The 52,447-nt window shown below is 46.8% G+C and overlaps 1 long non-coding RNA gene across 1 annotated transcript; it reads left to right on the forward strand.

Moving 5' to 3' along the window:
- Positions 1 to 1,583: 1,583 nt before the first annotated feature.
- LOC112058686 (uncharacterized) lies at positions 1,584 to 30,745 on the forward strand. Its single transcript, XR_002887823.3, has 3 exons — positions 1,584 to 1,691; positions 27,046 to 27,248; positions 27,982 to 30,745. It is a non-coding gene; the product is annotated as an uncharacterized LOC112058686 (long non-coding RNA).
- Positions 30,746 to 52,447: the final 21,702 nt, after the last annotated feature.

Raw genomic sequence — 52,447 nt, forward strand, 5'->3', positions numbered from 1 at the left:
TTTTGCAATTAGTTCACAAAGGCATCTTTTGTTGCTCCCAATATTGTTCAAATCTTAACATGATACATCTGGTCAATGTAATATAATCCAACTACTCCATTGAGTTCTTAAAACCCAAATATAGACTCGTTTTTTAAAATAGTTTGAGAGGGAGGGAGAGAGGAAGGAAGGGGTAGGGCTCTCCTAGTAATGGCATTACCATCTGTACTGAAGGATTCTTATGCAGCATTGTCCTGTCCTCTAACCTCCATGTTCTTGCAACACTTCCACATCAGCACAGTTGGTTTTCCCTACAAAATCCCAGAAAATGAGATTTGTAGGTCCATAATGATTTGAAGACAATATTTATAACGAGTGGAAAGAGGCTTAGACAATGATTAGCCCAAGTTCCAGTCTCCTGTCCAGTCTCCTAGAAAACCCTAAATTTTGAGCTGAATATCAGGTCCAGTCTATACACAGTTTTGGTACTGATATAACTAAGTTTAGGAATGCGGGGTTTTTATTACTGAATTTTACCAATGTAGTTAAATTGCTATCATCCCTAATGGAGATGCAGTTATGGCACTATAAAGGTGCCTTCTACGGAGATAGTTTATTCCCTTTCCCATCTAGGAATGAGCTATATCTTTATACAGGGATAGCTGGGTTCACTCTAGGGAGGGATTGTACCACTTTACTACACTGGTGGACAGTTAAAGCAGGACAGTTCATGAAAGTTTTGCTTCAAGATAGCTAAAACCAAGAATTCGGGGAGGTTCTGATTGTTTTCTCCCAAAATAATCATGCTAAGCTTTAGTCTCATTTACTCTCTAAGGCCACTTTACGCTGCTCTACTGTGCTGCAGTGTAAAGAGGCCTTAAAGAGTATGTCTTCTCTGCAGAGTTTGGGCCCCAGGGCTAGCTTAACCCAGATGTGAGTAGCCACACTGCAAAGCCCTACCCAAGTTACTGGGACCTTAGTGGTGTTGTGTTCACACATGTGTTTCCCTAAGGCTTCTGGGGGCACGTCTGTCCCTTGGTTCTTAGCACTGCAGTAAGCTGAGCTGCTCTATGAGTCTGTCTCAGTGAGCTGTGGGAGAGCTTGTCTGTCTTTCTGGGCATGTGGGGGAATTGTGGGAAGGTGTTGGAGGACTGACTGTCAGCAGGGCTGGCGCAACCCATTAGGTGACCTAGGCGGTCGCCTAGGGCGCTACATTTTGGGGGGCGGCGACCGAGGCGGTATTTCAGCGGCGGGATCTTCCGCTGCCTCTGTGGGGGGCGGCATTTTGGGGCGGGACCTTCCGCCGCCTAGGGCGGCAGGAAAGCTGGCGGCGTTCCTGACTGTCAGCACTTCTGTGATTTAATTTATATCTTCATTGCAAAGTGGAAGGGTTACCAGCCCACGTGAAAGCAGAACCCAGACTCTAAACCAACCAGCAGGGCCAGCTAGCCAGGGTTAAAAGCACCATTTAGGTGAGAGGGTTTTGCGTGCAAATGGGAGAGTGGGGTTAGGGGCAAATAAGAGCCTGCATTAACTCTGCAGTGAAGACGTACCCAACCCGAGTGTAATTGTACTTACTGATCTCCTTACTACCATAGTAATGTAAAGTGACGTCAGCGTAAAGGAGAATCCGGTCTACTGAGCATGGTGGCCTGAACCCAGGCTGGGAAGCTGAGTTCTAAGACTGACTCCGACGACATCTGTGATCTTGGGTGAGTCACTTGTCTTCTCTGTGTCAGCTTTCCCATAGCTAAATGTGGATAACGCTGCCTGCCTACCAGTACTTCAGGGATGTTGCAAAGACTGAGGGACTGATCGTGCTCATGTGAAGAAATAGGTGTGTCGACACTGATCTCAAAATCAGGTTCTAATTGACTGTTTGCAAAGCACTTTGACTGACGCCCCAGTCTTTGGTCCCTTACGCATGTGAGTAGTCCTTACACGGGTACATGAGGCCTGAGTAAAGAATTATTCCTGTACGTGCTGCAGGATTGGGTCAGAAAAGTGCCTGATCTAAAACTCAGCAAAGTCAATCCAAACACTCCCGTCAATTTCAGTGGGCTTTGGATCAGGCCCGGGAATGAGACATGGCGACTATAATGTCACTGCTGCCCCAACAACAGAAGCGGTGCCAGGCTATGCACACAGGAGATGGTATTTACAGTAGGTTGCCATGTACATAGAAAGTTTAAAGTTAGTTTGTCCCGCAGACAGACACATTCCACGAAGCCCCTGCAGCAAGCTGTCCTCTAAATAGAATATGTACAACAAGCCACACTGCAGTTGCCTTAATCCAGAAATGCTCGGCAGCCCTGTGAAATCTTCAGCCTTGTAAAATATATAAATATGTGATTTATGCCTCTGGTCCCATACTGGGAATTAGACTTGCAGGCTCTTTTCCCTCCCTCTTTCTTATAAAAAAACCAACAAGAGACAACAGGTGATACAGATGGGGAGCACAAGGAAACAATGAGACATTAATATTGGTCAGTGGTCTAAGTGCACTAATTAATTAGTAAGAAGTTGTATCATGCTGGAATATGATTGTGAGGAGTCAGATGAGCTGAAGTGATGCTGACTGTAATTATTGGTCAGTACAGCCCAGGGCAAACGATGTTCAATATTACATCAGCTAATCATGATTAAGCCTAGTCTACCCTGACCAGTGAGCTAACTCGATTCTTCAGGATGGTGTTTGAACGGGATACTGGTTTATAAAAACTCCCCTGGGTTTCAGTGGGGTAGGATTGGACCCAAGAGCAGCTGAGAGTGCTCACTTTGCAGGTCAGATCACTGATCAGGGACACCAGCAGGGGATATGTACATTCTCCCATTCCGGTGCCACCTGAGAGATGTGGTTTCCTCCAAACACTCAATATTCCTTATGCCCAGCTCTTCCAATTATTTCCAGTGCAAATAGAGCTACTTCCTTTTGGATCTGATTTGGTGGAATGTCCTGAATTCCTGCCAGCTGTGAAGATAGATATCTGCGTTGGCAGTTATCCTCTGCATTTCGGAGTGTCTTCAGATAGCTAAGAACACAGTCTGTTTCACAATTCCTGCAACGTGTATAGTACACGAGGTCAAAATGCTCCTCTTCAGAAAGCAGCCCCTACTATGAGTCACCCAACCCTGCCACTGTATAATTCGATCATGCTGGGATTCACTAAAGGGCAAAGGATAATGCTGTCACATCAGACATTTGAAACTAGAATGGACAAAGCACTAGAAAACAGACTGAAGGAAACTATCCTGCCCTGACACAGAGATGGGACTAAAAAATCTCTTAACTAAAAGGTCTTCAGTAGCATCTATGATTCTGCAGTTCATCATGCAAATCCCTTCTCTGGCTTCTTGAGACCCTCTGTTTTTGCTTTCAAGACTGTGTCCAGTTTAGTACGCCTCTTACATCTCTCCACTCTCATTTCTTACACAAGTATCCAGGCCCACACTGTCCACTGTTCTACGGTGATGCATTCTTCTTGCCCTCTGTGGAAGGCTTGAAAGTGTTTGCGGCTTACCCGACAATAACCTTTATTTATTATATCTGGGTGGTTCGCCAACCTCTGCAGGCAATTAGGAGGTCTGGCAGCTCATGGGGAAAACATGTTACCCCACAGGAAATGTTGAGCATTTCTGTGCTCCATGCTCATTTATTAGCATGTCAAACAGGAGATATGACCATTTGCAAAACTCTGAAGCAGAGTGAGCTTGAAATGGTGTAGGATGTGACTGTTGGGCTTTTAACTTTTCTCTTTTGTCTTCCAACCTGTTCCTTCTCTAAGGCCTGATTTTCACTTGAAAGTTAGCTATAACCATGTCAGGTACGGGCATCATTTCTTACCAAAATAGTTATGTTGGTAAAAGCCCCAGTGTGGATGCAGTTATACCAGCTTAAAGATGCCTTTTGCTGATGTAGTTGTTCTCCTTCCCCCTTGGGAATAGCTGTGCTGGTATAAAGCACCTCCTTTATACCGATATAACTGCAGCCACGCTAGGCGGCGCTGCACGATACTGGTATAATTAAAGCGGTACAGCTTTCCCGTGTAGCCAAGGCATGATTTCTTGTGCACGGTATTGTTAGTGGAACACGCTGTACGTGTTTGGTGGGTAGAGGACTCCCATCTCCAGAGCTGTCTGTCAGGCACCTTTCACCAGCACTAAATGCACTACCAAACAAGAAAGAAGCCTCCTATTTGGTAGAAACATAGAAATGTAGGGCTGGAAGGGACCTTGAGAGAGCATCTAATCCAGCCTCGGTACTGAGGCAGGACCTAGTAAGCCAAGACCATAATGAACGTCTTTGGAAACCCCCCAGAGTTTTCACCATCTGTTACTTACAGCAGATACGTCTGGTTCAAAGAGGTTTTGTACAAACAAATGTGCCACCTAACACACAAGCTCATCTAACTACAGAATCAGAGAGGGGCCTGAACCGAAGCCTCATTTCTGAACCTCCAAACTTTGGGGTACTCAATTTCAGGGTTTGGATCTGCTCGTGGTGGGTTGGGCCCAAACGAACGAATATCTCCACGGCTCAGTTTGGTTTCCTGAATGACCCCAGAGAGACCTAGTCTGAGTAAGAGCGTCAAGCTGCCTTTGTGGAATGGATTTTAATCAGATATTTCTACTGCAGGCCATTGTTAGGGATTTATCCAGGCCTACAGGCTATTAGTCAGATATTCCGTGATTTTTCTGCTGAGTCTTTCCTTGTTTTACGATAAAGGGCAAATCACCACCACTGCAGAAGAGATGATGACAGTCAACTACTGACAGTACCATGTTGCTCTGCACTCTACCACAGGTAGAGATTAATTATGAAAACAATGAGGTCACTGGCGTTGTCAGACTTGAAAGCTCTGCAGACGGTATCGTTTATAATTAATAGGTGACTAACTCCTAGGCTTTTGTAAATACAGTATGTACTTTTGGGTGATATCATTTTGCCCTCCTGAGGTCTGCTCTTATCTTTTCCTGCCAGAACATTACATAGGCTAGCCAAGAATTATGAGAAGTATGATCCTTAGAATTTCTAGATAATGGTTTAGGTGCCAAAAAGTTCCCAGGTTATACAGAGAAGCTCTTGCTTATTTTCAGTTTTGTTACATTTCTGGGGAGGGAAGCTCTAGAAAGAACGGGGGCCTGGATTCCCATTGCAACTCAGGCCTTTTTACAACGCTCTGGCAGTGTACAGAGGCCTTAAATTGCATTCACACCCACTCTAAGAGTCCATCAGAGCAGAGGAAAGGGACCACAGTGTAAATGAAAAGCAGGCCAAGTATGTCTTATTTCTTCTTGAATCACAACCTATTGGAGGAAGAAACAATAAAACAAATGTAGGGCTACCGTACTGTAACCACTTCCAAGCGGACGTACAAGCCCCATGCTATTGTAACACATCCCTGAGACCTTCCAGCTCTCACTATACTGCACACCAGGGTTGCTTAGAACGATCATGGGGGAACAAAGGGAGAACTCCGATCCTCCACCTCAAAAAGCAGAGGCCCCCTGCTAAGCTAAGCTAATGGAGAATCTCCAGGAGGGGTTAGCACTAGGGAAGTTATGAGATAAAGGCAAGCAGTTCAAATGTCAGCAAGCAGAAAGGACAATGGTGTATGGTTTTGGAAACAGTCGGGTTGCAATCACTATTTAATGCACCTAGAGGCCCCAACACAGGTGCCGTATACACGCATAGTAGAAGACATTCCCTGCCCCCGAAAAGTGACAATCTATAGACAAGACAATCAAAGGCTGGGAGAAAAGAAATATTATTATCCCCATTTTATGGATGAGTTGAGGCCCAAAGCTGTTAAAGGGCAGGTTTTCAGACGTGCCCAAGGAGGTTACTGCACTTTGAGGCTCCCCCTCTGTCTGACATGCCAAAGGTCATACAGGATCTGTGCAAGAGCCAGGCACTGACTGCAGATCTCCTGAATCCCAGCCCAGTGCATTCTCGTTGAACTGACCTTGTGAATTGGACAACATGTTGCACATGATAGATAGGAATGAGATGTAAACACCAGTTTGGGGTGAGGATCACCACCACTTCACTGCAATAACTTGGGATGTGGAGGGGCATCAGTGAGATCAGGATCTGACCCTAGGCTCCCAAATACAATTGCCCGTTAAAAAAAAAAAAAAGCAACCAGGAAAGGAGGCTTGAGCCAGACAGTTGCTTTTTGTGGCTGTCACACAATATGTGACTGGAGTATTGTCGTTCCATAGGACAGGGAGTGTCGCTCATTCACTCCTTCCTAGGTGGCCATCAGTCTGCATGATGGCAAATGCTTGCTTGCGCCGTCGCATCTTGGCTCAGTGGATGGCGACTGCTGCTCGAGTTAGTGACTGGAGCCTTCTCTCTTCGGTGTCAGCATGCTGCGGTGTCCAAGCTTGTGTTGTGGTGGGGATGGGAGACCCAGCGTGAAACAGACCTGAGCCACAGACAGGCCTGCATGCAGGAGATGGGTTGCACTGCCAGGCAGTGCTGACAGTAGAACCCACAGAAGTGAGGCTGTCCCAAAAGATGACGAGACTGATGCAGCTCCACAATGGGATGAGGTCGTTCCAAAATGCTGCCATTTATTGGGATTATTTATTAGCACCCCATAATGTGCCAGGTGCTTTACATACATGTATTAAGGTGGGTCCTGCCCTGAGGGGCTTACAGGGTCTGATTCATCACTGAGTCAGTCCACTCTCACTAAACAGATAACATGTGGGGACAAAGAGCCAGGGGCGTGAAGATGCATGTGCCCAGCACCAAGTTTTACTGCAGCACCCTCAGGGAACAGGGTCCTCATTGCAGAGAAACCGAAGTCTGCGCCCCCAGGATCTTATAAAGATATAATATAAAGACATGGGTCCTGATCCTGATTCTCCTCTCACACGTACCACCTGAACACTAGAGGGGTTACTCCAGAGTCCCACCTGCGTAGAATGTCAGAGAGGAGAATCAGGCCCATGGAAAGAAGCAGTGAAGGTAAAAGAAACAGAGTCTGATTCCCCTCTCCCGTAGACTAGTGTCAGTCAGGAGTTGCCCCACTGATGTCAACTGGCGTAAAGCTGGTGTAAGTAGGAGGCAGTTTGGGGTCAGGGACCTAGGAAGGTTGTTGGTGCTCATGGGCGTCACAGAGCAGGTAGGTTTTCCAAAGGGGAGAAGATGGGACATGCTAACCAGGAGGTTGCTCCATCAGCAAGGGAGGAGAGGGCCAAGCTGGGGATGGGAAAAGAGACCAAGGGCCAAATCCAGCCCTAGTGTAAGTAGGAACGATTCCACTGACTTTGGAGGAGTTGAACCCCCTTGCACCCGAGCTGAGTTCAGCCCCATGGGAGAAGCTTGGGCAGATCATAGGTTAGACAGGAATATGATGAGGCAACGGTGGAGGAAAGAGCTCCTGACAGAGGTTTGATCTGTTTAAAATAAGTGCACCCCTCCCCAGCTACCCACAAGGGAAAGTCCAGAAGGTGTGACTTCTTCTACCTGCAAGGTCAGCACTATCCTAACACTAACACTATTTCCATCTGTGTAGAATTCATTGTACTGTAAAATCTGATCATTTGAGTTACACATCTTTAGAGATGGACACAAAGCCTGCTAGTAACTCTAAGCCAAGGCAGTTTAGAACAGAATCACCCCATCTTAGTTCAGATCATCCTAAGCAAACCATGCATGATTCTTGATGTATTTAATGTGTGAATTACAGCTCTGAAATCAGGAGTAGCCAGTACTCTGGCAGGACTGATACATGCAGCCAACAGACACGCCTCTGCTTCAGGAAGGTGTCCAGTTGTAGATGGTTCTGTGGGAATATTCCTCAATTCCAAATCGACTGGAAGTGTTCACACACGTGGCAAAAGGTACTTAAGAGAGAACGGAGAGTCCTTGCAGAATTGGTAACTGAGGAAATGGGGAGTGGAAAGGGGAACAAGAACAATAGAAGATGGGGGGGAGGGAAAAGGTGGGAGCTGGCAAGACTCAGAGGAGGAGAGAACAACAGAAAGGGAAAGTGGAGAGTATAATATATTAGAGCTAATTATTATGCATTATCTGTGGAGCATCAACAATGGTCTCAGTACCGATCTGTCATATAACAAGACATGCTTATTGTCCCCAAAAAGGACCATCTCTCTCAGATGCAGACAATACAGGTCAGACACAGGTAACACACCAGGTGCCTGATCTATAGCTCACTGAAGGCAATCAGGACACTTTTTTTTTCAAGGGGAGAGGGGCATAGTTGCCTATATAGGACAAAGCTTCTAATATTGGGACGTCTGGTCACCCTAGTGGAGGATTAGGCTCTCTGTAACTGGTAAATGTAATGTAGATTATTGGTTAGATTGAAAAGGATACCGAGACAGCACGCAAAATACACTTGGAACCGGCCAGCGACAAGGATTAAAAAAAAAAAGGAAGAAAAGGAGAAGTGATAGAGATGGGGAAGGGTTTATGCAACAGGGAGACCTTACATCAAACCATTCACCCTTCCGTTTTGTAAGGGTGCCGCAGTCGTTCTTTGTATCTGTCTATATCTTTCTCATTCCTTTTGTTTTAAACATTTATCTTCTCATATGCTGAATGCTGAGATTAAATTCCTCTTGCTCAGGGCTTCTCAAGCTTTTTTCTTTGGTTGGGCCACATCTTAATGGCTTTTTCTATCCTTTCAATTGTCCCCTTCATTATCTTTCTTGTTTATTCAGGCCCTAATCCTACAAAGACTTATGCATGTGCTTAACTTTACACACTGTGAGTAGACCCAATGAAAATACAGTGCATGAAATTAAGCAGGTGCATAAGTCTGCAGGATGGGAGTCTTAGATGATAAGCTGTTTAGGGAGTGATCATCTTTTAAAAATCTCTGAAGTGCCAAGCAATGCTATGATGTTATATAAATATTGATACCATTAGAATTTCCCCTAGACTTGCTGTAAGATATCAAATTGGAGCTATAACCCCGAGATCACTGCCATTTTTAACGTATCTGTAGCTCAGATGGGTTTGATGTACTTTGACGACTATAGGACAGGTCAGGGAGTGGGCAGGAAAAGTAGAAGTTATTTAAAATAGTTTGACTGTTGTAGGCTGTTCTGGTGTATGTCTGGGCCAGAGCCATGGTGGCTTGATCATCAGGAACTCTGACTGGATTTATCATTACATCAGATTGTTACCAAAGGGAAATTTGTCCTCAATGAATAGTGTTACGGTAAAGGGCCAGATCCCCAGCTGGTGTAAGTTGGCAGAATTCTAGTGACTTCAGCTTCAATGGAGCTCTGTTGATTTACACCAACTGAGGATCTGGCCCGAAGCCCACAAGACAAACAAGGATCAGGCTAATTTGTGCTTTGTAATTAACCTACTGAGCAATGTATACCCCTTTCCAAAACATTTTCTATCTTTAGCTCCCTGTTTTGGCACCCAGCCCAAATTTGGAAGCACAAGTGAGACAGTTATGAAAACAATGAGACAGGATGGATCGATGCACTACCCAAAATGCTCCCAGCCTGCATGCATCTTCTGAATCCCTTTTAGAAGTTATCATGCCTGCAAAATAAGGAGGAATAACAAATAAAACCCTGAGCCAAATGGAAGGAGATCACATCCACAAGGCACAAAGAGTGGCTGCAAAATGGTGTCATCTGGAAAGCTATAACTTAACCGGTGTAAAGCCAAATCTCCTTTCGTCAGCTGAAAAGTATACATTGAGAATTTCTTTTTGCAGTTCCTGCATAGGTCAGTGGCTTTAGCGATATATTCTTGTCCTGCACAAGGCAACAGATTTCCACTCTTCTCCTATTTCCTCCCTGAAAGATTGTATGTAACTGGCCTTTTCCCCACCCCCCTCCCAGTGCTTGGGCTGATGATGTGTATCAAGGTTAAAGTCTAGTGCTGCCTTTAATGGTAAAGTCAATAGCAAATGGAAGGCTCTTGTAGTTTAGTTTCTTTACTGATTTGTATCTTCTCTCAATCAAATCTCCTGCTCGGTTCCTCTCCATAAAATCAAGCTGCTCTGCTCAAGGGGGGATTATGGGCAACTCTTAGCAAGTTTGTTTTTTCAGCCTGAAGGGAACAGATGAAAACTCACATAGCACTTTCCAGAATCTCCTTGCCTTCATGACCCAATTCGGGCTTGAGTGGAGCCAAGGGTGAGAATCCTATTTCTCCGAAAATCAGACATAGTCTAGTAGCCCCTCTTCCCCCATCCCCTTTGATGTACCAGTAGGGTGACCAGACAGCAAGTGTGAAAAATCAGGACAGGGGGTAGGGGGTAATAGGAGCCTATATAAGAAAAAGACCCAAAAATCGGGACTGTCCCTATAAAATTGGGACATCTGGTCACCCTATGTACCAGGCTGTGGGAGACGGAACAAAGGCGGGACATCTCACGTGAAGGAGTTTCTCCAGCTGAACCAAATCATCATTAGCATTTTTCCTACTGCGCCATTCCTCAGTCTAAAGGGCAAGGGCTGCCAATGTCAAAAGCAGTTTGGACTTTTCTTTTAAGCCACCTGGCCCAGAATTTTCAGAAGGGCTCCGCATCGACAACTGAGATCAGATTTTCAAAGGAGCGTTGGCTGCTGAGCTCTTTTGAAAATCTGGCTGTAAGTGTCAAACAGGAGCTCCTGGTTGTTGAGCGGCTCTGAAAATGTGGCTCTTATTTAGAGGCCTGGATGAGAGCAAAGTTATTCTGAAAACTGGTCCAAATTATGGGCACTGAGCTCCTGAAAATCTGGCCTCTCATGCCCAACTGACATGAGTGTGCAGATTTCAGGAGAGATCTTAAACGGGTGTAAAACAGCATAGTTCCATGGAAGCCAACAGAGCGACAGTCATTTACGCCAGCTGAGGATCTGGCCCTTCCTTAACAAAATATAAACTAAAATATACTTTCAATCAGATGAGGTATCGGGGAGCAATTACTGTGTTCCCTGGAAGCTCTCCATTGTGGTGAAGTGCATTGGTGTGTGGGAATACTGCTTCCAGCAAGGTGTTAGAGGATAGTGCTCTAACTAGCCACAGCTGGGCTAGACTCACATTTTCCATGTCTCTGTCTTTCTTCCTCATGGAGTCGTTTGCATGCTTTATCTGACTGGAGGGGGGAACCGTTTATCTCCTGCAGTACCATTGCTCCTCAGAACAAGGCTCTAATTGTTTTTTTTAATTGGGTGAAAAGGAACACTCTTAATCCTTCAGATAATTGGGCCTGCATCACCTGTCACCATGACGACGTGCTTTCCCCTTAGGGCCTGAGCCTGCAGCCCTCGCCCAGGCAGAACTCTGTGATCCTACTGGGATAAGCCCGCAGGGCGGCTCAGGCCCCTCACTTCCGTGGCGGGCAGGTCTGCACTGGCCTGAACAGGCCTCCTGGTGGGAGATGCTGCTCAGCTGCTGTAGCCCATGTGGAGTGTCCTTTGGAGGGCAGCACCAGAGTAGGGTGGGGAGCTTGGAAGGGGGGACCAGAGCTCTGCTGCTGCTCTCACCATCTTCTCCCTCCAGAGGACACCAAGGGAATGTAATCTGGCTGCAGCTGGACAGCCCACCTGCAGTGGTGGGGAATTCTTAACAGAGAGGGCTCCAGTGCCGACCCCCACCCCATACCTCACATGGCACAAGGGCCTTGGAATCAAGCCCTGCAGGTCCAATTGAATTGGTTCTTCTAAGGACTCAGGAGTTGGGGTGGCCAGGCAGAGGAATCGGATGCATTTACTCTTTAGACTGTCAGTAATCAGCAGCCCCTCAGGTTGTATCATGAGAAACCCAATTGGGTGAGGTGATGCTCATATAGAAACATCCCCTTCTGACCCCCTCTTCACCCCTAACAATCCCGTTTGCTTGTTTTCCCCCTTTCTCTTCCTGATCCAAATAAACAAAACACAGTAACTGCAGACAAACTGGATTCCCCAAGTCAATCCTAGCCAGTGTAGACTGGAATAGACAGGCCCTGGTTCCAAAAGGCTCTTCCTGTTCTGTTTGGAAGCCTGTGATCTCTCAGGCCTTCCTTGGGGCTAGCGAGAGGGAACTGGCAAAGGGCTGGAAGGGACACCAAGATTTGTAATTGCCTCTCCACCGCTTGTGTAAACCTCCTCGAGTTCCATAAATATTCTACAGGACAAATGTTTTGTTTTTTCAGCCAAACATTCGCAGTAACAATTGCCGTGTAGACCAACAAACGTCTCATCTGACTAACATTTTCCACACTGCTTTCGGCAGTAAAAGTCCCTCAGAAAAAACAAATACAGGGGCACCTCCCGTGCCATGGCTGCAAAATGAAAGGGAAAGGATGTGCTTCCCCTCAGAAGGGGCAGTCAGCCACAGGCTGAAATGCCGCCATTTGAGCACCTACTTACCACATAGCCGCAAGGATGTCTGTGGCAAAGAACTCATGCAGAGTCGCAAAGGGATTGGACACTTATATCAATAACAGAGTTACACTAGCTAATGCTAACGAAAATTTTGGAAGGGATATTAAGCCTCATGCTTCAAAGCTTAAATCAGTCTCTATCTATTAGAGATTAAGATGAGACCTAATGTCTATCTAAGATATATCTGTGGTTCTGATTACCATAGTAATTATCTTGCAGTCTTTACTGTGTTTACCCTCACAATACCCCTCTGAGGCAGGGCAGTGCTGTTGTCCCCATTGTATAGCTGGGGGACCTGAGGCACAGAGCTTGCTAAGTGACTTGCCCAATGTCACACAGAAACCTGTGGCAGAGAAGAGAAGTGAACACAGCTCTCCCAAGGTCTCCCTTCCTCTCTAATGTGTATGTGCGGGTAGATTATCCCACGTCTGCCTGCTGCAGGGTTCTTACCCCTTCCTCTGAAACATCTGGTCCTGGCCATTGTGGGAAACAGGTTACTAGACTAGATGGACCAGGCATCTGATCCAGGCTGGCCAGTCCTACGTTGCCTGTTTGGCGCAAGTGAATTTGGGTTTTGCCTGCAGAATGTAGAGAGGTCATTCGGTCCTCGGGTTTTATTTCTAGCCTGTCACTGTTGTTGTTACATAAGGCATGTAGTTGTCCAAGTCAGATTTTGTGTGTGGGAGTGAATCTCATCCTGGTGACAGCTGCTAGATTGACAGCCTTGAAGCCTGGAGTCCTCTCTTTAACCAGAGTCACATACAGAAGTCCTGGCTTTACTGGAATCAGTCAGAGATTTGCTTGTGAAGAGACTGAGGATTTGGCCCCCACAAAAGTGACAGGGACAGATCAGAGCAGAAACCTTGGGCACTTGGTACTGAAAGCAGCAAAGAGTGGAGGACGAGGAAGTCCACTGTGGCTGAAGAGGAAAATAGTCTCTCTGGGGAGGGACATTGGGAGGAAGAGTACCTTCATGAGGGCTGGTTCGGGAAGATCAAGAAGTGTGTTTGTGGTGTGGGCGGAGTTTGTGAGGGCACTGGTATTTCAGGAGCACCTGAGGTTTTGGTAGATCCACGCTCCATTTAATCTGAAATCAGTCCCTGAGAATAGATACAGTGTTAGAGCTGCCATGGTGCAAACATCCCCCACGCTGCCACTGTCCAGCTGCCTCAAGCCTGCCATGGAGGGGCTGGCTTCAGCCTCCATCACCCAGGCAGTCCTTGGCTCGTTTGCGCTGACTGACAAGGGAGCCAATGGTGTTGGTGATTTTTGTCAAGTGGACACTTCAAAGCATTCATGAAATCGTTCTTCCAGTGCTGGTGGGAAGTAGCTTGGTATTGTCTCCATTTTAAGGGGGAAACTGAGGCACAAAGCGATGCAATTACGTGGAGGATCAGTGTCGGAATTAGAACTCAGGTGTTCCTGGCCGGCAGGCCTGCACTCACTTCACTAGGCCATCTTGCCACGCCGTTTTAAATTACCATCAGCACTCTGCTGTTGTTGCTGTTCTCTCTCAGGCTCGGGATCTTGGCCTAGCCGCACCTGCTGTGCTAGTGATCAAATTGGGTGTAACAGCACACCTCCCTCAGCAAAGTGGGGGCATGCTGCGTGGCGAGGGAGAAGGGAAGAGATCAGCTGGTGTCCAGTTTTCAAATATCTTGCTGCCTACTTGCTTTCAATGCCCACAGTACAATGGCTTATTCAGGCACACCACATTTTTGAAGTGGAAAGAGGAGTGCAGGTTTTCTGTCCCAAGCAGACATCTGCAGATCTTCCCGCTCAATGGAGCCCTCAGTTTCCCATTGAAAGTTGCTTACAGTCTCCCGCATTTTGAAAGGAAACATAGAGAGGGGGTTTATTGTGCATGTGTTTGACTCTGTTACACGTGTCCATACAGGAAACGCTAATTGTGAACTCTGCCCTAGTTCCAAAGTGTGATGTTCACCCCAATGCAGGTCCCACAGTGCATAGGCCTTGAGCTGGGCACCGGCCTCTACGCAGGCTTGGATATCACCCGCTAAGCTTGCTACGGTAGAAGCAGAGTGAATTCATTAGTCACCCCAAGGACCAGAACTGACACCAGATCAGCGTTGGTAACATTTTTGTTGATGTTCATCTCACCCAGTCACCGGGCTCTTCAGCTGATTTGACAACCCGATGCTGATGTCTCTCTGACTGCGGTGAGGGGGGAGGCAGGCTAAAAATAGCTTTGTGACTTATTTGTGAAAAACATAAATATTCGTTTCCTTGGGCTCCCCATGGCGAGTGTCCCCCAGGAACTCTGGGAATGGCTTTTTCCTTTGATAAGTGGGTCACTTGGACGCCCTGCTGTTCATTTCCCTTTGTGCTTTGTCGAGTTCGCTGCGTATGCCCTCTCACCCCTACTGATCCCGAGGGAGCTGGCCATTTTCCATGCTGTGCTGGAAAACAGACTAAATATAGAAAATAATTAACCAGCTCGTTGCCAGAGATGTCCTTTGTGAGGACAGCTCGGGTATGATCCTGGCTCCCCTCAACCCCTCATTGAAGCCGTTGATGAAACTCCCACTGAATTTAATGGGGCCCCCATTAAAATCAGGGGGATTTTCACCAATGACTTCAATGGGAGCAGCATCAGGGCATATCTTCTAAGAAGGCTTAATTTATTGATTACGGGCCCATTTACCCTACAAACCACCGAGACTGGGGCGTGGTTACGACACAGCCCAAACTGTGCAGTGTGGACTGGACCGAAGTGAGGAACGGACAGGAATGCCCATTTTCATTAGGGGGGGAAAATGTTAATTTTTTTAAAACAAGCCAGGTTTTTGGTACAAGGTGATTCTAAAATTAAACAGGTGGATGGTTAATGCCCCAGCCGGAGACTCTGGAGACTGACAGTTTGATTCCCAGCTCTACCATGGACTCCCCGGGGCAACCACAGACAAGTCACTTTGCTACTCTGGGCCTCACTTTCCCTATCTGTAAAATGGGGATAATAACACTTCCTTCCACCCACCCTTTGTCTGTCGTGTATAATTCGATGGTAGGCTCTATGAGGCATGGACTATCTCTTACTATGTGTATGTTCAATGCCCAGCGCAGTGGGGCACCAATCTCAGTCGTGGCTTCTAGAGGATACCATGACACAGAGAATGATAACAACACTGGAGTTTTGTTTAAAAGATAGCACATCCCCTTAGCCACAACAGCACTGGGCACCTTCACAGTTAGGACATTACCGGCTTGGAAACTTGCTGAGTGTAGCTGCCTGCCAGCGTTTGTGCCCTGCTGTTAGTGCATGGCATTTTGCCCACCTACATTGTTTAGTTACATGCCCTCTGAGAGGTTTCATGCAACCAGAGGTTTAAATGGGCAGCTTGCATAACAGCACAAGTGCCATATCTTCCACAGGAAGGCCCTCCTCTGTGCCAGCAGCCCTGGTGTCTTGGCACCTCCCAGTGCTCGCTCCCGTCTGTTGTCACTTCTGTACCAAATGATAATCCTTTAGCAGAAGAGGGAGAAGGGAGTGAAAGGACTTTGCAGTCCTCGCTAGCTGCCAACAAGACAGCTTGTATTACCGCAGGCACATGTCAAACCCACTAAAGGCTGGTGTGTCAAACGATGGAACAGAGAAATCCACTGTGCTAAGCAGGCAGGCCCCTGGCACCCGGGGAGGGGGGGGGGAAGCTGAACAGCAGAGGGAATTGATACAAAGCCTTAACCACTAAGGGCCAGATCCTCAAAGAAACTTTGGCACCTAATTATCATCGATTTCAATGGAGTTAGGGGCTTAAATGTCTTGGAGGATCTGGGCCTAATTGTCTACCTGTGCCCCGGTTCAGCCAGGTACAAGCACATGAGGCATTGGCTTCAGTGAGCCCATGCACGTGCTTAAAATTAGGTATGTTCTAAGTGCCTTGTTGAATGGAGGCCTTACCAGGCAGCCGCTCCAAAAGTTTGTAATCCTAACTCTCCGGCCCCATGCAGGGACACCTATTTGTATGGGGTAAAGGCAGCCCGCCCAGAGACCTTGCTTAAATTGTGTGAAACACCCTGATTGCCGGTAAGTTAGTGAAGATAAGCGTATGTAAGGTACATTGTCTGTCTGTGCCTTTGTTATAACTGGTCAATGCAAGTAAACACATCAACACTATGAGTTGTGATTTAGCGCTCTTAAAAGTGCCTTCATGCTGCAGGCACATACCAGAACTAATTTATATTTCCCCTTCAGACTTATTGGCTGCACATTTATCCTCCCCTGTGTATCATTATTATCGTTTTATTTACAGATTTATAAGTTGGGTAAATCATTTTTCATCTGTTTAAGTGATTGATTAGAGCAGGGCCTAGCAACCAGGACTCCTGGGTTCTATTCCTGCCTCTGCCATTGACTTTCCATGTGACCTTGGGCAAGTCATTTCAACACCCTGGGACTGATTTGCATTTACATTAAGGCCCTTTTACGCTACTCTGGCAGTGTAAAGGGGTCTAAAAGGCCATCTAGTCTGGCTGCATAACACAGGCCATAAAATTTCCCCGAAATAATTCCTGTTTGAACTAGCTCATATCTTTTAGAAAAACATCTAGTCTTGATGTAAATCTTGATTGTCAGTGATGGAGAATCCACCACAACCCTTGGTAAATTGTTCCAATAATTAATTACCCTCACTGTTAAAAAAAATATTACGCCATATTTCCAGTCTGAACTTGTCTAGCTTCAACTTCCAGCCATTAGATCTTATTATACTTTGTCTGCTAGAGCCCATTATCAGATATTTGTTCCCCATGTAATACTTATAGATTGTGATCAAGTCACGTTATGTGCAAAGAAGCGTGAGGCTGGTTTCTTACTCCATGGTAGCTGGGAGGGTGTTGTTGGAGCCTATTGTCTGATCTCCCTTGTCAGTGTTGCTGAGGGACTTTTAAATCTGGAGTCATAATTAGATGTTGTGGGAAACAGATTAGAGTCATTCAGTGGAGTTTCCGTACCCCACCCTTCAGAAATTCCTCCTCTGTCGGGAGGGTCAGTTCATATCCCACCTTGACACCAGACTATGCTAGAAAATTTCAGGCCTGATTGTCCCCTCTCTCAAACTTGAGGCGTAACCCCAACATATATTCAAGGCCAGAAGGGACCACTGGGATCATCTTGTCTGACCTGCTGCATAACGCAAGCCAGAGAACTTCCCTAAAATAATTCCTAGTGCAGATCTTTTAGAAAAAATATCCAATCTTGATTTAAAAATTGTCAGTGATGGAGAATCCACCACGACCTTAGTAAATTGTTCCAATGGCTAATTTTCACCCTGTTAAATATTTGCCTTATTTCCAGTCTGAATTTGTCCAGCTTCAGCTTCTAGCCAATGGATCAGATTATCCCTTTCTCCGCTAGATTGAAGAGCCCATTATTAAATATTTGTTCCCCGTACTAATACACTGTAATCAAGTCATCCCTCAACCTTCTCTTTGTTAAGCTAAATAGATTGTGCTCTTTGAGTCTATCACTAAAAACCCCATTTTCTAATCCTTTAATCATTCTTGTGGCTCTTCTCTGAACCATCTCCAATTTATCAACATCCTTCTAGAATTGTGGGCACCAGATCTGGACACAGTGTTCCAGCAGTGGTCACACCGTGCCTAATATAGAGGTAAAATAACCTCTCTCCTCCTACTCAGTGTACCCCTGTTTATGAATCCCAGGATTGCATTTGCTCTTCTGGCCATAGTGTTACACTGGGAGTTCATGTTCAGCTGATTATCCACCATGACCCCAAATCTTTTTCAGATTCACTGCTTCCCCAGAGAGAGTCCCCCATCCTGTTAGCATGGCCTTCATTCTTTGTTCCTAGGCCTGGTCTACACTGGAGGGGGGTGTCGATGTAAGATACGCAACTTCAGCTACGGGAACACCTTAGCTGAAGTCGACATATCTTATTCTGACTTACCTCCCGTATTCACAGTGCGGGATTGACGGCCGTGGCTCCCCCGTCGACTCCGCTACCGCCGCTCGCTCCGGTGGAGTTCCGGAGTCGACGGGGAGCGCGTTCAGGGATCGATCGCTACCCGCCGATACGGCGGGTAGTCTGGATGTACCCCTAGATGTATACATTTACAGTTAGCTGTATTAAAATACAGATTGTTTGCTTGTGCCCAGTTTACCAAGCGATCCAGATTGCTCTGAATCAGTAACCTGTCCTCGTTATTATTAACCACTCTCCCAATTTTTGTATCACCTGCAAACTTTATCAGTGATGATTTTATGTTTTCTTCCAGATCATTGATAAAGAAGTTAAATAGCGTAGGGCCAAGAATTGATCCGTGTGGGATCCCACTGGAAACACACCCGCTTGATGATGATTCCCTGTTCACAGTTACATTTTAAGACCTTTCAATTAACCAGTTTTTAATCCATTTAATGTGTGCCATGTTCATTTTGTATCATTCTAGTTTTTTAATCAAAATGTTGTATGGTACCAAGTCAAACAGAAGTCCAAGTATATTACGTCAACACTATTACCTCCATCAACCAAACTCGTGATCTCGTCTAAAAAAGATATCGAGTTAGTTTGACAGGATCTATTTTCCATAAACTCGTGCTGAGTTGAATTAATTACATTACTCTCATTTAATTATTTACTAATCAAGTCTCGCATCAGCTGTTCCATTATGTTGAGATCCAGGATCGATGTCAGGTTGACAGGCCTATAATTACCTCGTTCATCCCATTTACGCTTAAACTGGCACAACGTTAGCTTTCTTCTAGTCCTCTGGAACTTCCCCAGTGTCCAAGATGTATTGAAAATCAACATTAATGGTCCGGCGAGCTCCTCAGCTAGTTCTTTTAAAACTCTTGGGTGCAAGTTATCTGGACCCGCTGATTTAAAAATATCTAACTTCAGTAGCTTCTGTTTAACATCCTCCAGAGATGAAGGCTGTTAAGCCAATGGAGCTCCACTCATGTAAACTAGTGTAAGTGAGAGACGTGCCCAGCCATATTGTAAGGAGAAATTTTGCATTGGTTGTGAGAATTGAGGGTAAATCCCATTTGTGATACGTGTGATTGTACGGCCCATAATGTTAAACTAACATTTCAGATCTGTGTTCAGCCCCCAGAAACAATGGCACTGGGAGTGAAAGTGAACACTTCATCTCTTTTTTGTTTGTTGTTTTCACAGCCTGTCACTTCTCTCCTTCCTTCATCTCTGTCCTTTTTCAATTTCCTCTTTCTCTCTTTTCTTTTCCCTCCCTTCATTTCTCACCCTCCCCTTTTCTTCTTGCACTTCCCTTCTTTTCCCCTCTCCCAATTTTCCTCTCCTTTTTTTGCTTCCTTCACATTGCTTTCTCCCACTGGCAGCCCAATCGCTCAAAACAGAAGGAGGATTTTTAAAAACTGTCTTTCCTGTAATATTTCAACATCAAGACTCCCAGAGAGGAGCCCAGAGGAGCGGGGACGACACAGGACAAGGAAATAGTGAAATGAATAGAACAGAATGGAATAGCAGAGCTGGTCGATTTTCAGTAGATTTTACAGGGTCAGAGAAGAGTGTGTATATTGGTGGGTACCATGTCTGCGTGTGTGTGTGTGTACAATATAGGTGTGCACTCTATTTTTATGTGTGCATAATAGGTGTGTGTAGATCTATGTACTGTGTGTCCATGTGTGTATACAATGTTTCTGTGGGGTGTGTGCAATATGTGCGTATATGGGTATGTCGTGTGTGTAGAACATGTGTGTGTATGTACAATATATATGTGTGTACTGGGGAATCCTAATTTTCAAAATGTATCCTTTCCAGCCCCATCATAAGTCTCACCAATCTCAGACCGTGCCAAAACATTTGTGAGTCAGGAATAAACTATGAGGAAAGTAATCCATCAATATTTATTTACCGAGGACCTTAAAAGCTTGCCTAAGGCACAGACAGACTTCCATGGGTGGCATACCTGAGGCCACCTATCCACTGACACTTTAAAAACTCCCACACCCCAATCTGGGTTTATGCTGGTTATGTGATATGTATGTACCTCGTGAACTTTGTAACCGATACTCGCAATCCCCCATAACCCAAGCCCGACCCCAGATGTACAGTACCTTCCCTCTTAACTTGTGTAAATTTGATTTCAAACATTAACTTTAATAAAATTTTTGATCTAAATAATATGGAAGCATGAAAAGTGTGGTATGGAACTACGTGCCCCAAATGCACATGTACAATAACTGTAGCAGAACTGTTCACAGTTTGGCAGTGGGTAAGGCTATGCAATTTTAGAGATTTAAAGAGCATAATCAATGTTAATTTTAACATCTTCTTTATCTTCTTATTGCCTGCCCCAGGGATACCAAAATCAAGCCATTAGTACTAATCTGCAAAGCTTATTTGAAAACAGCTGAAGGTAATATTCAGTTTGTATGGGCTTGTCGCCAAGGGTCTTCAGCTGTTTAAAATAACTGACAGGCAACTTTTCTGTGTCATCTATGTTTGGTACTGGGGATTATCACAATGCTAAGATCCTGATGGCAGAGAAGTAACAGAGCTCACATTCTCTGAGAGCGGGTGCATGTTCAGGTTCAGCGAAACGAGCAACCGTTCCCTGCTTTGTGCTTCTGCTCCTGACTCTTAGCTCAGCCGGTCTTTCCATTATCCCTCATGCCTAAGGGAGCAAGAAGCACCTACAGAGATATCCTGAAATGTAATGTAGATGGATGCCAAAGCCCTTCAGCCTGTAACATTTGAGAGCGGGAGAGCGCTACCATGGCTGCAAACTTTGTTTTCCCAATATTGATTTCAGATAACACCAAGGCCCAGTCACCCTCTCTTCGGCCAAACGTTACCCGACCGTGGGTCTGACAGCATGCCACAGGTGGCTTCAATTCTTTCCAGATCAAAGTTCTAGCTGTTCACGGCATAAGGCAACTTGACACCATGGCACAACTCCAGCTGGTGGGGGCTGCTGGGGTAGAGGGTGGTCTTGGAGATGGGACACTTGGTGTCAGCACCTGTCCCAAAGTGCTCTGTTACAGAAGAGGTGGAAGAATGCACGGCCGCTTCCCTGACACCACTTCCTTAATTGCAGTCTCCAACTTAGCACCTGCTTCCTCACGTACATCTTATTATTAGCTATTATTTTCCATGGGACTCTGCTTAATTGAGTGCCTTTCGCAATTATTTCAATCAGGCCAGTGGCCCAGGAATGACACTGCTGGAGCTGCAAAAACGGAGACGTAGGAGATCCAGACTGAGAAGGGGCTGCAAGCCTTGTCATGCCGGGGTGTGTTGTGAAGGTAGCGCTGTTTTATACTTAGAGGGCCTGAAGGGGTGCTGGCCAACCATCTGAGTGCTAACCACAGTACTAATCACTCCTTGGCTTCTACCGCAACAGCAGCTGGCATCGGTTTTGAAAGAGTCTGGTTGCCCAACTAACCAGCTGGTGAAAGACGACAGTCTTGTGGTTACGACACCAGAGTGTCTTTGGGGCAGGGACTTTCTTTTTTGTTCTGTGTTTGTACAGTGTATAGCACAATGGGGTCCCGCTCCATGACTGGGGCTCTCTGGCACGATCACTGTTCGGAAAACTAATCTTATGGAGTGGGACTCAGTCCTGGTCCTGTGGCGTTGGGCAAGTTTCTGAAATCTCTTCATGCCTCAGTTGCTGAGAACAATAGAAGCTGCAGGAGATTGAGCTCATATCAAAATCTGGCTTTAGGGCTTTTCAGAGAGATGGGCTGGGTAGCTGCCCAAAGATACAGGTACCTCAAAACAGAGAGGGCTGGTGTTTTGCCACCAAATAAACTCGCCGTAGGGTGGGCCGCTCCCTTGTTTTTATCCTCATTCCAGGAAGCACCTTTCCCAAGCAGCTGAATAGCACCAGAAATGTTAAGTGGCCAGTACAGGGGGATCATTCCTCATTCCTTTGGCGTAATCTGCTTTGGGTTCCCCACAATCTCCCTCTGCATTCCCAAGGCACTTCATAAACTACTCCAGCTTCCATGATGGCATTCTTCGGGGCTCTTCTGGGGTTTATCAGACCCATACATGATAGTGGTTTTCCTGCCTGATAATACTCAGATTTCTGCGCTCCTCAAGTATCCTTCACAAACCCTCCAACACATTCCTGTGGTGTGATATACAATTCCTGCCATTTGGCTCATGACCTGTGTCCCATCCGTCTGTCTCTTTCCCTATGTGGGGTTCCCTTTTCACCGAACATGTAACTTCTCTGGCTTGTTATTTTTCCAACCTGCTGCGATGCCCTCCTTTGGGACCCTCCCACCCACCAAAAAAGCCCATTTCTATGTGATTGGCCGAGACCGGAAATCCCGGGTGTGAGCAGATCCAGACAACCCGTGACTCACTCTTGGATTTGGTTTGCTGTCCATCTACGCAGATTGGCACCGTCCACAAGATGAAGCACTGCTTCTCCCATGTTTCGCTGGAGAATTTTAGCTCTCCCTTTTTACAGAGCTGGCCCTTGTTAAGGCCACTGGCTCCACCAGCTGTTAGCAACAATGTTAAGCCTTTTACCAATGGCAGCCATAACGTGATACCTTGCTGGCTGGGAGGAGTTTCTAATGAAACAGAGAGCCAGAATTCTCCCTTTTGCTCATAAAGTTTCAGAGCCCATCTACATGGGGACATTCAGGAAATTAATCTAAATTAACTAAGGGTGTGAATTTAAAGTGGATTAGTAAAGCTGCATTAAAACCCCATGTGAATTAAAGTGGCCTTAATTTGGTTTGGGCCTTGAATTAGCCTTAACTAATTAGAGACTCTAGGGGCTTATCCACATGGCACCCCAGTGAGGACTATGGGGATGGGAATTGCAGAGCACACCAAAGAGTTGCTCTCTAACTTGCCCCATGTGGACACTGCTGGCCCAAACTAAAAGGTGTCTAGTTTGCGTTAATGTAGGCTTGTTTGAAAGAGGACTATATTTGACACCAACTAGGTACCTTCTAGTTCTTGCCAGCAGTGTCCACACGGGCAGCTAGAGTGCAACTCTTGTGCACTGTGCCGTTAACATGCCCGAAGTCCTCACTACAGCACAGTGTAGACATAGTCTTTATTCTGAGTCAGAATGTCCACAGCGGGATTTAATGTGAATTTATTAATCCACTTTAAAAGTTAATGTGGATTAACTTTTCTGAGTGTCCCCATGTAGACAAGTCCTCAGTTAAACTCAGTGGAATTCATTAATCTCTAACTTTTAATAAAGGTAGATATGCATGGCACTTTACTGGTACATTAAAAGACAACAGGCCCAGATTCTGATCTCCACTATAACAGTGTAAATCTGGAGTTGCTCCATTCATCCTAGTGGAGTCACTCTGGATTTAAACTCATGTCACCAAGATCACAATGTGCCCATGGGCTCTGTCCTGAAAAATCTTATCCTGTAAATGAAATCAAAGCACAAAGGGGTAGGGGAGGGGAATAGTGGGAGGGGAGTGATATAAATACACACACACAGGAATGTTAAAGGGGAAACTAAAAATAAATGGGATGGGTCCGATGAACCCTTGGTGTAATTCACTTGACCTCACTGGAGTTGCGCTTGAGAGTCATTGGGTCCATTATCTCCGATTTAGGCTTCCTATAAAACCTTTATGATTCTGTCATTTTGCCAAGTGCTAGCACCCCCCTCCCGTACAGGCGGCTTAGAACGTCTTAAACTAAAGCAAGCCCCTTAGCCTGCCCCAGCTGTTTGCATGGCAGCGTTCGTAAAACTGCTGAGCGCTGTGCAGCGGGATTGCATTTTGATCTAGCAAGCTTTCGCAGTCACAGTTATGCTGATGCACTATTTGGATGTGGAATTTTTGGCACTGTAACCCAGTAGAACCCCATGGCAGTTATTAAACTTAAAGGGCAGTGTAATATCTTTCCTGAAACCAGCTGTTCAAATAACGGGGGGGGGGGGGGGGGGAGAGAAAGAGCGAGCGAATCTCAATGTGATTATTTTTTCTTGAGTACTCAGGTCCCCAGGGAGGAAAAACCATTCAGGCTCAGAACATTCTTTTTAAAGATGCACACACGTTTTTAATGCAAACTCTGCGTGCCGTAGGCCTTATTCTGCTCTGTCGGAAGCCAGTGTAAGTCCACCGATGTGGGTGGAGTTATTCCTTGTTTACACTGGTATGAGAGTGGAATCAGGCCCTGGACATATATCCAGACCCACAGCATAGTCACATTTTGCTAACTGCAACGTCTATCAAGCAAAGTGGCGGAAGTCCCACTGGATGAGTCATTTAAAGCTAGACTGGCCGAATATTAGCTGCCATTGACTTTACTGGGCTTTGGACCAGGCCCTGTTATAAGACGTTCACTTGACTCGGTTGTCGTGCTAGTGGATATGGAGATGTAGGGGAGATCCTCAGCTGGTATGAACTGGCGTCGCTGCAGTGAAGCCAATGGAACTAGGACCCTTTACTGCAGCTGATGATCTGTCCGCGTGTATGTGCGGTAGCATCCGGATGAACTATGCTAGTGATTCTACAGCTGTGCTCCTCAACACTCAGTTGGTCCACAGGGCACTTTCAGGTGGGGCTGCACAATGGTGATGCGTCAGCCAGACTTCAAAGTTTACAAACAATGACCTGGAGAGATCAGGGGCTTGATCCTGCAGGGTGCTGAACACACTTGACTCCTCCCAAAATCAGTAGGGGTTGGGCTCAGCCTTTTGCAGGCTGAAGCCCAAGAGCAGTGGAAAGAACATGCAACGAGAAAGCCTCCTGCCAAAGTAAATAACTTGCATAACGTTTCTCAGGCTGTTATCGAGCACTTGAACAGCTTATCTGAGCATTTCACTCAAGTAAGCAGTTATGTTTTGTTCAAGTATATCAATTCGCCACTTGGGTCATCGGGGAGGTTTGAACCCATGACCTTCAGCATGCAGTCCTACCACGTGAGGTGATGGGATAACGCCATTAGCCAACAATAAGAGTAGATTCTTCCTCTTAGGTAGACCAGCCATAGGGTGACCAGACAGCAAGTGTGAAAAATCAGGACGGGGTGGGGGGTAATAGGCGCCTACATAAGACAAAGCCCCAAATATCGGGACTGTCCCTATAAAATTGGGACATCTGGTCACCCTAACCAGCCATCACAGGGGAACAAAGATTCATCTTCTCAGTCTAGGTTATGTTAGTCGTTGAAGTCAGTGATCAGTGATTGGTAAAAGCACTGTCTACATTTCTATTCAGTAAATGACTTTGATCTGAGCCAACCTTTGCTAAGCATTTCCCAAACGCTAGAAGAAGCATTGCAGAGGAATTGGGCCACAGATGATAGGTCCTGCCCACAGGGAGCGGAAGTAAAAGCAGAAGGGTTAGATGTGTGTGTGGAAACTAACTGCAGCCTCACTCTTCATATTACAGAGTGTTTATTTTCATCTCATCTATTTTATTTCATTTCACAGTTTATTCTCATCTTCCCTAATTAGTGCTGCCCCCAAAACTACATGTTAGATGTAATCAATAATAATAATAATAATAATAATACCCAGCTCTTTTATAGCGCTTTTCATCAGTAGATCACAAAGCATTTTACAAAGTAGGCAAGTATCTTTATCCCCATTTCACAGGTGGGGAAAACTGAGGCACATAGCAGTGAAGTGACTTCCCCAAGATCACTCAGCAGGCTAGAAGCAAAGCCAGAAATGGAACCCACATCTCATGAGTCCTCATCTAATGGTCTAGCTGCTAGGTCACATTGCCTCAATAGGCTTCATACAGAAGTTGCGGGAGGCAGTCACAGTCTCCCCCTCTTCCCTAAGAAGTGGTCCATAGCATCGAAATGTTTGAGATTCCATGATGGAGATAACCTAATAGGTCTTCACCACCCGTCTTTCTGTGGCCAGTGAGAATTGGCTCCAGGGAATCTTGCAGATGTTATGGCTTTAAAAATGTCCCAAGGGAACCGGATCTTTGGAGGCTGAGGTTGTTTTCATGTCTTTGTCTTTATGGGGACAGCTGTGAGGGCTGGTGCTGGAGGTGGCACTACTTTTACTCTGATCCTAGAAGGAAGAAGGAGCCATGTATGGGCAGTTTTTGGAGCTTTGTTCCTAAGCACCATGTCGAGCAACCACCCAATGACTTGAGGGTAGCACAGTTGAACGGCAGGCGCCCAAGGGCTGTTGTGCCAGCCAAAGACGACCAGAACTCAGCGTGCTCCAGCTGTGCCTTTTCCCTCCCACCACGCCCGTGACCTGCTCTGAACACTGGGGGCTGTGGGGACTGATACAGGGCTTTCTAAAGAAGTTGTATGCCACCTGGGCAGCTATCCCCATCACGGGACTCTGCAGTGGGGTAGGCAGTAGTGGCGGAGTTACAGGAGTGCTCTGAGGATCTGAGGATCCAGACACAGCCATGCCTGGGCTCGCCTAAGCGAGCTACCTTGAAGCCAGCAGGTACGGGTAAGAACCGCAGAGAAGTCAGTGCAGCGTGGGCTTCAGACTGGGCTGGTGAGCTGCATACATACCCAGGGTCCTGCCTGTGCTGCAGTGACTTCTCTGCTATTGTTAGCCACGCTAGCCGGATTCAGGCTATCGGGTAAGCTAGCCCGTGCCCAGCTGGGTAGACATACCCTGAGTCTGTGTAAAAGCAAAGAGTTAGTTAATAGATAAGGTGCCGTTTGACGGTGCTCAATTTCATGCCGCATGGTCGATAGGTTTTCTCGTTGCTGTAGTTGTACACTGCTCATGGCGTCCATTGTGTGCTCTTTACACCAGCTCTTAACAAGCTGTAGCCGCAGCCAGCATCTGGCCCGTTATCAATTGCTGTGGGCGCTACATGGAAAGCAAACTGAGGATTTGCAGAGAGGTGTCTCCGGTGGCACAGACCTTCTGCTGATCTGAAAAACTGCTGGCCAAAGCGTGATAATGGGCAGCGGTGATACACCAGTTGACATCCTCCTGTGACGAGGAAGATGCAGGTGAGGTGCTGGGAGAGCTCGCGGGCATTCTGGAAAGATCAGCAATCCAGCTGTCTGGGCAGTTAACAGGAACTGAGCCATAAAGCAAGCTAATGCAGTTGTTTGGTGATGGCACCCCCAGTGAATTATGACCCGCAGCAGCAGCAGGAACTAAAACACGGTAACGCGAGTCGGGGCTTGGACATTGCGGTCTTTAGGGTGGCGGGATATTATTTCACATCATACAAATATGCGAGTATGAGGCTGAGCGGGGAGATGGTGCTATTAATGGCCGGGTGAGTCCATGTCTTTCTGAAGCAGCAAGCTCTGTAACAAGACTCCCACTGTCACTTGGAAGCACCGCATGCTCATACATGTGTTCAGAACAGACCAGCAAAAGCTTCTGTGATTGCATGGCTGATGATGTGATGGGTGGTGTAGCGGGGTCCTGGTAAACAAGGAGTTAACTCCGGCTCAGTTTCCTCCACGCCTTGCATGGGTGCTCAGGGGATAGTCTATGTGTGCGGTTGTTGGGTGGGTACACTCTGTACTTAAGGGCTGAGGTGTCTTGTGGTTAAAGCCCTAGACTGGGACTCAGGAAAGCTGGGTTCTAGTTTTGGCTCTGCCACAAACTCCCTGTGTGACCTTAGGCAAGTCACTTAGGGTCAAATTTTAAAGGTATATTGATCCCTAACATAAGGAAGGTCTCTGATTTCTCAAACCAGAGCTTGTCTACCCCTTTTTCCTTCAGCAGGCCTCACAGATGACTTGGAAACAAAATGATATCACAGGCATCAAGAGGAGAATCTGATTTCTATTAAATCAATGAGAGTTAGATACCTCCAGACAGGGCTGGCTCCAGCGGCAAAAAAAAAAAAAAAAAAGAAGAAGAAGACGAGCGGCGGCACTTCGGCAGCAGCTAAATCGCACCGCGGGTCCTCCCTCTCTTCCTCTTCGGTGGCAATTCGGCCGCAGCTTAAAGAGGAAGAGGGGGAATGAGGGACTTGCCGCCGAAGACCCGGACGTGCCGCCCCGATACCGGGAAGAGTGCTGCCCCTTTGAATTGGCCGCCCCAAGCACCTGCTTCCTACGCTGGTGGCTGGAGCCGGCCCCGCCTCCAGACCTTTAAAAATCTGGCCCTGAATCACTGGGCCTCTGTTTGGGGAAAAAGCACTGGTGTAACAATACTTCCTTTGTCTCATCTGCTTCAATCATAAGCCCTTGGGAACAGGGGCTGTGTGTCAGTCTATGTGCGCACAGCACCTCATACAATGGAGCTCTGATCTCAGCTGGGGCGTCAAGGTACCACGGTAATATAGATCGTCATCCTCATTGTGATCAGGCTTCTGGGAGGGATAACTTTACCCACAAATGAACTACAGCACAGCGGCCTATGAAACATGACACGGTTTGAATGCTCTGTCCGTTTTCTCTGGGGGGAACAAGTGTCTCACATTTGCTCTGTAGATGGAAAAATCTATGAACACCAACAATGAAAGACTGTTTTGTGCCTGGGGGTTGGTGCCTCTGGCACGCAGAATGAATAAGACTCTTTCTAAACACTGAAATGTGGGGTGATCTCAACGATACCATAAAATAAAAGGATGATCAGTAAGGCACTTGGGTCCCAATCCCCAAAGATATTGAAGCATCTAACTTTCATTGAAATCAATGGGAGTTAGGCACCTAAATATCTTTGGGGATCTGAGCTTTAGATACTACAGTGATCTGAGCTATAGAAAACCTATGGATGGGTAGATGTGTCCATCAATCATTCAAGTTTTCATTTGAAGCTGTTTATGTGAAATGATAACCCTATGAGTGATTGTGTTGGGGCTAGATGGAGGATTGCCATTTCTTGATGTTTATTAGCTAATTCGGCTAGTCTTTGATAATGATTTTTTTTAATTCAGTGATGGGCTCAAACCAAAACTCCAAGCCAAATCCTCCATGAACTTTGGAGAAATTTTGATCTAGATCTGCACTAAGCTGGGGGGATGGGGGGGAGAGAGCTGGAGCCATTTTTGACTCTGTGTGTGTGTGTGTGTGTGTGTGTTTTAATGCTTCTCCACTTCTCTTCATTATTCATTTACTCAGTGATGATTGGAGGTAAATCCTGGCTATGTTGACACTAGGAGTACTTTGCCAGTATAGGAAAGTGCCAGTTTTACCATTATAGCTTAGCTCAGCTCCCTGTCTCTGTCCATCCCCACAAAATGAAACAAGCTATGCTGGTAAAAGTGCCACTTTGCTGATATAATTGGGACTTGTGCTGGCAGAGTTATGTCAGTCAGAGATCACACCTCTTCAAGCCCCTAACCGACAGCTATGCCAGCAGAAATCTGTGGTATAGACAGACTAAATCTTAATCCCCCCTCTCTCTCACACGAAACCTATCTATTTAGTTTTTCATAATGCATTTATCACTATGGTATCTGAGCACTTAAGACAGCTACATCAGGTTTGCATATTAAATATATTCCAAGCTTTGTATTCCAGACACAATGCTGGCTTTTTGTTCTGGGAAGCCAATTGAATACCTTCTGAGAACTGCTAATGAGCTCGTAATTATTCTGTGTTCGGGCTTACTTATGGTGTCTGCCTCTTTGCCTTATTTTAATCAAAATATGAATTAAAAAATAAGTCATCCACCTCTTGTGGGGTACATGGCAGCTGTTTAACAACACTATAAAACAGTTTAGGAAGTGAAGAACACCATCTCCAGCAGAGTCTGCAGGGGGAATTTAGGCAAGCGAGATTTAATTACCTGAATGGGAATTTGGCCAAGGCACTGGGGTTAACATCCCTGCTTTCATTAAATGTGCCATGGAATCTTTAATTGCCACAAGTGGTCAGCACCTGGCTTTTACACCTCTGTAGCTCCCGCAATTCAGTGACTCCTAATACCAGTGACCCCTAATACCAGACTCCGACTGACTCAGGTAGCATGCAACCTCCTGAGTCTCAAAGGTGTTGTTTTACATCTTCCATCAAAGTACCGACCGACCCCCATTGGTGAGCCCTGGACCCCAGCAGTGGGGTAGGTGGTTATGTCTTCAGAGCGGTGTTATTCCCTACCAGTAAAAAACAGGGAAATGCTCAGATTTTATTTTTTTCTAGAAACAGCCAAGCCCCATTAATTCATTACGAAAGCTGAACATACTGCATACTGTGGAGGTAGAGTGTTAATATTTTTGTTAGTGTATTTTTGGTAGGCAAGTTGCCTCTAAAACTTTCTCCGAATAAAAACAAAATCCCTTCAGGAGCTATTCAGAGCGAATGTCTCTGTGTAGACTGCAGCGCGCTGGACCAGTTTAGCCAGAGATTGACACCACTTCATTAACATCACTATGGCCCCGCCGAATGGACATGACACTTTGTAATCTGAAATGCCAAATGCCCAGGCAGTGTCAATGAAAACCAGCCTCATTCACCACCTCCGGAGGAACTGGGGACACAACACACTGCTGAATTCACTGAGGAGCTGACATTTCACTCACATTTCCTGTCAGTGCCATGAACGGTCAAGCTGGGGGTGGGATGGGGAGGGTGCAAACCAGGGATAAATATTTCCAAGTGGTTACAAGCCAGGTGCCAAGAATTTCAATCCAAGCGTGAGCTGTCGGAGGGGGCTGTCTAATACTTAGCACTCACTCTGTATGGGGCATTCAAAGCCTGGGGGTGACTTGCATATAAATTGTCTATTGTTGCTCCCCTTGTCTCACCCTGTGTCTCCTGGTCTGCCTGTCTTTAGACTGTGAGCAGGGAATGGTACATCTTGAGTCTTTGGAATCTGTTGAGCACATAGCTGGTGCTACTATAAATAAACTGCACAACAATAAGAACATTGTGCAAACTCTAATTAGTCCTGAGTAAGAGTTTGAGGGTTGAGTTTTAGATTATAGAGGCCCCTCCAACACTGGGATGGAGTCAGGGGACCAGTGTAAGGGCCTAATCCAAAGCCCGGTGAAGTCAATAAAAGTCCTTCCATTGCCTGGAATGGGCGTTGGATCAGACCCTTAAAAGCATAGTTTAGACGGGCCCTGACTGAGTCTCCATAACTGGGTCAAAGGCTTGATGTAAGTAGTTATGTTCTTCTCCTTCTTTCACTTAAACTAGAGCTGGACCTGAACTAAAATGCTCCAAAGTCCAAATACCCCTTAACCTTTTCCTGTGATAGGGTGAAGGGCAGACAGGCATCTACACCCAGATTAAGATTCAAATTTTATGTTTAGCTCCTCCCTCCGTTATGAACCAACCTCCCCCCCAGATCTGGACTCCTCCAAACTTAGTAGTTTGTGATCTGAATTCCACGGTGCAGGACCCATCTCTGGGGCTGCCAACTGTCTAATCACACAGACCCAAACAACCTTGCCCCGCCCCTTCCATGAGGCGCCGCCCCTTCCCGGAGACCTGCCCCGATCACTCCATCCCCCCTCCCATCATCGATCGCTCTCCTCCACCTGCACTCACTTTCACTGGGCTGGGGCAGAGGGTGGGTGGGTGGGCTCTGGGCTGGGGCCGAGGGGTTCAGAGTGTGGGAGGGAGCTCTGGGCTGAGCCTGGGGCAGGGGATTGGGGTGCGGGAGGAGATTTGGGGTGCTGGCTCCAGGAGGGGGCTCAGGGAGGGGCAGGGTGTTGGGGTGCAGTAGGGGGTGAGGGTTGTGGGCTCAGTCCGGGCGGCGCTTACCTCAGGCGGCTCCTGGTTGGCGGCACAGCGGGGCTAAGGCAGGCTCCCTGCCTGCCCTGGCCCCGGGCCGCTCCCGGAAGCAGCCAGCATGTCCCTGCAGCCCCTGGAGGGTTAGGGGGCTCCGTGCGCTGCCCCTGCCTGCAGGCACTGCCCCCGCAGCTCCCATTGGCCTCAGTTCCCAGCCAATGGGAGCTGCGGAGTCAGCACTCGGGACGGAGGCAGCATGCAGAGACCTGCTCCCCACTCCCAGGGCAGGCAGGGAACCTGCCTTAGCCCCACTGCGCCGCCGGACTTTTAGCGGTCTAAAATCTCCCCGTTTGGCTTCAATAGCCTCCGGGAGATAGAGCCCGAATCCGGGTGGCTTCCAGCGAAACCGGGAGGATTGGCAACCATACCCATCTCTGAGCTGTGAATTTCTTATTCAGTATGAAAATCTATTGGCGGGTTTTACAGAAAGGAAGGCAATAGTTCTGGGTTATACAAACATGGCCTGCCTGCAACAGTGAAAAGGGACTCAAAGCAAGGTACATGCTGAGTCAGGATAACTAAATATGGAGTTACAAGGAATGCCCCAAGCTCCAAGAGGCCATTTGGGGAAAACTGTACAAACACATGGGCAAAGGCGAGAAATCAATTAGCCCAGCAGGGAGTGTGAGATGTTTAGCAGATCAGCTGATGTGAGGATTTCAGTCTTTGCTGTTCTCTGAGTGAGAACTAGAAATGGATTCAGGCCACAGTTCTGGGTTTGACATCCATGAGCTTTTGAAGCGTTTGAACTCCAAACCTGGATCCAGATCCAAACTTTGCAAATAGCTCCGATCGTTCTAACGGACCAAACCAAAACCTCCGCCGCAACCCTCGATCCAAACTTTAGAGTGTTTGAAATCTGAAGCTTTCAATCCAAGCTGGAGGTGTCAGAAGATCTTAGCACTCACCATACGTGGGGTGTTACTTTTCAAAGCACTGGGAATCGATTGATCGAGGTGATGTGTATATAAATTGCCTACTTTGAAATCTGAACTTTCTGAGGGGCTGGTCTGAGACTGTGGAATGAACTCCTCCAAGACTAAGGGCCATCACAAACCTCACACCTTCTGCTCTAAGTGGAAGGCACGTTTCTTTGACCTGCCTTCTCCAGCATAAACACAGAAGACCAGGTATATTAAAACAAAATAAAAACAAACACCCCCTCCAACAAAACAGAAGACAAAAAAAAAACAACAACACAAAATACCCCATCAAAGCAAGACATTCCCATGCACATGTTTCTTCCCCTGGGGAGAGGATGAGAGAACAAACGGCGGCATTTCAACAGTAGCGCTTCTTGACGTTGCCACTTCTCGGCGGCATTTCAGCAGCTGGTTGTCTGGCGGCCAGTAGACAGGCGCACATGGATGCCCCGGCGGGCGCCATGGTGCCCGCGGGCACCACGTTGGGGACCCCTGCACTAGTGGAGGGTGCTCAGATGTTACAGTGTTGAGGGTGGTGTGAAAAACTTATAAAGAAGAGAAGCCGAATGATTGAGTGAAAGCCTCAACGTTTGGAAGTAAAACCCAAATGAATAGAATCTTGTGGTAAGAGAAGAACTCAGGGTAGGGCTGATAGAAGTAACTCACCTGACAGTAGTTTGGCTGGTTATCAAACTTGCCTGGTGCAGGAATCAAAGTCAGTTAATAGTTGCTCAAGCTATGGCAAGAACAGCTAGAGGAAAATGCCAACGGCTATTTGTTTTTCAGCCTCTGAGGGAGAAGTTTCACTCCATTACGTAAGGCTGGTCGTGGTGCTGCCCAAGACAGGAGGGAAGTAACTCCAGCTCAGGTGAGCAGCCGGGCTCAGTGCTAACAATGTAAATGACGGTTACGTACTGGAACTAGGTATAAAAACAGGGCACATGTTGCAATATCGTTACTCAACATGAATGTTCACCTTGAGTGGTCCCACTGTAGTCAACAGGACTAGTGTGAGTAAGGTATCCTGCAGTGCGAGTGTAGGTATCACAACCTGGATCCAAAGGAGGTGACATTCTCTGTCACACTATCCCAGGGGGGCTGGAACAATTTGTATAGTGGAGGTGCTGAGAGCCACTGAACCATACTGTAAACCCTGGATATAATGGAATCCACTTCAAGCCAGGGGTGCGGTAGCACCTATGCTCTATCCCTTGTGCTTCCTGGTCTCTGTAAAAGCAGGAAACCTGCAGTCTGTGAATTATACTGAAGGTCGGGAAAGCAGAGGTGGTGCTTCCCAAAGGTGGATACTAGCAAAGAACTGACCCACCTGGGAATGGAAATGGAGCAAGGTTTGAAAGCACCGACCAAGGGCTGATGCAGCAGGTGGCATGCTTCCATCTCAGTCAGCCCTGAACCAATGCCACAGATCACTGGTAAGCGTGCAGTGCTCCTGGAGGCGTCATCTTTCAAATGAGAGTAAAACTCAGGTCCTCATCACTTGTGGTCTGTCAGAGGGAGACTGGCCCCTTTACGAGGGAGTGGGGTCCCGGTCACCTGTAACTGCTCCGCTGCCTCCCATTTGTGCTTCAGAGGAGGCAGCTAGGCCACAGAAAGAGAGAAAGTGAGGGTGTGCCCACCAGGCATGCCTCCAACAGGCGGGATGCCTGAGAACAGAGGAGAGACAGTAGAAGCAGCCGCGAGTCCAAGGGAAAGAGCTGAAGGAGAGCTGTAACTGTAAGCTGCTGGTGACGCGTTCTGAGGAAAGCTAATGGGAGGAGTGGCTAGAGCTGAGGAACCCTCCTGGGTTTCAGGAAGGCAGGTGCAGAGGCCCCTTTAACAAGGGGAAGGACCCAGTTTGGCCAGTGTAAGCTGGGCCCAGAAGCAGTGGGTTGACTCTAGAGGAGCAGGGAGGCCTGGGGAATCCAACGCTGCAGGGAGCCCTCTGACAGAAGCCTGGGGTGGAGGGCTGTGGGAATTGCTCAGGAACAAGAGTTGGTCCTGGAGGGAGTTTGCCCTGAGCAGGGGTAGAACTCACAGGACGGAGGAGAAGCCTGTGGAGTGAAACACTGCAGGGATCCTCTCATGGGAGACCTGATTTGGGGCTACAGGAGACAGCTCCTGGGACGGGAGAGAATCCGGTCTTAGAAATCTCAGGTCGATGGCCTGGAATAGAGGAAAGGAACTGGGACTGAGTTGTCAATGACTCTTCGGTAGGTGACCTGGGAACCTTTGAATGGGATTGGAAAGCTGCTGTGCTGTAACCTTGGTTAACTTTGGGGTTTGGGGGGAGCTATTTTTACTATGAGGGATTCAGGGACTATGGCAGGTTGTGTGAATGAAAGGGTTTGAATTCTCTGCCGAGAGAGACAACATTCCTTTGCATAGATAGATGAAGGGAAAACCGAGGTGGGGTGCAGCTGGACTGTGGGGGGGTGCCTGTGGCGGGGTGTCACGTGTCATTGTCATGTGATCATTAATTCACAAAATTTACCAGCGGTCTTTAACATCTGTATTCTGGCCAAATTCCAGTTTGACTGTTGATATTCTACTTATCTAAAATTCCCTGGGTAGCCTTCGACTGCATATAATATTCTTCTGTTCTTGTCCTAAATCATTGTATCATTTTGCTATGCGTTGCGAAACAGCTGCTGCATACTACCTCAGCGGTGGTTGCATTTTAGTGCTGGGCAAAATAATTCCTAAATTATAAACCTGGAAACCTTAAGGTTGAAAAACTCCTCTAGGAATGTAGCGTCCTTGTTGTTAACTTATTACCATGAGAGATGCACTGCTCAGGCATATTATTATTATTTATTATTATTATTGCAGTAGCAACTACAGGCCTCAGTTATAAATTCCAAGGCCAGAAGGAACCATTGTGATCATCTAGTCTGTCCTCCTGTATAATGCAGGCCATAGAATTTCATCCAGTTACCCCTGCATCGATACCAGTAAAGGATCAGGTCCCCACTGCTAAATGCTGTACAGACACAAAATGTAAGGAAATCCCTGTCCCAAAAAGCTTGCGGTCTGCATAAGGTGAAACAATAATGGGGGGAGGGGATGGAAACCGCACAAAAAGTGACTTTATGTATCTGCAGTAGGAAATAAACGGTGAAACTGAAGTTAGTGTTGGCAGGGTGATGGGAACCACATGCTGATGGCTCAAAGATCTGCAGCACCTCAAAACAACAGTCAGTGGTTAAGTGGGCTAAGATAAAGGGGTTAAAATAGCCAAGATCTGTTATCAATAAGGACCTGGGAAAATCACAGACGGTGCAACCGAGTATATTCCCGAGGGTGACATGTCATTTGAGGCTGGCGAGCAATGGGGGGGATGAATGACAGCAGACTAACCACTAGAAAGGCCACGATTCTGTTTTCAAACCGCTGCAAATTAGGTAAGTTAATTAACTTAAAGACTTGAGATATTGGGCTAAATTCACTCAGTGGCTCTCTGTGGGGTAGTGACCACTTACACCTTTGGAATATTTGGCCTGTTGATATTACAAGTCCTGTATTATTTTTCATTTGTATTACAGCAGTGCCCCAGGCAAGATCCAGGCCCCATTGTGCCAGGCGCTGTACACACACATAGCAAGAGACAATCCTTGCCCTAAAGAATTCACAAAGGGAATTGAGATGCAGCAAGAGTGACTTGCCCAAAGACACGCTAGGCCTGGTGGAGAGCTTAGAAGTGAATGTCTTCTGGTCCTAATCCAGGGCTTTAACCACAAAACCATCATCTTTACTGTCTGAGACTAGTTACTTTTTACACATATATTCCCATTGTGCAGTAAGAACAGTGGGAGATCAGTTAGGAAGACAACCAAAATTAACACCCTTGGAACTGAGAATCATTGCAGCTGGGGGGAGTTGCTAGCAGGCAGATTGGCTAACCTCTTCCTGGCATAGAAGTAGACAGACGGGAAGTTAATCTTGGGATTCGAATGCGCTGTGCAATGTAACTGTAATTTGCAGCCATCCCTGGGCAGAATATCATAGCTTAAGCAGGAGTGAAAACTCATCCCCAGAAGTAACCTAATCAATCAAGCAAGTCACAAAAATGTCAGTCAAAAAAAACCCCAATCTCCCATCTCAGCCAGGTAGAGTCACTAACTTGAATATATATAAGGAGCTGAAATAACAGATGAGTGAATTCATTCCTAGCACTAATCGGCATAGCAGCCACCCAGACTTGGATGGAAATAGAACAGAGACGAGAACAGCAGTTTTGGCAAGCATGAGAGTGGCTAATCCTGTCTCAAAGTGTACTGGAAGCAGCAGTTTCCCTAGGACACAAGGAACAGTTGCAGAATCGTCTCCTGGGAGAGGATGTGCCAAACCAATTGTCTTGCAAGCTGTGCCATGATTCAGAACGGGATGGGAGGGGGAGGAATTGTCATCATGTATATGTTTGATTTCTCCCCCCCCCCACCCCGGCCCCCAAAATGTCACCAAAAAAAGAAACATCTGGTTTCTGAACGGATATAGCACAAGTTACGGCATGTAGACAGGCCCTCATGGGAGAGCACATTAGTGTTGGCAAGGAACCACTAATCAACCCTTTGTCAACGAAGCCAAACAAAACAGTACCTTGCATTAACCCTGCAGACTGGACACAGGAGGCTGACGTTAAGTGGTTGTTAGAATCTGGATGGAGACACACCTACCATCTGACAGTGCTCCTCGCCTGACTCCCATCCTGAAGCACACCAGCAAGTTGCTGTTGTTTTAAGGACTGTTTGTTTCCAAAAGTTTCAGGTTTTAGATGTGGGAAATTAACTGCCTAAGAATGCCCATGATTCAATGATCCCTCTAGCCCAGTGTCCTCCCGTCTCTGACAGTGGCCAGTGCCAGATGCTTCAGAGGGAATGAACAGAACAGGGCAACTTTGAGAGATCCATCTCCTGTCATCAAGTCCCAGCTTCTGGGAGTTGGAGGTTTTGGGACACCTGGAGTGTGGGGTTGCATCCCTGACTATCTTGGCTAATAACCCCCTCAACTTACCTAAAACAGCACAACGCTGTCCCTTCCTGAGGTTCCCAAGCACCAATCTGCTCCCTTGAAAGCAAGGGAAGTCAACGTTTCCTACATTCTCCAGGGCAGGGGACTCTGGCAAACGAGCCCCTGGCCACTTATTCACCCAGCTAGTTCACCCTTCCCTGCAGTTCATTCCAGTTTGGCTTGCAAAGGATCACAAACATACGTCCAGATTTTCAAAACTGCTCAGAGTGCGGGGCACTGAGCTCTTCTGAAAATCCAGACCCAACTGGCGTGCCCGTCCAACGCAGTCCTGGAGCTCTTTTGAAAATCTGGGTCCGTAACACAATCTACCTGCTGCATTATGCATGGAATTCCTACTGCTGCTGAGAGAAGTTCAGGGAGCTCTGTGTGAGGACAGGACACGCCGCAGGATCAGGCCTTTCCGAAGTGGATACTTCCAACCCACAAGAGAGGACAGAAGGTAATAGTGTTTAAACTGGATTACTGCATCCAGCTCCTGTCCTCAGTGTGTGAATCAGCAGGAGCAGAAAGAGAAGAGACCCAAGGGAGCGTGAGGCAATGAAGCACTTCAAGTAGTATTTGTCAGAGCTTTGTTTTCAAGAAGCATCAGACACCGAAAGGGACGGCTGAGGCTGGGAGAGTGCTGTGTGTAAAGCGAATGATATAACATTAATCTTGCCTTAAGCACACACTGTCGTTCTGACTTCATCACATTTTATGAACTTGCAAAACAGCTGATGTTTTCTCCATTGACCCGAGTAAAACTCCCTCTAGGCCTGTGAGTCTGGAAAACTTGCTTGCTTGTCATATTATCTCCCCTTTCATTTGGGTACAGGAGCAGAACAGGGTATTTTATGTCTTGTTTTGGAAATGTACATAAACGAATCCAGAGGTCTAGGGTTCTATGCACAGGACTAGGGGCTTGGAATGCGTGAGTTATAACACCGGCTTTGACACAGACTTGCAGGTCACCTCACCTCTCTGTGCTTCTGTTTCCTCATCTGTAAAATGGGGATAATGACACTTTCCTAATTCACAGCAGAATTCTGAGACTAGTAATGTGCTGCTAAGGTTTTAACAAGGGGCTCCCACAAATATTTTCTACCTCCTCAGCTCCGGAGGGCCTGGAACCTGAACTGCTGGCGTGGTCCATTAGACAGGCATTTTAATAGCACTGAACAATGTTATCGGTATTCGCGTAATAGATTTTTAAAGGCAGAAGGACGTCATCTAGCTTGACCTTCTGCATCGCACAGAATTTCCCCAAGTGATTCCTACAGCAAGTCCCTAACTTCTGTGTGAGCTGTAGCAGATCTTTTAGAAAGAGATCCAGTCTTGATTTAAAACGTTCACGGAATGGAGAATCCAGCGTCTCTCTAGAAAAGTGCTTCCAATGGTTAACTACCCTCACTGTAAAAAATATGTGCCTGCCTTCTTTCTAGTCCAAAGGCAAGTCTCCACCTCCAGACATTGGATCTTGTTATGCCTTTGCCCGCTAGACGAAAGAGCCATCTATGACAGACCGACACTCTCCTGAATGAACTTTCTTGAATTGTTAAGTTAAACCTTATTGAATTAGGTTTAGTAGCTTGGGGTCCATTGTGTTCAAAATACAGTGGTGTATGTGTGATTGTGGCAGTGTATGTACCTTCTCCAGAGGCAGGGGGTGCTAATGTACTTCCTCCGTTATCAGCCCTTGGAAGCCACCCCCTGGAGAGGTGCACATTTCCTAGCTCAAACTGGATTCTCCAGGAACCAACAGACAAGGATTTTGGGATAAATAGCCTGGTTTTAAAAAGGCTCAGCCCCTTCCTCCTGATCCGGAAAATGGGCAGGACCCCTGGTCCATGGAGGTGCCCCAGTGCTCAGGGACTGGGCCTACAGAGGCCCAATAAAACTATGAGCTGTTCTGAGCTGAAGTTGTGTTGAACTTAAAACCAGAAGGAAACCCCTAGAATGGGGTGTTGAAGGACTGCTCCTGCCAGAACTTGTGTTAGGGCTGGGCTGACCTTGGGTAAGCTTACGAGTGTGCATGTAGGTTTTTATTGCTTTTAATGTTTCCTCTTTCCTGCTTTTACCTTAGGAATAAAGCATGGGACGTGCTTTGTGGGTAACTTGTACCTGTAGCAATTATACCTGTTAACCATCTCTAAAGAGAAAGCCAGCAGGTGTCCTTGCTCACAGCCTGTCTGTGCTGGGAATAACATAGTGAAAGCAGGGAACTGTGCAGCCTGGAAATACCCCAGTCAGGAGGACGTGAGACACGAGTCTCCTCTCCACCCAAGAAAGGCTGCAGCTGGAGGCCTGAGAGATGGACCACTGAGGGGAAATACAGGCACAGTTGCCCTGAATTGTCACCATTAGCTGTCAGAATTCTCTTCCCCGCCCCTCCCCGTCGGTGCTTGTCAATAGCAATAACTCGCAATTGTTTCAGTGTGCCCCAGAACCCTCTGCGCACAGCAAGTGCACTCTTTCTACCAGCCTGGGCCCCAATCCCATTCCGTGTTACTGCTCAGTAAAACGGCACGAGCCACGCTCCGTTCTTATCCAGCACGCGGTGGGAAAACCCAGCACTTGACCGAACAGCCCCAGCACGGAAGGTTCTTGGAGTTTATCACTTGGACGTTGATTTTGGCAATTGCTCACCCTTGCTCGTGGGAGCTGCTTTGCGATCCCACGGTCGCCTGTTAATACCAGCAGTGATGTTGTAATGAGCCTGCTGGACTCTCTGCAGCAGCCCTGTTCCCTCTTTGCCTAGAGCAGTGGTTCTCAAACTAGGACCGCCGCTTGTTCAGGGAAAGCCCCTGGCGGGCCGGGTCAGTTTGTTTACCTGCCACGTCCGCAGGTTCGGCCAATCGCAGCTCCCAGTGGCCGCGATTTGCCACTCCAGGCCAATGGGAACTGCAGGAAGCGGCCTGCGCCGAGGGACGTAATGGCTGCCGCTTCCCGCAGCCCCCATTGGCCCCCATTCCTCCCATTGGCGGGAAGCGGCAGCCATTACGTCCCTCAGCACAGGCCACTTCCTGCAGCTCCCATTGGCCTGGAGCAGCAAACCACGGCCACTGGGAGCTGCGATTGGCCCCAAGCAGCGTGCCAAATTGCCGCCGCGGACGGTGGGGGCAGTCCGTGCGCCGTTAGGGCGGCATGCGCGTTTCCGCAGCGGCAGCAATTCGGCGGCAGCTTCTCGGACGGCGGGGGCAGTCCGTGCGCCGTTAGGGCGGCATGTGTGTTTCCGTGGCGGCGGCTGCCGCCGAATTGCCGCTGCCGCGGAAATGCACACACCGCCCTAACGGCGCACAGACTGCCCCCACCGTCCACGGTGGCAATTCGGCGCGCTGCTTGGGGGCAAAAACACACAGACTGCCACCCCTTGCAGACTGCCGCCCCCAGCACCTGCTTGGAAGGCTGGTGCCTGGAGCCGGCCCTGCTTGCATGACATAGTCTCCAGTAATACTTGTACTGCAGTGCAATTAACCGTGCACTCCTTGCAGTGCAGCACAAGGGCTTGCAAGATCAAGGCCTTTCTGGCCCACAGGAGATCTCTGCCTGATGCCGGCAAGTTCCCAGAAAACAGCGCTGCTACGAATGAAGTCCTGATGATGTCGATTTCAGTAACGGGACACAATTGGAACCAAGTAGCCCAAATGTGGTAGCAGGGCACAGCAAGTCAACACCCCTTGCTTCCGATCGGTACAGTCCCCACTCTCTCAACCCCCTCCCTCCCACAAATCTGTACCCATTGGTCCCTCGTCAAGGAAAACACTGCCCCATAATAAAGAATGAGAGTCTTATTTGTGATTTAAAAGCTGGCCCATCATATGTTTCTCCCAGATACCAATCTGCACAGTCAGCCACAACCGATAAGTAATTGAAACCATACGTGTTCCAGAAGATTTTTCCCCCCCTTTCCCATGCTCTATATTTACGGCTTTGCTAACATTTATCGTATATGCAGCCAGGGCAAAGAGAGGGCTGAAACAATGACAAAGAACTCCTAGCATCTCTGGAGAAAAAGCAGACATTTTCAGGTAGGGTTGTTATTTATTCCTTCCTTTCTCTTAACCCAGGTGTAGTTTGCATGCACGTAGCTCATCTCAGGGCCCGGTTTCAAAAAGCTTTAGAAAATGTGACTTAATTCTCCTATGCAGTCTAGTTGAAGCTGTAAGATCTCTAGCATAGCTGCAGCCTAAGGTATAGGAAGGGAGTTGAGGACTATGTCTACAGTGCAGCTGGAGATAGGATTTCCAGCTTGGGGAGACATGCGCACACACTGGCTTGGATCAAGCTAACACGCTGAAAACAGCAGGGTAGCCGCCGCGGCATAGACTAGCTGCCCAAGTACAGTACAGCTGGCCCTTAGGTAAGCACTCGGGCAGCTAGCGCCCCGTACCACTATGGCTACATTGCTAGCTTTAGCATGCTGCCTCAGTCCAAGCTAGCGTGTGTGTGTCTGGAAACGACACCTGCAACGTGGATGTAATGTAAGTGACGTGCCCAAGTCTATCCAGTGACAGGAATGGGGAATCGAACCTAGGAGTTAGGGAGTTCCGTCCCTCGCGCTAACCATTAAACAGCACATAATGTAGACGGGTCACTTCCTTTAATACCCTACTCAGCATTTTCTTGGGCAAAACTTCACTGGGTCAGACTCTGAGGGACTGAATCCTTGTGACTCCCAGTGAAATCAATAGAACCCCTGAGCTTTGGGGAAGTTTGGATCTGGCTCTGAACTCTGCAGCTCAATCCCTCTCGCTGAATGCAGAGAGGAACAGGGGAGGCTCCAGGAAGTCATGACAGCTTCTGGATTTTTTTTTCTTTATCTCAGCGCCTTTGTGACTTAATAGCGTGAGAGGTTCCCAGATAATGAGGCCTGAAAACAAGGCAGTGAGACTTCAAAGATACCGTGGGAATGTAATGGTGTGAAAAACTAGGGCCAGCACCCAGGCCAACAACCAAAACGTAACGGATTGGCTCAGCGGCAGCAGATCATCTGCACTCACCCCAGTGTACAGTTCTCATTAACAACCACTCACGTGAGATGTTTCTGCACTTTTGGTGAACGTGCCAGATTCCGAAGAGTGAGGTTAGCAGGCCTGGAAGGGGATGCTCCATTTCTGAAAGTGTGAGCATTGCACGCACAAACCAACGTGCATAGTTGTGTGAGGGAGAGGCTCTGCCCTCCAGTTTTGAAACGAAGCCTACACCGGAGCTGGAAGGGGCTAGCCCTGGCATGTCTCCTCAAGATGTAAGTTACGTCTTCCTCCTCTAGTGTAGACATAATCTGAGCCACGAAGCCGTGTGAGCTTGTTCCTAGTATAGGGAGAAGACAGAGAGCTTCAGATTCCCACTCTTTCAACCTACAGTTAAGATACATAGGGTGAAATTCAGCCCCGTGCTGTAGAACAGTCGTCTCCAAAGTGGGGTGCGCAAGAGGAACCTTGGGGGTGCGCGGCAGGAGGAGCGCTTTTTTTTTTTTGGCGCTTCGGCTATGACAGGGTTAAAAAAAGAACTAGATAAGTTCATGGAGGACAGGTCCATTCATGGCTAATAGCCAGGATGAGCAGGGATGGTGTCCCTGGCCTCTGTTTGCCAGAAGCTGGGAATGGGTGACAGGGGATGGATCACTTGATTATTCCCTGTTCTGTTCATTCCCTCTGGGGCACCTGGCATTGGCCACTGTCGGAAGACAGAATACTGGGCTAGATGGACTTTGGGTCTGACCCAGTATGGCCATTCTTGTGTTTGCTGTTTTGGTAGAACAGTCATGTGGTAGAGGAGAAATAAAGACACTTGAAAGTGCAAATTGCCCCAGGAAGACGCCTGTCATTCTCATTATCCCTAGATGGTCAATAAATGGCTTTGTCTAGTCTTGGCATTTCTCTGAAGGGGTAAATCACTGGACACAGCAGGAACCACAGGCCTGAGCATGTCTGTAAAGGTCCGCAGGGCTGCTGTGACCTATGCAGGGTAATAAAGAGGCCTATGGGAATGACTTGCATCAGCCAGGTGACAGACTAGATGACCTAATAGATCATCTCCCTCCCTAATTTCTACAATTCTTGTTTCCTCTGATGATCCTTAGCCTGGAAAGAAAAATAATTTCAATACATTAAGCAAGGTTGGTTGATATTTGCCAGTCCTAGTCAATGGGAAAAAAACTGGGCCCAATCCTACTCCCATTTAAAGTGAAGGCAAAACTCCCACTGAATTCAATGGGGGGCAGGATTGGGCTCTTGTATAAGTTTTATGATCTAGTGGTAAAAGAGATGACCAACAGAATCCCAGTTACACAAAGATCTCAGGCGACAGCTGGGGGAGAGGGTTTTACAGAAATGAGAAATAACCTGTAGTCCATCAGCATTCAGAAGAGTGTTAACACACCTTGTACTGAAAGTGCAAGCGTCCATTAGTGTAATTAACATCCTGCTGCCTATGAAATCTAAAAAATATCATCTTGACATTAAGATCTGACAGTGCCAGATGATCCAGTGGAGAATCATTGTCAGGCACGGGAACACAAAGGCGTTTTCAAACAGGGGGGTTAGAACAATGTTTATAGTGGGGGTACTGAGAGCCACTGAACCAAACGGTAAAGCCTGTATATAATGGAAAGCACTTCAAGTCAGCTGCAGCACCCCCTGCACTCCTACTTCCAGCACCTCTGTTTTGAAAAGAGGAGAGTTTTTAGTAAATTTAAGCTTCATCCAATTTATTCATTTGTTCATTATATACCCCCACATAACACACACAATAACAAGACGCACCTAACTAAACATTGTGGGTGCCTTGGAAATATAAACACAATGCATCCAAAAAAGAAACAGCAAGCCCTATAATACCCAGTACAACTAAATAATCAGCAATGTGGAAATTTACCTAATACACCATTTTCTCTATCCTTTACCCCCCATCAATATTTGCTTTGTCAGCAGCTCTCCTAAGAAAATGTTGGAAAAGTCAGCGGATTCAGGCTATTTCACACAAGGTTTGGGGTGGGGGTGGTGCCACTTCTTTTGGAAGTGACTTCCTTAGAACAACCAGAATTTAATTCATCCACTTGGATTAGGAATATAAATCCGACCGGGGGTTGAATTTAAAATATAGTAAAAAAAAAATCTCAGTTAAAAGAAGCATATCTAGGGTTTTTGGGGTTATTTGTTGGTGACCTATTATTTTTGTGTCTATTGCAGTAGCACCAGTCAAGATCGGGTCCCCATAAAGCTGTACAAACACATAGATATTATTTATGTATTTGTATCACCATAGCAGCCCCAGGCCACCACTGCGCTAGGTGCTGTACAAACACAGAACACAAAGATGGTCCCTTCCTCAAAGAGGTTACAGTCTCATTACTTTCCACTGTCTTTATCTGTATTGTTGTGTTTTATTTCTTTCCTTTTTATAACGCAGATCTTTTGATTTTGCATTGACACATTCAGCAGAAACGAGTGGGAGACAATGACAAGCAAGCTCTGCTCAGAGGCAGTGGGTGAAGATTATAACTTATTGGATTTAAAACAGGGTAAGCAAACCCTTTCTCTCAGGACCTTCAAGTGACAGAGGGGATTTATATATTAGTGAATGGTTCTTTCATGGTTTCCCTCTTGCACATAGACAGCAAATTCCGACCAGAGGGTGGATTAAGATGAAAGCTGTATGTGTGAAACCCCAGATTAAATTACTCTGACACTGGTCTAACAGGACTGTAAAAATATAAAACATTGGGCCTGATTCTGCTCCCATTGACGTCAATGGGCAAAACTCCCTTGACTTCATTTGGAGCAGGACGCAGACAAATTTGTTCCTGGTGTAACATTATTGTCTTGAGTGGATTTGCGCCAGGGATGAATTTGGATAGTCATACTCTGAAAAATGAAAAGGTTTGCTCCAGCTGTAGCTTTTCGAGCCACTGGCTAGGCACACTGCTAATACACTGCCAGGTGTGAGACTCGAACCCATGTGATTTACAACAAGATAGAGATTCAGATTAATTTTAACAAGATTTAATAATCAGATCATTTCAAACCAAAAGCCAACCTGCCAAGGCTGAGATTTTCCACCTGCAAAAACTGATTCCACTGCAAGAAACCAGACACTGCAGCAGGATTGTTTTAAATTGAACTATTAAAGGGCTGGGGAGTCTGTATTAAAGAATGGGAATTTAATCTCCGTCTGTTTATATCGCCTTGGTGATTAAAACTTTGATGCTAGATCTGAGAGGAAAAGAAGCTGTCTGCATGCAAATATCCATAGCTATTTCAATATTCACATGGAAATAGCACCAATACAACAAGGAGTTCAAAGCACTTTGCAAACGTTAATTAATTAAGCTTAGGAATGGCCCTGTGAGGTAGGGAAGTGTGGTTTCAGCCCTGGGATGTGTGAAAACTGAGACACAGAGATGAAGCAATTAGTCCCCCACTCCCACTGAGGGCTGACCCTTCCCTACTGTGGGTAGCACCCATGGGAGGGGTGAATATCGCTGTGAAGTTTCCCTTACACAGTTCTTCCCCAAGCATCCCATTGTAGGGGTGAGGTTTACTACCCCCGGAATAAGCCATGGGACCGTCCCAGCTCCCAGCCTATAAAATCCCCCGAGATCAATGGAAAGACAGGACCAGGGCCGGCTTTAGGAAGTGCGGGGCCCGATTCGAACAGTTTTGACGGGGCCCCGGCAGGGATGACTGAAAAAAAAACCGTAAAAAAACACGTGGGGCTTGTACTCACCGGGCGGCACTCCTAGTCTTTGGCGGTGGGTCCTTCACTCACTCTGGGTCTTCGGTGGCACTGAAGGACCTGCCGCTGAAGTGCTGCCGAAGACCCAGAGCGAGTGAAGGACCTGCCGCTGAAGTGCCGCCGAAGACCTGGAGCGCTGCCCGGTGAGTAAAAATTAACAAGGAGCCTCTAGCCAGGGAAGGGATTCTCGACCACTTGCCCCCACCCCAGTGGCCCTGCCACTGGGCACGGGGCCCTCTTAGGCCCGGGGCCCGATTCGGGGGAATTGGTGGAATTGGCCTAAAGCCAGCCCTGGACAGGACCACCCATGCTGGGGCGCTATTCCTCTGGCCAAATTTTGTGCTCCTGGCACCACTGTGTCATGGCTTCACTGGAGTCTATTGCAGTGGGAAATTCCACAGTAGAGCCCCAGGTTATTACTTTTCCTGGCGACTTTAATCAGGGCCAGAGGTGAGACAATGAAAGTCTCACCGGGCTCCACCTCCATCCAACGTGAGGCTGCTCATTCCTTGTCTTCAGTCTGCCAAGTCTTCTCACTTCACCCTGTAAGTGGCTCTCAACCCCCAGGACAGCCCTCTGTGGGGTCCTGGGACGGGGGAGCAGATGGTGGGATACACACACCAAGGGTCTCTTCTCCATGCAGATCTGGGGGCATAATTTGGCTCCAGATCAGGAGCTGAATCAGAACTAGAACCCAGGTGTCCTGATTTCCTAGATTCTGAACAAACCACTAGGCAGCATTCCTTCGCTATTTTGCCATAAACATCAGTCAGTCTGTCCTCATTTACTATGGTGATCGGTCAATATTTTGAAAGGAGAATGTGAATGCAGCTTTGAAAGAAAGGAATAGTGGCTGAATTGTGTCATATACAAAAAGTACCGTGTTCCTCCATGCAGAATGGTACAGCTGTTCTTTAATAACACCTTCCTCCAGAACCCTAAGAACAGCGGCCAATCAGATCTGCCTCTCTACTTGCTGGCTCCGTCTGCATACATATGGAACTTATAGCTGCAAACTTGGACCCACACGCCTGTTATAAAAACCTTTCCAAATATCTGTCTCCTGCTGGCATTTCTGCAGAAGTTGTTTAAATTGAAAACTCTAGCTTCCAGCCACGGATTTATCCTTGATCTGAATGATAGAACTCAGTCTGAGCAGCAAGGTACATCATAGTTAAAAAAGTGTGGAAGCCCTGCCATAACTGCACGGGGGCTATTAAGGCCCACACCGTGTGTGTGTGGGTGGTAAGGATGATACCTACAAAGCATTACTTTAGAGTTCATAATCTCTTTTTGCTGTGAACTGAAAGGGATTCATTGCCCTTTCAATGCCGTGCGGTATGCTGTGGTTTTAAACCACTGTCCATGGCAGTAAAATGTGCGGAGGTGCACTGCTCTGCCAACAGCTCCTAGAGACATTGTACCTGAGCCCACCACCATCCTCACTACTGAGGATCTGACCCAGTGGTTCCAAGGACCTGTGTCTGCATCTTTCAAGTCCAGGGGATTTACGTCATTGGCTTCAGTGGAAGCTGGATCAGAGCCGAAGAAAGCTGGAGGAATGCACACAACAGCAGAATCCACTACATCAGGGGTTCTCAACCTCTTCTTTCTGAGCCCCAGCGAGCTATAAAAACTCCACAGCTAACGTGTGCCACAACAACTGTTTTTCTGCATATAAAACCTAGGGCCAGCATTAGGGGATAAGCAGGGAAATTGCCCATCACCTCACGCCACAGGGAGCCCTGCGTAGCTAAGTTGCTCGGGCTTCAGCCTCACCACGGCGGGTCTCAGGCTTTGGCTTTCTGCCCTGGGCCCCAGTGAGTTTAATGCCAGCTCTGCTTTGTGGGCACCCTGAAACCTGCTCATGACCCCTCCCCTCCCCAGAGGGAGCACAGACCTGGTTGAGAACCGATGCACTACGCTCTTTCAACCCAGGGCAGGAGGAAGGCCTGCCCAGGCCCTGTTAAGTTTCTGACACTGATGTCAGGGAATGGTGCCATGGTTTAAACACAACTGTAGTTCACATGGATCTGATCCCAGGACCAGTCCAGAAACACAGCTTTGAAAACAAGGTGCTGCATATGGTCTTCCCTATAGGATGGTATTGTTTTGGTAATTAAATCTTAGAACTGTCTTTACTGAGTCCAAGATGAAAGGAAACACAATCATTAACAGACTTTTCCATCTCGTGTTTATTTGGCCAACTGACATCTCTTTCAGTGACCTTTTTCTGGTCATAAATCGAAAGTGTTTGTTGCTCATCTGGACAAGACTACACTGTTCTGTAACATAGCTCCTTTATCCATTAGGGAATGGTCTTACGAAATAAATAGATCTTTGTATAGGTTTTCCAAAGCAGCCTATAAAATTTATTGGAGAATTCTATAGGTTCAAAATCCCTAAAAGGAACTGATTTTTTATTAAATTCCATAGGTTTTTAGAGGAATTTCTATAGATCCCTATTAAATTTCTGTGAAATTCTGTTTCAGCCCTGTTGAGTTCTGTTAGACTTTTCCATAAGGTAAAACACATTTAAAACTGTTTTGCTTCTTCTTAGCAGCAATAAAAAAAATCACATTAGAACAGAGATGCCCCATCTGTGAGATAACTGCGCTAGCACACAATCTCTCTCAGCCTGGGTACTTATATGGTCACCGTTTCTGTAACGTTGGAGGTTAAACTTGTAGCACGGACAGGCACTGATTGTCTCATTCTTGCCATGTAACAGATAAATCTATCCAGTTGAGGAACATATGGGCCTCTGTTACTGTAGTATTTGACCACCTCACGATCCCCTGTGAGATAGAGCAGTATGATTATCCCCATTTTATAGGGGGGGAGCTGAGGCTTATATAGATTAAATAATTTGACTAGGGTTACACAGGAAGTTTGTGGTAAAGCAGGTTCCCCTGAGTGCTAAGGTAACACCCCTAACCACCGACCATCCATCATTTAATGGCCTTGTTACTCTTCCAGATTTGATAAGAAGTTTTACTTTGGGTGATTAGATAGCTGTCTATCAGTATCAGCTCTGCAATCCTTTCCCATTTTATCCTGGTGATTCTATGGGTTCACCATCCAGTTGCAGAAATACCCACGCTCATTGTGTGATTCACTGCGTTTTAAAGGGCTGCAGCTCTTGGGTCCTACTCTGAGTCATAGTGGCCAGGCAAGATAACAGAAAAAAAAACAAAAAACATTGTGGTGAGTAAAATGTCTCTGGTCTGTTCAAGAGGTCACGGGAACTTCATTTACTGTCCCACAACAGCCAATTTTTCCAACTTTGAAACTCATTGCAGATCGTTCCAAAAAAGACCCCTTTGATCAGGTGCCCTCAAACTGCTCTTGCTCCCGCCATCCCCCTATTTTTAGCTTAATCACAAAACTGACAGTGCAAACTTTAATTATGCTCTACCCTTCATCTTGCAGCTGTTAGGGAATCTTGTTGCAAGACCTCCCTCTGGTGGACAGTTATAACCCAAGCACTTTCATTCAAAAACACAGGAAAAAGCAAATACTGGCTAAAGCCCCTAGGACGAAGTTGTTGTTTCTCAAAGGTTATTTTAGGATCTAGGCTCCATTTGATCCAAACTTTCAAAATTCAGGAGTGTAGGGGGGTGGGAATATTGTTTCCCATTTAGGTCTGACTCTAAATGTTTGAAGTCTGGGAAGCTACCTGGAGCTTCATTCTCCAACACAAAGATCTCTTTTGGAAGCTCAGCTAAGTACATCCCATTAGGTGGATACACAGAGACATACACTAATAAGTATTTGGCAGTCACAAATCCCCCCAGATCCCAATAATATTGCAGCTAAAGACAAGCTAAATCAAAACCCTAGACCCAAAAACTCCTGTAAATTTGGGCAAGTTCGAATGAAAGTTTTGCAGCAAAGTCCAAGGCTTCATCAGCACAGTTTGGGAAAACACAGTTCATTTTCCATACACCCTATAAGACTGAACTGTGTTTCATTGTGCTGCTGCTTTGTAAACAGGTACTAATTTTCCATTGTATATGTGGGTCTCCTTTCATTTGAACTGAAAACCAAAGGAAAATTCCTGTGAACCAAACCTGCTGAGATTCAGTGAGCTCTGCAAAGAGCATGCATCTAACAAGTTCAGAACACAAGTGTATCAATTGCCAGATAGGTGATCACAGAAGTCTAACTATGTACAGGGCGGAAATATATACGAAGGAGGAAGAGACAAGAGGTGGAAGCCCCATGTGGCATAAAGAGTTCCTGCTGCTTCTTAGGCTGGAAAATTCTGGAGTTGGTAAGTGGGAAACTCCCTGGGGATCAAATAAAAGTTTCTTGCTATTAGTTGTACTATCTGGATTTGTTATTTTTAACAGTCCCTGCCTAGGAGCCTTTACCCAACAGCTAATTGCAGCCTGTCTCTCCAAAGTGCAATATTCAGTCCTGACATCGTGTATCCAATATCTGGCAGGAGCCCCCACACCCCACACATAGTCAGTGTTTGCAAACCGGAGGTGAACAGGAAAAATATAGATAGTAAATGGCAGAGGCCACACACACTCACAAATACACTCACACATTGTGTGCATCTGAGCAATAAATGACAAACATTGCACACATACACCCCCCCCCACCCCCCAGAGCAATACAAAGTGACTGCAGAAAGAAATGTTGCTTCTCGAGTGCCTGAAAGATCACGGAGAAGGGAAAACGAAATATTAGTTTTCATCTCCTACTGGTCTTGATTCCCTTAGTACGACCACTAGCAAGAAGCTTTATTGCAAAACCAAACTATGTTATAACAGGATTAGGGCAGAACTGTGTAACAACTGGACTCCCTAACATAGTTGTAATAATCATGTAGAAACAGGGTGACCAGATGTCCCGATTTTATAGGGACAGTCCCGATTTTGGGGTCTTTTTCTTATATAGGCTCCTATTACCCCCCACCCCATCCTGATTTTTCACACTTGCTGTCTGGTCACCCTACGTAGAACATGCCATAGCTACAACCCAGGAGTGCTCTGATCAGAACACATTTGGATCTTTATGGTTACATTACAGCCATGTTACAGAACTATGCTACAGTCCTCTGCTTTTCAGATTCCAAAGTCTAAAGGCCTGCTCTGATGGCTTTTGAAGTCAATGTGAGTCTTGCTATTGATTGCAATGGGCTTTGGCTCAGACCCCGAAGATTTAGTGCTGTGTAGAGGAAAATTACCACAGACCTATCTATATGGTAATACTAAATCAAGATTAACTGCATTAGGAGATGACCATGTTGTGACTGAGTCCCTGGACACTAATTTTGTACAGACTTGACCACAGAGTCTTTTCATGAAATTTATTATTTCCTCAGGGATATAAACATGGATATAAAACAATGCTTCAGATTGTGCAAATTATCCCAATATTATCCCTCTGAGGCCTACATGTAAAACGTAGGTCAACAAAGCTATGGCGCTCAAAAATTCACACTCCTGAGCACCACAGCTCCGCCAACCTAAGCCCCGGGGCCGAATGTTGGCGCTACACTATCACGACAACGTGACTTGATGCTCGATCTGATACAAACTGACCATGCTGTCATGAGGTGATGTTGCCACACCCTCTTGTGCTGCGCCATATCTAGGGTGACCAGATGTCCCAATTTTATAGGGACAGTCCCGATTTTTGGGTCTTTTTCTTATATAGGCTCCTATTACCCCCACCCCCTGTCCCGATTTTTCACACTTGCTGTCTGGTCACCCTAGCCATATCATACCGGGCCCCCCTCGTGCTAGGCTGAGGGGTGCCTGCATGGTACGGTGACGAGATAGCAAGTGTGAAAAATTGGGACAGGGGGTGCGGGGTAATAGG

Source organism: Chrysemys picta, chromosome 19 (genome assembly GCF_011386835.1).
Source record: "Chrysemys picta bellii isolate R12L10 chromosome 19, ASM1138683v2, whole genome shotgun sequence".
In the NCBI taxonomy this organism is placed as follows: domain Eukaryota; kingdom Metazoa; phylum Chordata; order Testudines; family Emydidae; genus Chrysemys; species Chrysemys picta.